Source organism: Cibotium barometz, chromosome 52 (assembly GCF_041138505.1).
Source record: "Cibotium barometz isolate CiBa-2024 chromosome 52, ASM4113850v1, whole genome shotgun sequence".
NCBI classification, from domain to species: domain Eukaryota; kingdom Viridiplantae; phylum Streptophyta; class Polypodiopsida; order Cyatheales; family Cibotiaceae; genus Cibotium; species Cibotium barometz.
In genome coordinates, this window is record NC_141097.1 from 41,686,646 (window position 1) to 41,758,734 (window position 72,089).

Sequence of the window (72,089 nt, forward strand, 5' to 3'; positions counted from 1 at the left end):
CCATTTTGCATGTAAATTTCTATTCCCATAGAAATATCTTCAACACTAATATTATGTGACACATTTTTATAATGAGGCTTATCAAGATCTTTCATACAATAGCTTATCATACCATGAAATGTGTGCATGTTCTTCTGCCTTAATGCTCTTACACATTACAATGCCACCAATGGGATTATTCTTATCTCATCCAAGATACTTTTTGATGAGTTTATTAACTACAATTATTGACTTCACATGAATTCTAATGACCATTTGATAGTGTAAGTGGAAAATTGTACCTCCTCTTTCCAATGAGCAACTACTACCAAGGCATTCTTTAGTGATAAAATCATAAAGATTATTTAGTAATGCTTCATCAATGTCACTACCACCTAATGATATTGTCACGCTTAGCTCAAGCACTTTCAAGTTGACATTGGATTGATCTAACATTGCATCTTCATTAGACCAATTCTTAGGTCTACCATGATTTTTCTTAGGTTCTATGCTTGAAACATCATGGCTTTCATTAGTTGAATTTATAAATTTTCCAATCGTTGTTTCTCTTGCTTTGTTTCTCATTTTTGACATTTCACTACATAATAACAAAAATTTGAATAAGTTAAAAATTTAAAATACATATAGTCAAATTAGTGATAATACGATTGTGGAAAGGAACATTAACATTTGATTGTGGAAAGAAACATTAACATTTGATTGGCCAAGTTTAAGATTATTATATTTATTTTCAAATTAAACCACAGTCTACAAAAATAGATTTCCAAAAGACATACAGATTATATTCATGAAATAATAGGAGTATACCAAATTTAGGAAATTGGTCTAATGCTAAATATCTTTGGCGAACTGTATCCGACTACAAAAGCACAACGAGCCTGAAATGTAAGTGCAAAAAAGAATTAATCTGGTACGGTTAATGTTTCCACACCTAAAAGCTCTTCTCACAACAATGACCACCAAATCAACCCTACTCTAGCCAACTAAATTTATAATTTATATATATATATATATATTTAAAAATAATTTCAATAAGGTCTCTTATAGATTTGATGCAATCTTGAAATTCATGGCTACCAAACTGCTATGTTGATAGAATCTGTGATTTCTATTTGGCGAACATTTTCTAGGAAACCAGGGACTGTTTCTCTTACAATAGAATAAGAACCTATCAATAAAAGCTTGGGTATAGCCACGTCCTTGCAATGCTGTAGGTCGCAGAGATGGATTGCTTACAATAGGCACCTTGGACAGCATTGTGAGGCTATTGCATGGTGCTCACTACGAGACCCTAACAAAAGATTTTTATAAACAAAAGATTAAATAGCACAGCTGGAAAACAAAGCAGTCACAGGAGACGAGGACGAGGGAGTTACCAGCGATGCAGTTTGGATCCGCGAAAAGGTACGTGGTAACCATTAAATCGTCTCATTTCGACTAAGGTTTTAAAAAAACCTTCATTGGTAATGTTTTTGCTCAAAGATTTAAAAACACCATCAACAACTAATTAATGGAATTTCTTTTTCCACTCATTGTAGGCCCTTATTGCAAGTATTGAACTTGAATTTGCAATCGAGAACATTACTCTCTCTCTCTCTCTCTCTCTCTCTCTCTCTCTCTCTCTCTCTCTCTCTCTCTCTCGGAAGTGTAGAAGGTAACGAATGCCATTCACTCACTTTATGTGTTCACTCCCCAGAGAACAAGCCAAGCCCATGAAAGTAAACAAGATTGTACATACTTCTTATTAGTATTTTATATAATAAGACTGAACAATAGTTCTAACTGAAGAGTTGTATTTGGAAGTTGTATGTAAATAAACTTGCTTTTATTTTCACTTGGTAGCTGTTAAAACCCTAAGATCTCTCTAGATAATTGTCATGCATAAACATGCATAAATCAGGCATAATCTCATCCACCCAACCACCCCCGAGCCCAAGGGATACATGAATGACAATGAAGTACCTCATACCTTTACCTTGATGTCCCACACCAAGAGGTATGAGTCCAATCCAGTAGCATGTAGCTGTAGTGTGAAATGGCATGAGAGTAGATACAATCCTCTATACAAGAGAACATCATGTGACCCTTGGATGCTTGCTGAGGATGCTTGCTGACCCTAACCTCAACCCTTAAGGTTAGTCCTAACCCATTCTCCACTAGAGCTTGTTTCCATGCTCCCATGCTCACAAGCCTAATGTGGGTTAGCCTCATACCTTTACCTTGATGTCCCACACCAAGAGGTATGAGTCCAATCCAGTAGCATGTAGCTGTAGTGTGAAATGGCATGAGAGTAGATACAATCCTCTATACAAGAGAACATCATGTGACCCTTGGATGCTTGCTGACCCTAACCTCAACCCTTAAGGTTAGTCCTAACCCATTCTCCACTAGAGCTTGTTTCCATGCTCCCATGCTCACAAGCCTAATGTGGGTTAGCCTCCTAGTATATGCACATATAATGTGCATATAACATACTTCCCCTCTCTAAAAACATTGCACTCTTGCAATGAAAAGAAAGAAATCTGCACTGAATATTCTCAACTGACTCCCAAGTCGAATCCTCTATTTCCCTATCTTTTCACCTAATTTTATCCTCAGGGATTAGTCAACTACAAAGTTTCCTTTCCTTGAATTCAAGTACCTTTTCAAGTTCATGTGGAAAGTAGGATAAATCCTCGACTTCAACAAGTTCTTGAGGAGTAACTGTGTTATCCTCACCCCCGAGTTTCTCTTTCAATCTACTAACATGAAAGACTAGATGAACTCTAACATGTGGAGGTAATTTGAATTTACACAAGCGTGCCAATCCGATGTATAACTCGAAATGAAGCACAATATCTAGGAGATAAATTTGAGCATTTTCGTGTTAACAAAGTCTAAGAGTCTTTAGAAACTTTTAAATAAACCAACGCTCCTGGTTCAAAAGACCGAGGTGAGCATCCTCTATCAGCATAGAACCGTGCCCTATCATCCTAAGCACTCCTGTGATAGAATCCTGAGTTTGGGTCAGCATTTCCTGCATATCTCGCAAGAAATCCCTCGATACATCAAGCTCAATGTCCTTAAGATTGACATCAATAAGTGCCCCGGGTTGATACCCATACATAAGCATGAACGAACTAAAACTAGTATCTGTATGTTTAGAACTATTATAGACAAGTTCCATCATAGGAAGATACTTTTACCAATTTGATGATTTTCCAGAGACATATGCACGAAGCATATCCTCTACAATCTGATTCATACGCTCTTTTTTCCCATCAGACTGCAGATGATCAGAGGAATTCATATTCAAAGTAGTTTCCTCGTTGTAAACCATTCGGAATAAAGTAGGAAGACATGGCATTATAACAGCAGCAGGAACGAGGGAATAAAGTAGGAAGACATGGCATTATAACAGCAGGAACGAGGGATCCATCGGCAGCTCGACGTACCCACATCTACACATGGAATTATCGGTGTCTCGAGCTACCCATATCAACATAGAGAGTCATCAACGTCTTGATGAGTCACATATGCATATCTGTAAACCATCAGGTGGATTGAATAAATCACTTAAAGAACGGAACTAATGCCAACAAAGGAAGAATCCAAAATTCCTTAATCCGAACACAACAAGATAAACTCGTTGAACTCTAAAGAAAGAGATTTCAAAAAGTGAATATGCCGATGAGATTACACTCATCAAAACATGCAGGCTATAGATAAAAGAAGTTTATCTAGAGAATGCCTACACTACAACTTCAAGTGAAGTCAAAAAATGAGATTGTCTTTGAATGTTGAGGTCAACATGCCAAGTAATGTTAACAAGGCAACAATCTTGAGCCCAAATTATCTGATAAAATAATATATGTGAGGGATCACTAGCGTCCCATACCACCATGATACCACCCATACATACCTTACCAATTTGCAACTCCCTAGTATGCCGTCTAGGAAATATGAATAAAATCCTGTATAAAAGGAATAAGATGGCCTTATCCCAAACTTTTTCTAATGGGATTTTTTACAAGGCCACCACCATGTTATCTTCCAAGATAGAGACCATTTTATGTATGCCCCATGCATACTCCTGAGTGAAAGGCTCTCAAGGCTAAAGTACTAGAGGAGGACATTTCTCACATGTGCTATTCCCCATTGGGTCCCAAAAGTCTCCAAGAGGTAGATGGTAGTATGACTCATAGCCAAAGTGGAGCACATGCTCACCTGCCACATTGTGAGTTCTAGTACGAGGTGCTCAAGTGAAGGGAGTCATGCAACATACTAAGTAGTTGGGGGGCCTTGGAGGGATGACCAACTTGCCAATTTAAAGCTTAGACCTACCCACCTGCCTTCAACATATTTCTACCTATAACCCTGCCACTAACATAGGGACTGTCAAGGTGCCTACTAATGGCACTAGCATGTAGCTATGACTCCATTACTAAGGGCATCCAAGTGGCATTGCACCTCTCAAATGTGCTAGAGCTATGTCAAAGATACAGGAAGGGCCACGCATCAATATATCTAAGGAAGATGGCATCGATAGATTTAAGAGTTGTCCTTGTTTTGATTGGTTGAAAAATATGTAGGATCTAGTGATGTCAGTATGGGCACTAACTTTCATGACTTGGTCATGATGAAGTAGGGGAGGGTGAAATTTATCAAGTGTCTAGTTACTATTATCACAAGTTCACTGCCATGACCATATGCACCAAAAGGTTTTGTACCGCCATGCAGGTTGGGACCAATTGCAACATCTACATGGTAGACCATCCCGACCATTAGTAGATCTGCTAGCATATTAGACCCCTACATTGCTATGGCTAGGGTTCCAAAAAAGAACTGGTTTGTTTCAACATAGAACCATCTTCAAAGAATCAAAGAAAAAACATGGTTTCTCTAGGATTTAGGCCATGTTTTAAATAAACACGATATACAGTTTCAAGTGACATCATAATACATAATTTCAAGTGATCTCATATATACACATCTTAAAATTATATCCATGTCTCACATAAATTTATAGTGAGAACAAATATCATAATGATATATCATACAAAGACGTAAAAAAGGACCAATATCATAGATTCTCAAAATGCATCACATAAAAACTTATTTAAGTCAATTATATATATATATATATATATATATATATATATATATATATATATGTATGTATGTATGTATGTATGTATGTATGTATGTATGTATGTATGTATGTATGTATATATATCCATATAAGTCATCAATCTAAGTCAACATTGCCAAAATCAAAAAATTGAATTCTTCCCCTACAAGAAAGATCATTCATCTGTCTCACAATATGCTGTGTATTGTAAGTTGACGATCCGTCCCCACTTTCTCTATTGTTAATGAACAAAAAGGACCTACACAAATGATACAACGATAAATAAAATCTTTAAAAAATCATATAATAGAAAAACATAATCAAGAATATCTCGTGCAATAGAACATTGAGTGGATGGTACATGAGGAGCTCTAGTATGAAACTCATAATAAGAATACCAACGATGATGGTGGATGTAAGCAACAACCAACTGCTGAGTATTGAATACCCCTCAAAAGATGCAAAGCATCTCTCCATCTCTCTCCAAAATAAATAAATGCTCCACTCTTCATCCAGGACACTAATTCCATACATCTCCAGGCCTTAGTGGACAACTCACTATAAAGGTATCAATGTTGGACAATATCCTAAAATCAAAGCATAATAAATAGGTTATAGAGTTATTTATACATACATTCAACAAATATTTATACCATGTCTCTTTGGTCTAATAATTACACTTATAGTTACCCACCCCTATAGGCATCAATCATGATCCCTCCTACATGACCCATAGTAATAGGAGCTGACTATAGAGGTAGCTCTATACAGACAAACATCAGTATAGAATGTCATGTTTCATACTTTGTAATCAAGAAAAGTTATGCAATAGAGAATAACTAACCTATTATCCTTGACAAAGGCATGTCTAATGTAAAGATAACAGACAATGTGTATGTCAAAACATGAACAACAAAAAATAAGTACTTTTAACATGGACACATATGTATAAAAAAGAAATCATAACAAAATTAATCAAAACGTAGAACTTAAATAAGAAACCTAACTTGTCACTCTAAAGTCTTCAAGATCTTTTTATAAACGGGTGTATTTTTTTTGTGAGCATTTGCAAGCAAGTGCTTTTTGGTTTTAAGGTAAGCGGTTTCTCTCTCTACTCTTGTTGTCTATGTCTACTCTTTCTCTCTCTACTGTTTCACTCTTTCTCTCTCCGATTTCATAGAGGATTTTTTAAAATACAGTTGGTAATCTTGAAACTTCTAATATTATCTAATGCATTCTAAGACTTCTGCACACCTACAAGATATTGAGCACAAGACACCATGGGCCACTATCCTTGCAACTTTTTTACAAAGACACCATATTATGATCTAAAACTTCCATTATATTCCAAAACAAAATTACAAGACTATAGCATATTTGATAAACACCTACAAGATGTTGAACACACACAACAATACATGAAAGCATGTGTGTACACAATGTTGTTTACTTCCCTGGGCCACTATCATTGCTACTTCTCACAAAAGACACCATAGAGAGATGCAACTTCCATTATATTTCAAAAAAAATTTACAATACTATAGCATATTATGAAGAAGACCTATGAGATATGTTAAACACAAGCAACAATACATGAAAGCATGTGGGACCTCAAATATCATCTTGGCCTTCTCCATCTACCCTAAATTTGCAAGGAAGGTGGCAACTTCTCCTCAAAGAAGAGCCTCTTTTTCCTCTTCAATGATGCCAAAAGCTAGCTCTCCATATCCTAATGGTTGTTGCTGCTTTCAACTCTAGCATGTTCTTGTCTGCAAGGTTTACCACTTTCTCTGTGTGAGTTTTTTGTAGAGCTTTTGCACTTCAGACATTGTTGTCCATGCTTCCATAAGGGCATCCGATCTTGGTTCTTTTTCTTTGAGGTGCATGAAAGATTGAAGAGCTTTACTTAAGATGCTTGCAAACATCATAGTATTAGAGGGATTGGTTGATGAATCCATGATAATAGAGTTTATGCCTAGCCTATTACAATATAAAGATATAAGGGGTGGGTGGGGTGGGATGTATCCCTAGAATAAGAGTAGTGAAACATGGCAATCTCTACTCTATTTATAAGATCTTAGAAATAAAAATAACTATTTTAAGGTCTCACTCAAACTTTGTCTTTCACTCACACTCTCTCTCGTGGCCTCTCCTTCTCTATCCATTTTGCTCCATCTCTCTCTTGTGGCCTCTCCTTCTCTATCCATTTTGCTCCATCTCTCTCTATTGTCACTTTAATTATCTAAACAGTTATAGCAAAAGCAAAAAACAATGCCATAGATATAATATGACTGTGCAAAAGTGCATCACAATAATGTGTAAATCAATATACTTTTATCATTATACAAGCCATGAAATACATCAATATTAAGGGCGTTGTGGCTGCTATGGAAGAAGGAAGGTGGCTGCATGTAGGGAGCTCTGCAGGAGGGAATAGCGGCCTTGCAAGTTCGGGACATGGTGCCCATGACGAGGGCATCGTAAAAGAAGCCACGGGGGACATTTGTGGTTAAACAGGTTGAAATGGGAGATCCCTTGGAACACCAAATGGCCATGGCAAGGCACTTGACCTTGTTGGGCTCATGGGTAATGGGCGGGTGGAGAGGAATGTGTGGAGACAATGTCCCCACGTCCCTCTGCTGCTCTCATCAAGCATACTCCACTGACGTCACCCTTGAAATACCGTTAACCTAAATCTTTGGGAACATGCAAAAGTGGTCGTATACATGAAACTAAAGCACACCTCATCACTCTCCATGCTGATGCAATGTCGATGTAGATGTATACTCTAGCAAGGGTCCTAGTGTCGACAAAGCAAGGGTCCTATTGCCGACAAAGCAATCTAGGACTACATCACCTCAATCCGGTGAACATCCTAAGTAACCACGTACCATAGTAAAATCTTTCATTAGCATATATAAATGGACGACAATATAAAAGACAATGAATATATAACGATTACACTGCTTGAAATGAATTGTAATGAAGTGAGTGCTCTACTTACCTTGCAAAAGGCTCGCTACGCTCAATAACATCTTCGATGGGATTCCCGTCCACGTCCAACTTGTATGGCTGGGTTTCCTCTTGTGGCTTAGGCTCTAGGAAGATATCGTCATCCACCTTAAAACTTGCAACCACCTCACCTCCCTCCTATCATACTTTGGTCGAGTGGATGTACTCTGATTGGGGTGTGTAAAGATGGTAATGACTAAAATAGTGACTTGCATGCACACACTTGTAAGTACGTTAGGGAAATCATGGTTGTTCACTTTAATAAAAGCCACTCCTTCACTCACCTCCTCTTGTCCATCTTTTGCACGACATACAAGTATTACGGGAAGCACAAAAACAAAGTCCTGCACAATGTAAAGTTCCAAGTCTCTGCCTCTCGCATAGCAATCCAGAAGTGCTCTGCATGTAGAGTACAAACCATAGTGCCGTCGACATGTAGAAACTCTACAATGAGTACAAAGGTTGACTCCACAAGCACCTCCCTAAATACATTCCATCGAGGAACATAACCTCGGTCTTGGGGAGAGCGTAAAATTTGTTTAAAAATCAGCCCACACCAAGCATAGATCTCCAAGGCTATTAAATGTGTCCATGCTTCCCAACCTCATCAACAATCATTGTAACACTGCAAGATTCTTAGAACAACAAAACATATAAGTGGACTGCAAACTATATAACCACAACAAATGGAGAGAGTCACTGGCACAGATTAGAGATCATACCTGTGTTTTCGCTTTCCCAAAAGTGTGAGATGTAGGTGATAAATGTTGGAGTTGAGACCTAAGTAGAGAGGGTCCACCACTTGTGAATTGATATCTTTATTTAGACAAGACCAATCACATGTTATTACTATTGTTCAAATAACAAACTCATGATAAAACCCAAACATGTTAAGTTCACTTATTAAATCCTAATAGGTCTATGTCGTCTTCTTTTGAACTCTTCGACCCTTGCTCTTCGTCTCACCATGTGGGCTCACCTACTCATCACCCCGTGTGTGGGACTCTTGCTCATCATCCTTAGAGTCTCTATCCTTAGCATCCTCATTATCCATCCCCTTCCCACTTTGGTCGTGACCTCTTTTTGGGCGTCGTCGTCACGGTCGTGGGGATGATGGAGGTGGGTGTTTATTTAGCTTCTTGCCCTTGTCCTTGGGTCACTCCTTATTTGCTGATTTCTTGCCCTTCTTCTCCTTGAGGGCCGATTGCTACTCATCGGTGAGAGGCTTCTTGCCCTTCTTTGCTAGGAGCATTCAACCAACATAGCAAATCTAAACTCCCTGAAAGCAAACTTCATAGTTCATACAAACATTCTACCCTTACATAATGAAACGTACTTTGAAACTACTTCGCCTTGCGACGAAGAGGAAACTCCCCCTCGGGGTAGTCTATCCACCATGGGCACAATATCCAAGTTTCCTTGCCCCGTAGCTTTTCGATCCACTCCTTGGGGTACAATTATGTCTCCTCTGTCTCCAATTACACCCATGCGTCCGAAGGGTACTCGAGAATATATATCCAATTACACACACAACTTCTCCACCACCTAATACAAAAGAATTTTAATTCTCTAACAAAATGATAAAATAACAATAATATAGACACAAAGTATCGTGGCATGCTACTGCATACCTGTACACGAGGCGTTGTGCCATGCATGGCAAATGTGGTTGTCGGTCAAGATCCAAGGTGGCATGCATTTTCCCTTTCCACCTTACAAACACCTTTTCAAAGTGAGTCTTCTTGAAAGCTTTGAGGGCATCCATGATACCTACCCCAAAGTCCAGTGTGGCTCTCTCGTGCATGCCGGCTATCGTGGGTGAGCTCGCCTTCACGTAGAGTTGTAGTGTGTACTTGGTCAATTCGAACCAGTACACATGCATTTTCCCTTTCCACCTTACAAACACCTTTTCAAAGTGAGTCTTCTTGAAAGCTTTGAGGGCATCCATGATACCTACCCCAAAGTCCAGTGTGGCTCTCTCGTGCATGCCGGCTATCGTGGGTGAGCTCGCCTTCACGTAGAGTTGTAGTGTGTACTTGGTCAATTCGAACCAGTACACATGCCAATGTATCCACACGAAGAATGCTCTACCAGATGGAGGAATATGGGCATCTCTCATTGGAAACTCACCACTTGTGCCAATATGTCAACAATGAGCCTATCAAACCCTGCCCCCACACTACATGCTGTCAGCAGTAAAAAACAAATGCATTTCTTGCATTGTAAACCAGCTTTATGTGTCTAGCTACATATAAAAAAAATTTAATGTGTCGAGAGAAAATGTGTTATATTACTCTACATTAGGAATATATGCCCGATCAATCTCTGGTAGCTTGGGAGTAGTGAATCTGCTAGCCTTTTCACCCCAACCCCCCTGGTAGGAGATCACCTTCTTGAAAAACTCTTTGCCACAGTCGGGGTTGGCAATTTGTGCTACCTCATGTCCCCTCTTTGTAAATAGCACCTCCGTCTCCTTCAGGGCATCTGTATAATTCTTGTCAAACATTTCTACATTCTAACTGTATTCTCTACTCCCTCGCTCAGGCAAGCCATTGACTTTAGCTTGGTATGTGGTATCAAACTCAGACTGCAATGCATTTATGTTTTAGAAACATCTTTCGAAATCAAAACTTGGCTTTATTGTAGTCTGAGTACTAGGCGCGCACATACCTTGAACACTAATTGAGAGAGGAGTGCCATGGGAAGCTTCAACAAACTTTGATCTGTTAGACCCCCAATGCCTAAGAGCTTTCTCGACCCATGCACAATCCACATCACTGAACTTTGACAACAACGATTATGGATTGGTGAGGCCTACACGCTGCATCATAAATATATCACGTGTCATTATGTTTGGCACATGAATGGTAGTGACCCTAGCAATTTGCATGCATAATAAATAAGGTATATGATGACATATAAGATGTTCATTCATTTCAATCATATAAAAAAAACAAGATACAATCCACTTCTTTGTTTATCATGCATAGCACCAACATGAATTCAGCCTCCTCCTCTTGTAGGAATTGGACCACCCTACAAATCACCTTTGGAACCTTCTCTCTTTCAACTCGAGTGGTTTTTGCCCATTCATACCATTCTTTGAGTCGATGGTTACTATCCTAGATAACAAACATCTTCCCAACCATGTGTTGTCATCCTTCCATCTACTCTAGTATCGTGTTAAACTCTGTTGACAATGATAGGTCGTGCCCAACTGCACTTCGACGGTCAAATGGAAGGGGCTCTTTTGGCCAGGGAAGCCCTCAGAGACATTGAACATCGTATGTGCTCTCTTCCATGCTTTTAATTAACCCTTCGATGCAATCCCCATTCGTACAGATTGTCGAGTTTGCAAGGAGGCAACAAAGAGGCACTGTAGGACGACGGATGATTATCAACCAAGTGGTCCTCCACCCAATTTGTGGAGATGTGTCGATCAACCACTTGGCCGAGTCTCTCCTTTATGGACTCCTCTTCTTCGGTACTCGTGGCACTACTATTCACAACAATATTGTTGGTGGGTATTGCAAGAGTATGCCTTGCACCCAACTGTAATCCAGATGTATTGGTTACCTCACTTGATGTGGTTATGACATGCCCACATCTTGTGATACTACAATCTCATTTGGATTTTTGGTGAAGTCCTTGGATTGTGAACGCGTCCAAGGAGGCATTTTCTTTGGGGTCTACAAAGGTTCAAGAAATCTCTTCAAAGAGACAAAGGACAAAACCAGCAAGTGGTCAAAGGAGATAGATGTGTCCGATGATGAGCTAATGGAGGTTGAGACTCCAAACAAGGGCAGCAAAGCAATGATCTCATTAGAAATAAAGAAGGGATATTATCCCTTTGGTCTAAATGAGGTCTTCAGCATTAATGTGATGAAATGTTATCTTGCTCCTTCAAGCTATGTGTATAGAAGGTTAAATAAGGATTGGGTTCGTATTTTGACCCAAGACTTTATTGAGGACCCAAAGCAAGAGGAGATACTTGCAATTTTGATGCCCTGTAATCGTGCTACGAAACAACCCCTTGATAAACTCACAAAAGAAGATATTCATAAAGTTGAATATTGGATTATCTCTGGTCAACACTCCATTAGTGCCGCAAAAAGCTTGCAGGCTCTCAATATGGCTAAAGTGACCTCTCAACTGCGTCAGCAATTTAGGTTCAGGAGATCAAAGACAATTGTAAATTACCTGCCCAAGATTTGTCGTGACATTTCCAAGGATGCAAATTTATCTGTTGCAAAGTCAATGCAAAAGGAGCCATTCCTCGATCAACTTCTACAAGCTCGAGCACAATGGCATGCAAATGGTCATCCTAGTAAACCTTTGCCTTGTGTCAATCAACCCAAGATGGACGAGTCTTGGAAGGTACTCTTTTGATTCTCTGCTATATCTTGGTAAATCATAGACATACATTACTTCTTCTTTACTTTTCATAATATCTTTTACGAATCTATAGTTTCAAGTGTAGCAGTAGCATAAGAAAGATGCATGTGAGGCTTCTTCTCAAACTGCATAAACTTAATAGTTTGGTTTGAAATTGAACTTCAAGCCTCGCCTCTCTGTGATGGTGTAGCTCTTGCATATCTAATGGTGGCTCGAACTTAAGTTGGAGCCTCACTTGCAAGTGCTAGAGTTGCATACGGAGGTGATGCTCAAACCTAAGATCGAGCATCACCATTATATACTAGTTTAGCACTGGCAAGTGAGGCTCAAACTCAAGTTTGAACATAAGCTCCAAATGATTGAAAACCCATAGATGCATGATTCCTCCTAATATTTTGTGATATCTATAGTAAGGGGGCTAACTTCTTACTTTGCAACTTTGCAGGCCTTTGTGGAGACCACAGAGCACTACATAAGAATTTTGTCAAAAATGATTTACACTTGCTTCTATGTGATGATGATGTATGGCAGAATTGGGTTAAGATCATGAGGCTATATGCAAAAGGCTTGCTACCAAATACAAAGGGCGAAACTCAAACTAAAGGTCTTGATCAAAATCCCAAACTTCCAACTTTGAAGAGTGGGCAAATTCAGCAGGCACCAGGAACAGTCACGCTAGGCCTAACGTTGTTTAGGTGCATTTTAAACCTTCAAAAGAGTGAAGTTTTGGACATTCAAACAGCACTTCTTGACAATAGAATATTGCGTAAGAAGGGAAAGCAAACCCATCAAAGAATGGATATGGAGGAGATGGCTTGGAAGCTAAAAACAGATCGAGTGCTCAAAGATGCAATAACCGCCTTCTATTTTGATCTGACAAGGGAAAAGATGACTTGGGAACAGGTGTGTGAGACATATAAGCTAGGGGAGTATGAGTATAATCAATTGAGGAGCTACAGCCACAGTCCTTTGTTAGGGACTCTCTCAATAAAACCCTTAATCGTTCAAAAAAAAATCCTTCACTTTCAAAAAGTGTAATAACTTTACTCAGTCACCTATATAGAGCATCTATGGGTATTGTATCTCAACAAGAGTCTATTCCTTGGACAATTAGGGAGGTGGGTTTGGATATGACAAAGATTATAGCCTTCTGTAGTGAAGAGCATGTACCATTTCAATTGGCAATCATGGACCTACATGGTACAAAGGAGCAGCTCTCGTTAGAATTTTTCTCCAAGTTGGCACTTGCTTTGAACACACTAAACTTACTATATGAATATATTCTTGTGTGTTTTGTTGATTTCATCACCATTGGAATGCTTATCGAAGGGATTTCTAGCTATCAACAAAGGTGCACTATGAATTTGGCATGATCCACACACAAAAAGATGATGCCTGGACATCTGGAATAGTGGAGATTGTAACTGTTATTCTTTTCATCAGCAAGGTTGACAAGTTTGAGGCCATTGATAAGGTTCTCACAAAAAATGTATTCATATTCCTCGTGCAATCACCATAAAGAAACATGCACTTATACTTGATCTTAATGGAGTTTTACTCAACAAGAAAGAGAAGAGGCATCCACAAACAAATTGTATTCGAATTGATATTGGTCACACCACAGTTGTTATTCGTCTTGGGTGTTTTGAATTTTTGGATGAGATTTGCCAGTACTTTCATGTTGGTATTTGGTCCACCATGCTACACAAGAATGTTTGTGCCTATGTAAACACTCTTGAACAGTATGCACATAAGAAATATCATTTCTTTATGGTGTGGGGATAAGAAGAATGTTATATCCATAATCTTCGAAAAGTGTATAGGCTAGATAAGCCTACTGTTGAGACTATGTTTAAACCTTTACTTAAGGTTTGGAATCAGTGCCAAGATATTTGCAATAAGAAGAATACATTGCTTATTGATGATAGCCCTTTCAAGGGATGTGTTAATCCAAAAGACAACTGTCTCTTCCCTGAAAGTTTTCAAGGAGGGCACGACTACGTACTATGCAATGACCTTCTACCCTCCCTTTTAAATCTAAATAATACAAATGACATTAGGTCTATTATTTTGCTTAATCGGCTAGGTCAATCTCCTATCACACATGGTCATAATTTATTTATCGATTTTCAAGATGTACTAGAAGAATGGCTCCAATTCACCTCCCAATTTTTGCGAGAAGAGCTCAACGAATATTTAGATGAAGTGGAAAACTCATCTTGTGCATCTTCACACTTACCATTGTATGGTGATAAGCTAAAGTATGTCCAATCAAGAGGGGAAAAAAGAGAAGTAGAATCCATAAGCAAGGATCTAGCAATGTTGGCATCCAAAGCTGGAGTACCATTACTATCCAAAGACTAGCTAAGCTTGTTAAAAGTGTGTTACAAAACAAGGATTTTGAGTGATCAACACGCTATTGCTTATGCTACTCACTTGGGATATGATCGTGGTTATCTCATAAGTGGAGTTGCAGAGCAAAAGCATACATATCAAGGCTACAAAAGGCTTACTTGAGCTTATGGGTAGGATAATGTCTGGTTTCATTAAACATTGAGTGACAGTATAATCGGATTCCAACCTAACCCATACTAGAAGGAAACCATTGCTGAGGTCTAAACGTGCAGTTTGCAGTATGGGATCTACACAAATATCAAGACTTGTTGGGTGCAGAATGTTTGGAGCCATTTTGTACTAAAAGCCCATAAGATAGACTTGGGCTTTGGCCAAAACAATGTGCTTAGATGGGTTTAATTTTTGGATTGTACGAGCCAAATCTTTACACTATTGTATCAAGCAATCAAATGCCATTGTACTCCAAACTTACTATCATTTGATTATCTCTTTTGTTAGTTTTATGTAGGAGAGGCTCGAACTTAAGCTGGAGCTTAGATCCAAGTTGTGCACTCATATGCTAGGGATACACTAGCATAGATAGGCAAGGCTCGAACTCAAGTTGGAGCCTTAAGGCCAAGTTCCATATAAAGTTAAGCATGGAGAATGAGCCTTAATACATAAGTTCCATGTAGGGGAGGTTTGATCTTAAGGTGGGGTCTATATTCAAGTTGTGCACTCAGATGCTAGGGGTGCACTAGCATGGAGAGCAAAGGCTCAAACTCAAGTCCGAGCCTTGAGGCCGGAGTACACTAGCATGGAGAACAAAGGCTCAATCTGAAGTTCGAGCCTTAAGGCCAGTGTACACTAGCATCGAGAGCAAAGGCTCCAACTCAAGTTCGAGCCTTAAGGCCAGTGTACACTAGCATGGAGAACAAATGCTCAATCTGAAGGTCGAGCCTTAACATCGGGGTGTACTAGCATGGAGAGCAAAGGCTCAAACTCAAGTTCGAGCCTTAAGGCCGGGGTACACTAGCATGGAGGACGAAGGCTCAATCTGAAGTTTGAGCCTTAAGGCCAGGGTGCACTAGCATGGAGAGCAAAGGCTCAAACTCAAGTTTGAGCCTTAAGACCGGGGTGCACTAGCATGGAGAGCAAAGGCTCAAACTCAAGTTCGAGCCTTAAGGATAGGGTACACTAACATGGAGAACGAAGGCTCAATCTGAAGTTCGAGCCTTAAGGCCAGGGTGCACTAGCATGGAGAGCAAAGGCTCAAACTCAAGTTCGAGCCTTAATGCCGGGGTACACTAGCATGGACAACAAAGGCTCAAACTCAAGTTCGAGCCTTAAGACCGGGGTACACTAGCATGGAGAACGAAGGCTCAAACTCAAGTTTGAGAGCCTTAAGACCGGGGTACACTAGCATGGAGAACGAAGGCTCCAACTCAAGTTCGAGCCTTAAGGCCGGGGTGCACTAGCATGGAGAGCAAAGGCTCAAACTCAAGTTCAAGCCTTAAGACCGAGGTACACTAGCATGGAGAACGAAGGCTCAATCTGAAGTTCAAGCCTTAAGGCCGGGGTGCACTAGCATGGAGAGAGCAAAGGCTCAAACTCAAGTTCGAGCCTTAAGACTGGGGTGCACTAGCATGGAGAGCAAAGGCTCAAACTCAAGTTCAAGCCTTAAGGCCGGGGTACACTAGCATGGAGAATGAAGGCTCAATTTGAAGTTCGAGCCTTAAGGCCGGGGTACACTAGCATGAAGAATGAAGGCTCAATTTGAAGTTCAAGCCTTAAGGCTGGGGTGCACTAGCATGGAGAGCAAAGGCTCAAACTCAAGTTTGAGCCTTAAGACCGAGGTACACTAGCATGGAGAGCAAAGGCTCAATCTGAAGTTCGAGCCTTAAGGCCGGGGTGCACTAAGGCTCAAACTCAAGTTCAAGCCTTAAGACTGGGGTGCACTAGCATGGAGTGCAAAGGCTCAAACTCAAGTTCGAGCCTTAAGGGGCCGGGGTGCACTAGCATGGAGAACAAAGGCTCAATCTGAAGTTCGAGCATTAAGGCCGGGGTGCACTAGCATGGAGAGCAAAGGCTCAAACTCAAGTTCGAGCCTTAAGGCCAGGGTGCACTAGCATGGAGAGCAAAGGCTCAAACTCAAGTTCGAGCCTTAAGGCCAGGGTACACTAACATGGAGAATAAAGACTCAATCTAGGTCGAGCATTAACACATAAGTTCTATGTAGGGGAGACTCGAACTTAAGGTGGAGTCTATATCCAAGTTGTGCACTCAGATATGTGACACATATACCATGTTTATATAGGGAAACCTTGTCATTTAGATTATATAATGTGCACGAAGATCAGTTTTACAGGTTCTCAACATATGTGAAGATGCAAGAGAGAGCGGCAAGAAGTGCAAACAATCTACGATGAGCAATGATTGACAAATGGCACACTTAGCGTGCAATCAAGTAAGCGTTTATATTGATATAGAGAATCAATTAAAGAAGGACTTACTTGTTGCGTAAAGTATTCAATTAGATGAGGGAACACACAAAACACAGATGGGCACACGAAAGTCTCCGATGTTGCACAGATGTGACAGATGCTTGAAGTCTCCCGATGGCGTGTGGGCATGATGGTTTTGCAAGAAACAGAATGCAGACGTGTCGATTTTTGCGGGAGGAAAAGAAACTGTTTGAAACGCAAGAGGATGCAAGGCTGAGCAAGTACTTCAGAGACAGGAAACAGAGATGATTATTCCATACGATGGCGTGCGCGATGGCAATTATTTACGAGCACTGTTCGCTCACCACACAGAATCGCTTTGGGTGTAGAATCGCGTTTAGGGTTCACAGGTCCTTTGGTTTGGTTCAAACCCGAGGTCGGTCGGACACTTTGTTTCTAATTAAGGCGAGACATTCTTTTTTTTACATGGATAGGATGTGTGAGGTCGGTCGGACACTTTGTTTCTAATTAAGGTGAGACATTCTTTTTTTACATGGATGGGACGTGTCGCTCGTGCGGTTGGGGGAAAGGTGGAAATTTGAATTTCAAACGGGTTGGGGGGAAGGGGGAAATTTGAATTTCAAACAGGTTGGGGGGAAGGGGGAAATTTGAATTTCAAAGTTGGGGGGAAGGCGGAAATTTGAATTTCAAAGTTGGGGGGAAGGCGGAAATTTGAATTTCAAACAGGTTGGGGGGAAGGGGGAAATTGGAATTTCAAACGGGTTGGGGGGAAGGGGGAAATTGGAATTTCAAAGTTGGGGGGGAGGCGGAAATTTGAATTTCAAATGCTGATTGGCCGAGCGGGAGAGGAGCGCGGCGGGGCGAGCGCCGAGCTGAACGGGGTAGGCGTGCGGCGCGGGCACCGAGCGTCGATTGGCCAAGGAGCACAGCGCGGCTGGCAAAACGAGAGGGGTGGGGCGGGCGCCGATTGGCCAAGTGGGAGAGAAGCGGCCGCTGAACAAGAGGGGTGGGGCGGGCGCCGATTGGCCGAGTGGGAGAGAAGCGGCGGGGCGGGCGTCGAGAGAGTCGGCCGTGCGGCGCGAGCACCGATTGGGAGAGGAGCGTCATCCTAGTGCGGCAGAATTTCGGTTTCGGTTTCGGTTTCTTCCCCAACAAGCCCAAGCCCAGCCAGCAGGCCCAGATCCCAGGTCTTTTGATTATAGTTAGTTTCACTTTTGTTTATATACCATTCTTCACCCACACCCCACTTGTTCTCTGGGATTATCCTAGCTTCCCTCTCTATTCCTACTTGCTTGTGTAATAGACAAGGCTCAAACTCAAGTTTGAGCCTTGAGCTTGAGCTTGAGCTTGAGATTTCTTCTTTTCTTCCCTCTTTTCCCATACACCCAAATATGCTTATAAACTATGTGATTAAAAATTCAACTAAAATCTATATAATGCACAATGGCTCAAACTTGAGTTTGAGCCTCACGAAGGAGAAGAGTCTCAAATCTAATGTCCATTTGCTCATTTCCATGTCACATTCTCTTCACTAGCATATTGTTTCTCTCTATTGCTTTCTCTTTGCCTTTGCTGCTGTTGTAACCACTCACCTTTACCTTTTGTAGCTATGAAACATTGATGGCTAATTGACACCATACCTTGACTCAATGAAACGGTGTGGCCAGATGTAGAGGGTGATGAAGCCTACCTCTTGGGAAACTAGCATATACATGAGGTGAGGATTATCACTTCAATTGGGACTTCTTAATAGCAAACTAGCATATGAAGGTGAGGCTCAAACTTTGGTTGGAGCCTCCAAGCAAACTAGCATCTGTGGGTGAGATTCAAACTTTACTTTCAGCTTCCTAGAAGCGAACTAGCATCCGCGGGTGAGGCTCAAACTTTTGTTGGAGGAGCCTACCCTTCTAGCTAACATATGCAATTAATATATTATGCAAGTGAGGATGATAACTTTAACTGGAGCCTCCTAGCAAACTAACATATGATGGTGAGGCTCATGGAGCCTCCTACTATAACAAGCTAGCATATGCAGGCAAGGCTCAAGCTTTAGATGGAGCCTAGCCTCCTAGCAAACTAGCATTGATATGTGAGATTCAAACTTTGGTTGGAGCCTAAACTCATGTTGTGATTGAATTACGTTTATAGGTTTGTTTTTATTCCTTAAAAACATCGCTTCAATCTTTCTTATTGAGATCTTGATTTTCTCAGGGAGGATTGCACGGTCTAAAACAAGGTGCTTCAGTGTTTCTCATTGATGGTTCTACAAGGAAGGCACGTGGGGTTATTCATTCCATGCAACCGTGCCAACCCGATATATAAATCGAAATGGACCACAATATCTATGAGATAAATTCGAGCATTTTCCTATTGACAAAGTCTGAGAATCTTTAGGAACATTAAAATAAGCCAACGCTTCTGGTTCAAAAGACCGAGATGAGCGTCCCCTCTATCAGCATAAAACTATGCCCTATCCTGAGCACTCCTAATAGAATCCCGAGCTTTGGTCAGCATTTCCTGCATATCACGCAAGAAATCCCTTGACCCATATCAACATAGAGAGTCATCAGCGTCTCGGTGAGTCACATATGTCCATCCGTAAACCATCAGGTTGACTATATAAATCACCTAGAGTATGGAACTAGAGAAAGAAATGCCAACAAAGGAAAAATCCAAATTTCCTTAATCCGAACACAACAAGATAAACTCGTTGAACTCTAAAGAAAGAGATTTCAACAAGTGAAAATGCTGACAAGATTACAATACATGCAGGCTATAGATAAAAGAAGTATATCTAGAGAATGCCTACACTATAACTTCTAGTGAATTCAGAAAATGAGATTGTCTTTGAATGTTGAGGTCAACACGCCAAGTGATGTAAGCAAACCAACAATCTTGAGCCCAAATTATCCCATAAGATAATATATGTGAGGGATCGCTAGCGTCCCATACCACCACGATACCACCCATACATACCTTACCAATTTGAAACTCCCTAGTATGCCGTCTAGGAAATATGAATAAAATCCTGTATAAAAGGAATAAAATGGCCTTATCCCAGACTTTCATATACTAAAACCTGTCTCTATATACATGAGACTACATCAAGGAATAACTCTTTTTGAGTACATCATTAGAAAAGAATTTTGAATTATTGGCGTCTTTCTAATGATAACTACCCAATAAACACAATAAAGCTAGGGTAGAAAAATAACTCACCTAGATATATAAGCAACTAGGTATCTGAGTTGGAATATGTACAAGAGTACAAGGAACATAGTCCAAAATTACGTGCAAAAAAATGAAGGCAAATGCTAGCTTCAAAGCATATGATATTATCCAAAAGATCAAAAGATCCTTTTATAAAACCATGGATAAAAGCATAGAAGCTCCTCGAATCAATGAAAACCATAGTTGATCATAAAAATAAATGCATGCCATCTAATGGTCATTAATCATGCCAAAGAAGCATTAAAATTGGTGGTAGCCAACTCATCAATCTGGAGTATATAAACGCGGTGTCGTTCAAGCAAAACTCCAAAGCAAGCAAGTAAAACACATGTGTGTAGCACTCAATAAAAAAACCCTAGACACAAGTGATCTAGGCAGAACCTGATGAGTCCATATAAAACTTGGAAAACATCCAATAAAATCCACCAAAAAAAACAGATCAACTAACCCATGATAGAATTTATCTTAGGCTTAAGAAATTAATCACAAACCACATTGAAAATAAGTGCAAAATAAATTATCATGGAAAAGTGTCAAAGATGACACACTTTGAACGCAGATTATAGCCATCAAAAGTATGGAACATGTCCAAAAAGAATGGCTAAACAATGGCAAAAAATCATGAAAACATCGTTTAGAATTAATCCAAATAGAAATATCTACAAATACGAGGTATAATCGTATTAATAATATAATGTCAGCACGAGAAAACGTACTTCAATATTAAATAACTCTCAAAAATATTAAATTCTCAAGAAAAAAAATTATCATGATTTTTTCCTAATTTTTTCTAATTTTATAGGGCCTCAAAATACGATAATTTTGAAGTCCACCAAACCTATCTTATGGCATTCCAAACCTATCTTATGGCATTCCAAACCTATATTTTTTTATTAAAAAAAATTAGCAAATAATTTTACCAAAATAACATTGATATTTTAAAAATACCAATTTTTAGGATTTCTAAAAATAATTTCTAGAAAATTCCTAATTTTTCTTGAGAATCCCATCGTTCACGAAATTTCCAATTCCGCCCGACAATTCTCAAATCCAATGAAATTTATAATTTTAATGGATTTTCTAATTTTTTGGGTCAAAAAATATATTTTTCAAGGAATTTGAATGGTCATGGGCACCCGAATAGACACACCACATGCCAAACACCAACCCCACATTTTCCAAAAATTTAGAATAACCTTTGTCTAATTTTCCACTAATTTTTCAGGAATTTTTTGAAATTTTTAATTAACCCCGAACGCATTTAGAATACGAACGGTCAAAAAATTTCGGAATCCCAACGATTTTCCCGGAATACGAAAAGCAAAAAGTTTTGGGAAAATGAAAAGACAAAAAAAATTGGAATGTGAAAGGTCAAAAGTTTCCGAAATCCAAAAGGTTTCAGGAAAGCGGAAAGCCAAAAGGTTTCCCGGAAGATGAAAAGCCAAAAGTTTTTTAAGAGAAAAAAATTCAAAAATTTCCAGAGAATATTTTTTCTCAAATCTCATATTTTCTCCCCCTTTTTTAAAACTTTTTTTCAAGCTTTTTTTGGAATATTAAAAAAATATTTTTAAAAAAAAGTAAAAATTAACCTTTGTAGCTAAGGTTTTTAAAAAAACCTCCTTTTTTGGGGGGGTGGCGATTTTTTTGCCGCCTGCAAAGCGAACACCCCCTGGTCTAAGTAAAAAATCGAGAGAGGGAGAGAGTGAGAAGACTCCCTCTCTCTTCTCCCCTCTTTCCTCTCCTTTTTCTCCATTCCATTTTCTCTACTCACCATCTTCTCTTCTCTGTTAACCAAAGAGAAGGATTAACTTTTAATTAATCTTTTTTAATCATAATTAAATCTTAATTATGATCAACATTAATAAAAATATATATTTTTTAAAGAGGTGTTTATACACGTGAGAGAAAAATTCAGAATTGAGAGATGAAGAGGGTCCCACACACATGGGAGAGCATTCAATGCATCAACATGCTACCCCCTACTGCATTTCAGCAGAAAATCAATAGAAACTTGATCGCATACCCGCGAAAAAACTCGCAAAAATGTAATAAAAATATATTTTAACCATTAAAATGCTCAAAATTTTTAAAAAAAAATATGAAAAAATTTCCTAAAAATTCTAGAAATTTAGGGAATCCATTCTACCAAAAATATCCACAATAAAATATGTGGTATTTTTGTAAAAAATTCCATTAATGCCTATTTTAAACCACAAAAAATAAGAAAAAATAGCATTAAACTCACAGAATTTTCTCGCAACGTCGATTCGTCAATTGAATAGTAGTAACACACGTTCCAATCACCATATCGACGATCCACGTGAAAATCATCAACACAAATCAACAAAATAATATTTTTATAAGTAAATATTAAAATTTACTTCAAAAAATTCAAAAATTACAATAAAAAAGAAGAATCAACAACAATTAACTAGAGATTACTCTGATACCACCGTTAAAACCCTAAGATCTCTCTAGATAATTATTATACAAAAACATGCATAAATCAGGCATAAACTCATCCACCCGACCACCCCGAGCCCAAGGAATGCACACATGAAATATAATGAAATACATCATACCTCTACCTTGATGTCCCATACCATCAAGAGGTATAACTCCAATCCAATAGCATGTAGCTATAGTGTGAAATGGTAGGTGAGTAGTTATGATCCTCTACACAAGAGAGCATAACATAACCTAGCCTGTAGGCCCCCCAAGCCTCCCTTGAGTGTGCTCCATGCCCCTATTATATAGGAGGGCCCTCAAGTGACTCTGACTCTCCATTTTCCATGTGTGACCCTTGGATGCTTGACCCTAACCTTAACCCTTAAGGTTAGTCCTAACCCATATCCACTAGAGCTTGTTCCCATGCTCCCATGCTCACAAGCCTCTAATGTGGGTTACCCTCCTAGCATATGCACACATAATGTGCATATAACAGAAGAGCTGCTTGTTCCCATGCTCCCATGCTCACAAGCCTCTAATGTGGGTTACCCTCCTAGCATATGCACACATAATGTGCATATAACAGAAGAGCTGCTTGTTGAGGGTTGGCCCTTTATTGATGTCGAAAGCGAGACCTTGGGCGCCTTCAGCGTAATGGTCCCAGTCTGGAAACGACTCCAGCAACATGATGATAAGATTAAAGATTTGAATGGTAGCGATCACGGCTAGGTCGGGACCTAGTCATAGCGGCCGCACAGCGGCGGATGAACTCATGGAAGCGTTTGACCATATTCTCTTCGGTGCAAGGATGCTGTACGGATGGTGAGGCGAACCACACAAAGTTGAACTTTATCTTCGGTTTCTTCTGCTGCTCTGCATGAAACACGCTCCATGCCCATTGTCGGTGAATGGGAATATAGTCGGGGCTGATCCTCAATGTGCATGGCGCGTTGCAATAGGTCTTCCAAATAAACGGTTTGGCAAGGAATGGGCACCGCTAGGCCGGCTGCGCACCCACATAAGATCAAACATTATGGGGCGAGTAGTGGCAAGTGGCCGTTGGTAACCGTCTCGCGGGTTCGAGGTGGGTGGTCACGCCACCATTGATGGTGCTTCGCGTCGAGGTACAAGCGAAGGAAGTTGATGTCGAGGTGGTCGGTGACGTGAGTAAGTGGCTCAGCCTAGAGTTGGCGACCAAGCAGGATAGCTATAGCCTGCTCTTGAACTTCATGCGGTAATGGATTGGGATGTGGATGTGAAAGAAGAGATGAGAATGAGATGTGAGGATATATGAAAGGATGTGATATAAATGAATGTGGATGTGAATGAAGAGATGAGAATGAGATGCAAGGATATGTGAAAGGATGTGGTATAAATGGATGTGGATATATGAATGAAGAGATGAGAATGAGATGTGAGAATATGTGAAAGGATGTGATGTAAATGAATGTGGATGTAGATGTGATAGGATGTGATGTGGCGTGAAGGGATGTGGATGTTAATATGATGAGATATGGCTGAAATGTGATATGATGTGAATATATGTGGATGTGAATGTGAATGTATGGATGGATGTGGATAGACATGCATGTGGATGACTGGATGGATGTGGATGAATGAGATAGAATGTGTATGGATGTGATGAGATATGGATGGATATGAATGTGATGTAATGTGGATAGAATGTGTATGGATGTGATGAGATATGGATGGATATGAATGTGATGTAATGTGGATAGAATGTATGTAATGGGATGGGAATGCAATGAATGTGATGGATGTGAATAAATGCGATGAGATGTGAATGGATGTGAATAAATGCGATGAGATGTGAATGGATGTGAATGCGACGTGATGTAAATAGATGTGAATGGATGTGATGTGATGCGATATGAATCGAGATAGATGTGAATGGGTGAGATGTGATGTGATATGAATCGGGATAGATGTGAATGGGTGCAATGTGATGTGGATGTGATGTGATATGAATCGGGATAGATGTGAATGGGTGAGATGTGATGTGGATGTGATGTGATGTGAATAGATGTAATAAGATGTGATGTGATGTGGATATGGGTAGATGCGAATGGATGAGATGTGATGAGGATAGATGTGATGGGATGTAATATAATATGATTAGATGAGAATGGATGAAGGAAGATGGGAATACATATGATTGGATGTGGATTAAGCAAAGTGAATTGATTTAGAAGAATGTGGAATAATGGGAAATGATGTGGAACGATGTGGAACGATGTTGAAAAGATGAGATTTCGTTAGAAACTGTATTTATGACCTGTTTTTAAAAGCCTATTTTATGTCAAGAATGCTGGAGGAGCATTTTGACCATCTTGTGAATGAGGTCGTGGAGACCTAAGTGATAAAGTTGCAATAACTGACGGAGAGTCAATGGAGGACGTCTCGCGTAGCAAGGTCGACTGAGGTCTTGACCAGCCTCGGTTCGATTTAAATTGTGAGCTTTCGGTACAGTGGATGAGGGACCAAGGAAGCGGCCTAGCTGACCATACGGTGCTTGGGTTGCCGAAGATACCCATGCGTGCATCGAGGAAGAAAATGAAACAAGGTGTTAGAGTTGTTTTCGGAACTCGGGCATGGATCTGGTTGATTGACCTTGCTGGTCCTCAATGGATGAGTCCATGGCTCTTTTATACGGATCTGTTGGTTGATCTTGCTGATCTTCAACGGCGAGTCCATCTGAATTTTTATAAGTGAATATATTTCCGTGTACTATGAGCTAGGAACTATTGAAAAGGCCCCTGAGTGGATAGGTGGTGAGCGTTCTGGTTGCCAATGATGCCATAGGTACACCGATGAAGGAATGATTAGAAATTAGAATTCAACCGGATATTTTGGAGGATTATGATCAGTGATACTATGGTTTCATTAAAAGATTGTTTTAAAGACAGCTGAATCTCTAAAAAAGGCAATGTCATATTGGGTGTGTAAGTGGTGTGACTATCTTGAAGTTTGCATGAAGCGCTGGCCAGGGGGCCTAGGAACTCTTTTCCCTGGTACCCGAGACAAAGCATAACCAAATTCCTAAATGGATCCTATCACTATAGTGGTTGGGCGGTTGGCTAACCCATGCGATTGGATGGGGTTAGGCTAGACTGATGGATCCCTAAAATGAGACTCAATTCTGTTATGGTACGATAGATGAAATAAATCCCAGACAGTCCTTGTTCTATGGAAAAGAATCAATGGCTGTGCCTCTCGATGAGGAAAAAAGTGTTGGTCTCTATGATCCGAGTGCAAGTCTTTTCCTTGATCTCACCATGTGACTTACGGGTTCGGTCGGATCAGTTCGGTTAGTTAATGCTCTTGACTACATTAGAACAAAAATATCCTGGAGGAATCACCCATGCTTTTTGGGCGAGGGAAGTTTTTTCGCGTTCGGTTTTAGAAGAACCGAGGGATTACTCTCTTGTCGCGATATCCGTGGGCGAGGCCCCGAGTGAGAGGCTTTGCCCTGTGCAAGAAGTGCTACTTCCACTGCTAGCACCCTTGAATTCGTTGCGCGGAGGGGGCAAGGATCTTTCAGGAGATTTGTCTGGTATAGATCCTCAGACAAAACTCACTCCTAGGCTTTGGCTAGCAGCATTTTTCTCTCGGAAATCTAGGCCACTTCCTGTTGACGATAAATACAGTTGGTCATCTGTGTAATAAGCTCACTTGCCATTTGGGAGAAGTCGAGCACAAAATTGGGTACATCTCCGTGGTCTGCATGTACGCTCTTTGCATAAGCCTGACTAGAACGGAAGCTGTCCGAGCATGCCCAATGGAGAGTATTGACTGTGTTTTGTGTAACGTTGGGGGTGTAACGTTGGGGAAAGAAGGGTCGGCCTCTGAATATGATGGAATTTTGTTGAAGCATTTTGGAGGGGGTGTTTCAAAGAGGATCTTGTTGAAAAAATCATGTTTCTACTTCTCTTCCTCTTCCTCTACGGCCTTTTTGGTGGCTTCTACAGCTGCTGTGCAAGCTCTTCTTGTGTTGATCCTGGGCTGGGTGGCGGAGCCTACTCTGTAACTATTGGCTCATGGTGTGACCTCTTTGCTAGTGGGGTATTAGGAGAAGTGGATGAAGAGGGTAATAAGGTCACTGCTGCATCTGGCCCACTCAGCTGGATTGCCCGGGGTAACTCCTCCCATCCAACTGCATAGTAGAGTACTTCGGTAAGCAAGGTTCAAACAAACTACATGCAGTTCTCTGAAAAGGTAATCCACCCAGTTCACCATTTGTCCTTGGTGGACCCGAGCCAAAGTAGACATACTGCAGTGGCTAAAATGGTATGTCCACCTAGTGGGTGAGTAAAAACTGTAATGCTCGTGCAGGCATGACAAGGTCCTCTTGTGCAGTACTCGCTCATTCAACATCGTCCTTGTTGGGGCTGCCCTGTCTGGTGAGCTTTGATGCATTGTTGAGACGACAGACGTATGGATGAGCCATATGTGGGAGTGACAAAGCATCCCTGAGTAGCTCCACACTGAGCTGCACTTGGTGCATCTGGCCCTCGATATCTATTATTATGCCAATGTGCTAATTGGCATTGTAGGTCTCTGTGAAGTATAGGGCATTGTAGAGGTCTAGCCCCCAGGGCTCTAAGGTGGGCAATCTCCCCAAACCAAGCTGTTCTAGCTTCTATACCATAGCTAGTCTGTAGCCACGGCCCTATAACATGGTCCAGTGTGTAATAAAGGAGCTTGTGCTCCACCTTATGATTGTTCTTCATAAGGAAGTATATAGTATGCCCATTGACATGTTTCATAAGTGCTTGATCCAAGTGAGAGAACTAGGTTGGCATATTCTTCAAAACGGCCACCTGCAGGTCTCTTTCTCCTAATAGAGGTGTGATGGAGAACCTCTTGGGAGGAGTTGGAGGCTTCTGACATGTTGCTATTTGGCTAGTGAGTGTAGGAGCTTGAGAGAAAAAATGGCAATAGTTTCGACTAAGGTGAGAGCTAAAAGTGAGGAAATAGAAAGGGGGCCCATATTTATAGCTCTAGGAGAAGGGAATGGGTGTGGAAAGTTTAGGGTATGGCCGCGACAGTGGTGGCAGGAAACAGGCATGGCAAGGTGAACAAACAGCCATGGCAGTTGGCCAGTGGGAACGAACGGGCGTGGCAAGTCGAGCGAACATTGAACGGGCGTTTGGTCTCACTGAATCCAAAATGGAACGAGCGTTCGGTTCACTGAACGGGCGTTTGGTCTCACTGAATCCAAAATGGAACGAGCATTCGGTTCACTGAATCAGAATGGAACGGCCGCAGGGAACTTCGAACGGGCATGTCACTTGGGTTGAAGAAGGAATGGCGAAGGCAAACTTGGAACGGTCGGGGCATTCCAGAACCTGAGAAGGAAATGGCCGTGGCAAACTTCGAACGGGCGTGGCAAATGTGGAATGCCCATGGCTTCTCTTTTTCTCTCTTTTTTTTTGTGTGCACCCTGAAGCAAGTTTTGTACACTGAGGCTATGCTGCCAGCACCCCATTGTGGGTTTTATACTGACCGCGTGCCCAGTTCGCCAAAGTAAAGAGCCGATTCCAATTACACAAAGGCGAGGTGGTAGGGGTTACTTCCTTAAGGGATTCTAATGCAGGTGGTAGGGGTTACTTTCCTAAGGGATTCTAATGCAGGTGGTAAGGAAGTACCTGAGGCTAAAGGAGTAGATGATGTGTTGAAATATACAAGTGAATAGGGTGTGTGCGGGAATGAGCCCTTGGTTAGAGGCTGTAAAAGAGAATGTGTAAATGTGAAAGAACCTGTGAAAAGTTGAGAAGAATCTACTGGGAGAGAATAAAGGGTAGCATGAGAAGATTTAGGAAGTGTGGAGATATTCTGGGAGATATTCTAGGAAAAGTGAAGAGGTGGAGAGAATCAAGCAAAAGAAGTGGAGATATTCTGGGAGAGGTGGAGTGAATCAAGGAGAAATCAGTGGGATTAGATGCTTGGATGTAAACTCTATAAATTGAGGCATTGGCCTAATGAGAATTTGCTGGTTTTTTATTATCCATGCCTACATTAAGCTATTTGTTAATTACTCACATCTTAATTATTTGCTAATCATTTTGTTAATGATGTTGATTCTAGTATTTGATCCACCATAGCTCATCACATTGCTCTAATTTCAACATGGTATCAGAGCCATGCCTAGAATCCATTAGGTAATTACTTCTTAATTAATTATTTGCTAATCACTTTGTTGATGATGTTGATTCTAGTATTTGATCCACCATAGCTCATCACATTGCTCTAATTTCAACATGGTATCAGAGCCATGCCTAGAATCCATTAGGTTTATGAGCCTATTATCTAATTAATTAGGATTAGTAGATAATTAGAAATTAATCAAGTTTTTAGTTATTTTTCAACTCACCTCTGTACCCCCAGCTGGTGGAGGAGCTCTAGCTCCTTGCACACTCAAAATTAGGCCTATTGCTTCGAGCCCAACATAGCCATTACCCTTGTGCTCTCGCCAGTCGAAACAACGCAGCAAACTGCCCCGCCGGACGAAGGAGAAATCGTGTTTTTTGCAGGCGCCTATTTCTGGGAGAAAATTTGAGATCTTCACTTCCACAAATCAAATGGGTCTAATTCCTCTTAGCCCCAAGTGTTTTCAAGCATGCTCTACAAGCTAGTGAAGTCAGAATTTAATTTGATCAAGTTTACAGTGAGATCCAAGCTCTTCATCAAATCTGCACAGCAGCAGGTGACTTTGGTAAAACAGAGATTAAGCATTCAATGTTTGGTCAAATCTTGTGTTTCTTGGCTTAATCCTCTACTAGACTCATTGCTATTGATGGCCTTGACAGCATTTGAGCTCATTTGAAGTCTAAGGCATCAGATCTGAACTCCCCACATACTCTGTTTTCTGTACACAAAACAGTGGATTAATTTGCTAATCAGTGCTAATCACTATATTTTGGTACAATTGAGGGTTCAAATTAACCATTAGGTATCTGATACAGATCCCTATAACTTCAGATTGCAATTCGGAGTTGGTTTGATACTCCAACCATTCCGTACAAATTGGTTACCCTTGATTTAATATAATTTCTGTTGGTGAAATTGTACTGATAAATTTGTGATAATCATCATTTTGCATTTGACCCTTGGTTAATGCCTGTAAATCTCACTCAAATTCAAGATTATTCACAGCCAGAGTTGCATTTGGGAATGTGCATAAGAATGAATGCTATACGCATTATGTATTGGGCACATTACATCAGTGTAAATATGGGATCAGACACTACCCTTGTCCAGAATAAGGCAAGAGGTAAGACCTCCCGCATAGATTTGGGTTTGCATTGCATAATGACACAAGATAAACATCAAAAGCCCAAAAGAACTGTCAATAAAACATTGAAACATTTTGCATTGCATAATGACACAAGATAAACATCAAAAGCCCAAAAGAACTGTCAATAAAACATTGAAACATGTTGCTCACATGGAGCAAGAAGACCTGACAAACAAGCTCATGGCCCCAGCCCCATGAAAGAAGAAGACCATCTCTTTCCAAGAGGAAGATCCACACCAAGAAGATCTAAAGGAAGCATTGAAGGAAGACATGGACACGAGAAGAGAAGCTGCCACAAGAAGACTGAAAGAAGAGGAAGACATGGACGCGTGAAGAGAAGCTGCCACGACAAGAAGACTGAAGACAAGAGAAGATGTGAGGCTCCAAAGAGAGAGGAGCCATGTGAAAATCTCTGAGAGAGAGAGAGAGAGAGAGAGAGAGAGAGAGAGAGAGAGAGAGAGAGAAACCCCACAACCCAATGTAACCTGCCCCAACAAAGTAAAACCACCTCTGAGCCACCGATGATGTAGGCCACGTGGTAGATAGATGTATGTGTGAGCACTTTAGTCAAGGTCGCAGGCACTTGTAGTAGCCTTGGACACATAGAGAGAGAGAGTGTCAAGGACTATGAGTTTAGGGACTTGAGGCACTGGTCGCGGGCTATCAAGTAAGAGAGAAACTTGGTATAGGGTCCAGGTGTGCTAAGTTAACTTGAGGGGAGGTGTGCTAGACACTAGTCTCGCGGACTATCAAGTAAGAGGGAAACTTGGTATAGGGTCCAAGTGTGCTAGAGAGTATTCACTTGAGGGAAGGTGTTGAAATATACAAGTGAATAGGGTGTGTGCGGGAACAAGCCCTTGGTTAGAGGCTGTAAAAGAGAATGTGTAAATATGAAAGAACCTGTGAAAAGGTGAGAAGAATCTACTGGGAGAGAATAAAGGGTAGCATGAGAAGATTTAGGAAGTGTGGAGATATTCTAGGAGATATTCTGGGAAAAGCGACTGCGATGGAGAGAATCAAGCAAAAGAGGAGAAGATATTCTGGGAGAGGTGGAGTGAATCAAGGAGAAATCAGTGGGATGTAAACTCTATAAATTGAGGCATTGGCCTAATGAGAATTTGCTGGTTTTTGATTATCCATGCCTACATTAAGCTATTTGTCAATTGCTCACTAATTACTCACTAATTACATCTTAATTATTTGCTAATTACATTAAGCATTTGTTAATTGCTCTATTAATTATTTGCTAATCACTTTGTTAATGATGTTGATTCTAGTATTTGATCCACTATAGCTCATCACATTGCTCTAATTTCAACATGATGGCATTGTAGTACTTTGTGGTTTCAGCCTCACAATGATAGGTGGGGGGTTGCTAACGTTAAAGGTACATCAGTAAGGAGCACTGTCAGGGTTGTGGTGTCACTATGAACTTTTTCTTTCCCTTCTCTTGGCAATCCCAATAGTCGATGTTGCCTTGGGTATCCATTGAAGGGTAGGGGACTACACGGAGTGACACAAGGTATAGGCTTAGGTTGGAGAGATTTGGGGATCCAAATACGATGATTATTCTTGTAGAAGTGTTGGGCTTAGAGAAGAGATTTTGGGATCCATCGGGGCGTTGGTTTTGGACAGACTTGAGGGTTTGGTTGAGGGTCAAAACACCATGAAGAGTGCTTGGGCTTGCATTTGTCATGTACCCTCTAGGCTTGAAGTTGGCGAATGTGTTGCCGACATTAGGGACGAGGAGCTTAGGGTGCCTATGGGAAAGGGGGATGGTTGAACCTTTTGGGGTTCCATAACTTTGATTCTCCCGCATAATATCCTTGCGCTGCAAGAAGCTTTCGAGGTACCCAATGGCGAGATAATGAACCCTATGGAGGTTTGTTAGTGAAGTTAGCAATGTTAGTTGGGTTAGTGTGATGTGGTGGGGCAGTAGCTTGTCAAGTGGCAATATGAGAGTGGGTTGATGCCGTGTGTGGAGGTACGGAGTGTGTGAGAGGCATTGATGTGGTTGGCATGATTAGCGAAATCTTTTTTGGGGGGACGGATTGATAGGGTTGAGGTGAAGGGATGATTGTGGGTGGTGGAATGGAAAGTGCTTGGGATGGGGAAGTAGCGGGAACTAGACTTGGCCTGAAGCCAATTGTAGGGTCATCGTTCGTGCATCCCAGTCGATGTTGCATCGGTTATGCCCCATCCAACCCCTTCCAAGGAGGATCTCTTCATGCATTGTTCCTGTAGGCATTATGTAGAACTTCCCTTCCAAGGGATTATTTCCAATGTGTAATAAAAAAATTGTAACTAGCCCCTATATCAACAAGAGCTAATTTTTGGACAAACCTTGTCAGGGTGGTCATTCCTAACCACAACTGAGATGGCTTCACCTCCCAATCTTCTTCTTCTAAGTTGACCACTTGGGCCATATTGACCATGATATGTCTTTGCCTAAGCTTGGCTTGCCTTGCTTTGGCTTCTTCTTGTGCAGTGTGTTTCATATCCTCATGGTCTATCGTTCGCTGTTTTTTTTATCATGGATGGATTTTAAGGTGGCCTCTATGAGAGGGCCGTAGTAGCATTTTAGTTTGCTACCATTGAAGTAACCAGCCATTTCAACACCATCAAGTGTTTCAATGCACACCGCACCTTGCGGTGTTATCTCAGTGACAAGGAAAGGTCCTAAGCCTCTAAGCTTAAGCTTTTTCTTGTGTGTCTTGGTACTGAATAAGAGGACCATGTCACCCTCATTCATCTGTTTATCCTTAAGTTGGTCATCAAACCATTGTTACGCCTTATTTCTCTACAATCATGCTGTATACAGCTAGAAGGCGTGCTTTATTGAGCTTTTCAGGCTCAAAAAGCTGACAACCTAAGGCATTTTCAGTGAGTTTTTCTTGCACATCGACACGTAAGCTCGGAACTAGGAACTCCATTGGCATGCCCGCTTCAATACCGTAGGTTAAACTGAAAGGGGTAGCGTTGGTTTTGTTGCCTTGTATGAAGTTCTATAAACCCAAAGTGTCGGTAACTTTTGTTCCCAATCATTGTGGCTAGCCTCCATAGTTTTGGTCAGAATAGCACTCAAGATTTTGTTGATGCTTTTTGCTTGGCCATTAGCTTGGGGTAATATGGGGAGGACTTTCTATGGGTGACAAGGAATTCTTGAAATAAGAACTTGATTACCTCATTAATGTAGTGTGTCCCATTTGTCACTAAAACGAGATCAAGGGGGCAACCAAAGCTTGTGATCACTGACTTATAAAGAAATTTAGCAGTCGATTGAGAATCAACCTTGTGGGTTGCACGAGCTTCTACCCACTTCGTATAATAATCCATAGAGCAACAATTATATGATGTGCTTGAGTGTATTTGGCTGTCGGACTCATAGGTTCGATGAAATCTATACCCTATTTCTCGAATGGTTGTAAGAACACTATAGGGTTCAAGGGCATGTGGTATTTGAAGCATGGAATGGCGATACGCTGGCACTCATCACATCATTTGATGTAGTCAGCAGCGTTGGCCATTGGAGTGGGCCACCATAACCCAGCCGTGGAGGACCTTACCCGTCGCAAAATGCCCCCCAGGCAGAGTGAGCCTATTCAAAGAGGAAGACATACTCATCTTCTCAGACACATCGAAGGATTCTATCTTTCTTTTGTTTATACAGTTGACCTGCAAATGAGTTGGTTGGTAGGGGACAACTTTTTTGATCAAGTGGTGAGTGCGGTCTTTGTTGACGAGGGGATCAACATTAACCAAAAAGTGAGCCACTTCCTCACCCCATTTAGGAATCAAGCATAGTTGGAATAGGGCGGCATCTGGTAAATCATCATCTACTCCCATTGGTTGTTCACTGTTGGGGATCCTTGACATGTGGTCTGCAAGAACATGCTGAGAGCCTTTCCTCACTATAATGGGTGAAGTCAAATTCAAGCAAAATAAGCAGCCATCGAGTGATTGTGCATGTCATAGAGGGCTTATTTACCAGTACAAGAGGACTTGATAGTTTGCAAAGAATACAAACTTGGTTGCCAAAAGATAATTGTTGCAAAACTTCTTGACAGTGTAAACCATGTCTAGTCCCTCTCTCTCTCAGTCGTGGTCTCTCAGTCATGGTGTAGTTCCTCTCAGCTTCATTGAGTTGGCTCTGGCAAAACTAATGGGGAAATCCATCTTGTGTTCTCTTGGGTGGGCCAACACACATCCAATAGCAAAGGTTGAGGCATCGATGTGGACATGGAAGTTGATATCCCAGTTTGGGGATCTAAGAATTGGAGCACTTTCTAGGGCCTTTTTAAGCATAGTGTAAGCCCATTGGCATTCTTTAGTCCACTCAAAGATGATGGGGAGTCCATAAAGAGGCCAAGCAATATTAGCGTACATAAAAATGAGTCCCCGATAGTAGCCGACATGCCCCATAAAGCGCTCGACTCCCTTGAAGTGTGTGGGTGGTGGGTGGCAGCTCTAAGATAAGCCACACTTTGCTGTCATCAATAGAGATTCCCTGCCTGGAGACGATGTGTCCCAGGATCACTCCATGTCGAACTCAAAATTGGCATTTCAGTGGGTTGAATGAGATGCGGTAGCATGTAAGGTGCTCCTTCCAGGAGGAATTGACACAAAGGTCATCCATGATGACCTCAAGGAATTTCTGAAGATATTTCTTATAAGACATGCACATAAGATGTGGGAAGGTTCCTAGGGCATTGGTCTACCCGAAGGGCATGACTCGATATGCATAGGTGCCCCACTCGATGGCAAAGGCTGCTGGTCCTTTGGATCAATCAGCACCTACTTATAGCCAAAGAATCCGTCAAGGAAGCTATAGGCTTCCTTTCCTGCTACTCACTCCAACACATGTTCTGTGAAGGGTAGGGGATAGTGGTCCCTGATGGTGGCAGCATTGACCTTTTTGAGATCGACGCACACTCTAACTTTACCGTTCTTTTTGGGCTATCACGATAGGTGATTCCCACTCCGTATGCTTGATTTCATAGATAGATCTGGCATCAATGAGTCTCTCGATCTCTTTGTCTCGCGGACCATCTTGGAGTACTTTGGGTTCATGGGTAAGCTCGTTGTTTGACCGGCTTGGCTCCATCAACCATGGGAATGATGTGCTGCTGGACTACTTTTGGGGGTACACCTTTCATGTCTGTATACTTCCAAGCAAAACAATCTTGGAACTCAGTCAAATAAGGTGATGAGCTTAGGCTCTTCTTCATTTGAAAGGTCTTTTGTAATAAATATTGGCCTTGGGTCTTCACCTGGGCCTACCAGGTTTATTTCCTTGACCTTGGCTAGACCATCATATGAGATCCCAGGTTGCCCACTGTCAGACCTTTGAGCCGAATCATATTGGACAAATCGGTCGGCCATCTGGAAGGTCTTAAAATTCTTAAGCACCTATCTAGTTTCTTCGGCCTTAGCACTCGTCAACTAACCTTTTGGCTATCCACGTGGAACCCGAAAATATAAGACGGATTTTTTGAAAAGACAATAAGCGGCCTCTATGTGGCAACAACAAAGCATCCATAATTCTCACTAGTCCCGACTCCCAATCGAGCCATTCTATTGAATTTTGCTAGGCCAATCCAAAAGTCGTGAAGTATCCAACCCCTCACATGCCATAGAATTCAACTGCAACCCATTGATCTGAAGGCTTCCATTTAGTGTGTGCCAATACCTCCTTTCATGAGATCATGAAATGAGAAAGGAGAGATGAAGCCACCACTCAAACGTGTTGGGAACCATTCACTACTCTCTCTCTCTCTCTCTCTCTCTCTCTCTCTCTCTTTCATAATAGAATATATATTACCAAAAAATTCCATTACAAATGGCCACATGGCCACCGTGTGATGTAGTAGCTTTCCCTCACTAATTACTCCAAAACCACAGGTGTATCTCGAAGTACCCTTGTCCAATATATAGCAGTGGAGTTGATTGTAAGGAATAGACTTGCCACAATAGTAGCTATTTTATACGACCTATATGATTGTAATACCAACTTTTGCATCAAATATGAAGGCATTCCTAGTTAACCAGCTATACCACAAACCTGTCCACCTAAAAAAAATGAAAGAAAACTAAAAGTTATAGGTTATCTGGCCCATTCGGAATCTTGCCAAAAATCCTGTCTTTATGGAGTCCATACGAAAGAAAGGAAATCCCACACCTTCTGTGCCACCATATATGAAATAAAATGATGCGGGCATGTTTCCACCAGACATGAAATGAAAAGATGCGGGCATGTTTCTAAGCATGTAGTACAAAACACACAATTACCAGAAGCAATCCACTGCTTTTGCAATAGGACACCCAATGGTAGGCCTCCAACTAGCATCATGCGCCATAGGGCACCCTCCATATGCTTGATAATGCCTGCATTGCACATTCAAGGCCACCCACAACCACTTCTTCCCTAGCCCGTGTGCGAGTCCTCTTCTCTTCGCATCAAGAGTTCAGTCAAGCGTGCTGTCCATGTGGGGCGCTCAAGGCCCCAGCTTGTGACACCTTCAAAGTAAGAAAAGTCTGGAAGAAAATGTGATTAGATCGATGATAAGACACCATTAGTAAATTTATTTTAAAGAGCATATACTTTTAAATCAATTTGGCCATTACTGCCTGTGGGGGGGCTGTGTTACCCATCTTCAGTACCATAGAAGTGATGAAGCTTCTAGTTGCCACAGCAAAGGTGTTGACATAGGAAGTGGTGTGCTTACTCTGGGAGTGGAGAGGAGCTCCTGGTCGCCACAAGAGAAGAGGCCCTTGCTTACTCTTTCATATGTCCTTGAAGTAGTTGTTATCAAAATGGTCCTTGGTGATGGGGTTCTAGCTTCACAACAATGCTGGAGTCACTGCCCGTAGTGCAGATAGTCTGAAGCATCTTGAGGTAGGTGGCCTGGATGGTGGGGTTGAGCTGGCCGGTGACATTGAAATTGTAGAGCTAAGGGCTCATGGTTACAAACCTCCCATGCTCAATGGTATGGCCACCTATAGGTAATAAGTGTTGCGAACAAAGAAGGAGATGAATATTGGTAAGTGTGATGAATATTAGTAAGTGCGCTGTAATCCAATCGAAATGAATAATTATTTCAAACAACATGCAAGTGCAGCCATGTCCACCTCGTCTAGGCCAACCTCTTGGAACTTTGCCACGATGTAATCTAGCACATCTATTGGCACTGGAAGTGCAATGTTAGCTATTGTAGTGTTGGTGGTTGTCCTCCAAGAGGAGCGATCAGTCTACAAATGATAAATTAGGCCACATAATTAACTTCTATGCAGTAGAGCCTAAGATCCCTACTTAACACAAATAAAGGGATTAATGAATGTAGTACCGTCCGCACTGCGTCCCTATCTGCTATAGCAAGATTGTTTACGTACACCCCCTGGACATGCCTCCTCTAGAGCGATCTCACACAGTCCGCAAGTGAATTGAGATTGGGTCCTACCCCCTCCTCACTTGCGAAATGACACCGTGTTGTCTAGCATTACTGGCCCATCATAGCCCTCACTCTCATATGATAATATAAGGATATTTCTCTGACTTACTTTGAAAAAGCAACAATCGTGGAAATGTAGGCATAGCAATGAAGCCATGGTGTGATGATTACGCGTCACTCACTCTCTCCTTTGCTCCAGCGTGATGAATACACCTCTCTTGCTCCAGCATGATGAATACGCCTCTTCACCTACACACAAACTTCAAAAATCCGTCTCTCTATAGAATTGCTAGTTGCTCACCACGTGGCATGTTAATTTCTTGCCACATGGCACCTTCCCCACCATAAGGTATTTAAGAAGATTTGACAAGTCGAAGGGGAAAAACCTCTCCTAGATTTGACTACTAGAACGCACAAATCTCATACGTGCGAAGCATGTCTTGATATAGCCTTGGGATAAGGAAAGCACTATGAGATTTTTGTTATAGCTTAGGCCAAGGCAAAACATACAAAAGATATTTCAAGATGGTATTGGTAAGGGTTTAGGGTATGTTTATTCAACTACAGCCACGAAGCTTTCATGGCGTGCACCTGCTCTGCTCCGCTTTGCTTCCAGTAATCGTGTTCGCAAACCATTTCATTTCCAGCTACTTATTGCTTTCCTTTCTCCTCTCTACTTTAGAAGGGCTTTTCTGCTCTACCTGCAGGTTTTGGTAGGCTTTCCTTGCAGCGTCTGGAGCTACTCCATGCCTTCTGTTGTGGGTACCAGCGCCATAGCTGATTCTAGGGTTAGTTTCAAGGAGCAGGTGGAGAGTAAGAATGCTTCCGGCGATGATGGTGGTGGGGATGGCTGTCATGGCAGTGCTCAGCTCGAAATTACGCCTGAGGCCAGTTTGAAGTCTCCCGTAACGCCTGCTCCTGCCAACGAATCCGACGGAACGCCGGCTTTGCGGTGGAAGAGCTACAGCGTCAACCAGCGGGAGCCTTCCGACCACGGCTGCGGAAAGTCTGCCGTGGACGGCAAAGGTAAGCTTGTCATCAATCTCTGCGGAATTCCCCGCTCTCTGATGAAGGTTGAATCTACAAGGGAAGGAAAGGCGAGCTCCATCGATGCGCAAGGGCAAGCTATGGTGGGCAGGGAAACCTTGCCTGTCGATACGGCCGGGGCCTCGCTGCAACAAAACGGCTCTGCCAATCAGAAAAAAATTGGAGACAAGACCGCCATCAGTGATTTCGCTAAGAAAGTACGCCTCCGCGTGAAGAGAGTCAGGCGTTCTGCGAAGCCTAATCTCTTCCAGAGAAGGGATACAGATTCTGAAGCCAAGGAGAAAACCACTGACATGAAGCATTCTGCAAAGACTAACCTATGCGAGGTGGAGCCCCTTGCAGAACAGAAAACATATGATGAAGGGCCTGATGATGAACTTGCTGCGGGTGGAATCAGTTTCAGGGTACATGGAACTCCTCCCACAGAAGATGCTCTGCTTAACCCCTCCCGTAGCGTGGTTGCCGAAGAGAAATGTGGAATAGATGGTATGGAGGATGGCGAAATAGATGTATTGGAGGATGGTGACCATTACTCTGTTAAGGGAAATGCGTCATCAAACAGTATTGCAGAGCATGTGCATCATGGAAGCTCCATAGCTGCTGAGTCAGTAGGCTTGGCTCAGGCAGCAGATGTCCGTGGCATAAATAGAGAATACTCTATTGCCCAGACTGTTGCTTTGGAACATAGACATAAACGCACCTTGAAAGGTGCATCAAGAGAAAGGACTTCAAAAGTGATTACAGAAGGGCCTGTAGATTATTCCACTGTTGAAGGTCTGCCTACCGAAAACAGAGCCAGGAGTAACAAAGATCATGAAGTCTCATCTAGAGAGTATTCTCGGAAGGAATACATTGAATATTCTAACCAAGGAAGGCGGCCAGCAAGGGCGCACAGTTTGTCTGTGTCTGTTCAGGATGGTGGTGCAGCGTCTGCTGAGACCTCAAAGCTGAACATGAGAGAACATACAGTTTTGGAGACTCTTCTTCCTGATGAGCGGCCTGGATTCAGTTTTGAAGGAGGTTCAGATGGGGGCTCTGATCACAGCTCAGGTGGATGTAATGGTCGAAATCACTGCTGGGAGTCTGAAAAAGGTGCTGATTCTTACCACAGGCGTATTGGAGAATCTGAAAGTGGTGATGCGGAGTCACGCCAAAGTGAGGGATCACAAGACGCAGACTCGGAGTCTAGCCCCAGTCAAGAGTCTGGACAAGTTCGCACTGGAAATCTGGTGAAGTGTTTCTCTCCGGGCACCCCTGGCAGAGGGGCCCAATTCACAGACCAAGTTCCATCAGTGCTTTGTGATGCAGAAGGTAGGATTGCGTATGCTTTTTATTTATGTTTTGAATGGCTTGTGGTGCCAACTTCCTTTGATGTACAAAGTGATTGGAGTATTCATGCTTGTACTGTAGTGTTGGCTTCTCCTCTGTCCTTATGTGTTGCTCACCTGGTTTGTTAACAATCAGGGAATGTATGGCATATTGGCAAAAGGGCTGAGCAGGCCAGGGAGAATGAAGATGGCCAAATACCGGGTCCTCCAAACACTGTCCCGAACACCATGTTCAAGGAAATGCTGACTTCTGCTGATGATTGTCAGTCTGATGAGGTACGAGAGTGTGCTGTGAAGAAATTGCCAGTTTCAGGGTGTGCTCCATTCAGTCACCTAATACAGTTGAAATATAAGTGGCCGTCAGATACGCACTACACAACTGGTTCAGAGGTGTCTATTAATCGCATCATGGTTGTAAAGGAAAGATCGATATTTGTTGGTTGCATTCCAGATGGTGTTGAGAATTTGGAACAGCTTCTGCAGAGTTTGATGGAGAAATTTCTTGAAAGGTTTGATTTTGCTGCTGCTAGACTCAGTCGGATACAAGTGGTCAAAACTGTGAAAGACTTTGCCTTCATAGAGTTGGCAGCGGAGAAAGTTGCCCAGATTGTCCTTGCAGCCAATCAACTTGATGTATTTGAGTGGGGAGTGAATGGATACCACTTTAACATCCAAGGTTGTACTGCAACCCACACCTCAGTGAGGCCTCTGATCGAGTACATGCCACTGAGGCCAGCTAGAGTGATCTTTGTAGGTAATATACCCAAGTCCTGCTGGGCAAAAGAATATCTTGAGGCCTTCTTTTCCAGGATTCTGCAGGGCTCTGATGGACCTACTGAATTGAAGTATGTGGCCTCTGTCTATCTTCTTCCTGAATCTAGTGATGCCTATGTGGAGATGGCCTCTGAACTCATGGCTGATGCCCTTATTTTCAAATGCACCAAGAGTCCTGAATTGCTGAAGGACATTGGAGAAGATGTGCTCATTTGCCGGGATGCAAGCTCTGTCCCTCTTATGTCCAGGCACAAAGGAACTGTATGTCCACAACGAGCCCTGTTTATTGGGGTGCCGCCTCGAGGAGAGGAGTTCAAGATTGACTCTGTGGTAAAGGTTTTTGTCGAAATTTTACCCTTCATTGCAAGGAAAAGCAATCAGCGAGGTTATCTTGAGTATGTATGTGTTCAACCAGGAAAGGATTATGCTTTCTTTCAGTTCAACTCAGAGGCTTTTGTGGATGCTATCATGGATGAGTACATTGAAAACACCCAGGTTTTTCTGTGCAGAAGTAGTCCTGTACCATACATTATCCTTCGTCCTCCAGAGTTTGAACGGCCCGGAGCAAGGTATCGCTCAGTCATTAATTGCCAAGGACTTTCTGGAACAAAGCACAAACTACCATCCAAACAGGCTTCTGGTACAGATGTGGACAGACAAGGCCGAGCAAGAAGTGTGTCTTCAGAGCAAACTGGGAGCACTGCCTTAATACCTCGAAGGTTTGGTGATGAGCCTGTGAAGAAGCCAGATTGTATTGTTTCAATAGGTGCATCGCAGCCGCCTTTGGCTACTTGGAATGGACTTTCAGCTGCAGGAGCCTGCTCAGCCGATCCAGAATGCATGATTGTTGTGGAGGGTCTTCCTAAGGGGCTCAGCTACAAACTGTTATGGGGAGCCTTGAATGAGTTGTTTGAGAGGTCTCTCTGTCATACTGGACTTCTTGAGGTTGGAATGCTGCTTGTGAGGTATCTTGAGCGGGATGGCAACTTTGATGCTGTGGCAAGCCTGCCGAATGCTGATTTTGTATGTGCCTTACTTTCAATGAGAAAGGCGTTTGTGGTAGCTGGAGAGGAGATTAAGCTGCTACCTAAAGACCGAAGAAGAAGCTTTCATTGGAGAGGGAACCCGGCTGACTTGTCTGGTGGCCATTGTGAGCTGTCTTCCTTGAGTGATGAGGACTCTCAAGGAAGGGCGGTGATTAGAAACTGTGCTGTTGAAGAATGGAGTGCTCCTAGTTTCATGCAGCAAAGGAAATGGGGGCACTCTGAAACTGAAGGTCAGTATCCCCCGGGATTTGAAGCTGCCGGAAGGGGCTCAGGCTCAGCCAATAGAAAAATATTCCTGGATGTTGGTACAGATGAATGGTGTCGAAGTGAAGGGTGGAGTGTTCCCCCCCAAGCAAAGCAGGGCTTTAGAGGCAATGCTAGGGAAAGTTCTCAGCACTGGAATGTTGCTAAAGATCAGCATCCCAGTTGGAATGTGCCTTTTAGATCTGGGAACCCATTTTCAAGAGCATCAGAAGACCTACATTGTCAGGGGAACAATCCCAAGGTAAGAATTCCCCACGTTCAGAAGGGTTCTCGATTATACAGTAATGAATTAAGGAGTGAAGAAGCTGGATTGAGGCTAAAAACGAAGTTTCCAGAAGAAGGTTTACGGATAGTTAGTAGGGAAGGCAAAAGGATAATCCAACAAGTGGGCAGTTCTTCTGTTTGTGATACAGGAGGGCCAGTAGGAATGTGCAGGGTGTCCAACAGGAAGAGAAAGCAATCAGATGCTGGGCAAGGTGGCCCGGTGCACACATTGGGATTCAGTCATGTGAAGATGAGAAAACGTCCATAGTGAGTGGATATACACGCTCATGCCATGCTATGTGAGCCAGTAAAGGTAGGTATCTGAAATACTCGAGCTGCCCTTCTTGTTGGCCTTCTTTCTTCTCCTCTTTGCTTGTCTGGGCCTTATCTTGTGGAATGGTAAGTCTCTTAATGTTTTATATATGCTCTATCGCATTGGAGAGATTCTAAGTTAATATATATATTGGCCATCCATTGCCCTCGTTGTAAGCTTCCTTTGATTGTACGTTGTTGCGTTTCAATGTTCCTTGTGATGTGTGATGGACGATATGTAGAAAACCAATTGAACTTCCCCCCTTGTAGTTTTTCACCGTGCCTTGTGATGTGTGACAATGTGGAAAACCTATAGATTTATATTTTACTGTTCATAGGTAGGTATATAGAAAACCAATTGAACTGCTCTCTTGTGGTAGGTTTTCAGTGTGCCTTGCGATGTGTGTGGCAGTGTTGAAAATCTATAGATTTTTGTTTTACTGCTCATAGATAAGGGTTATATATAGTTTGTATTTGTGCCTTATCATAATTTGTAGTTATTATCATTATGTTTTGTAAGTCTTTTAGTAGAAATATGGAAATTGTATCTATATATAGCTTTGGAACTGCAATCTGCCAACGAAAACAACAGCTTTTGTTTTCAAATACCTCCATTCCACTTGCCATGTTGGTATCTCTACATCTAGGTTAAAGATTATTCAGCAACCATTTGTGATCTCTAGTGAGGCAGTTTAAAAGTGAATGCGTGAAGGGTGGCTTCAAATGAACCTGCAATACCCCTCAGCTTTTCCTGATAGCTCTGGCGCTGCAGATAATGCCCTTGGGAGGGCTGGCGTGCCAGTGCTGCCTGATATGCCCTGGTGGGTCTGGACATCGGTTCACTTTGAAGCCCTCCTAAGATTCCTTTCTTTGTAAATTGAGATCTTACTATTTGTTTTGCTTGTTCTGTGGATTGTGCACTTGCAATATGGTAGCCACTTTGTGCTCTCAAAGGACTGTTGGCAATCTCTTCCCATGCTTTGTAAAATGCTTTAAAACTAAGGTCAGTGCAAAATGCTTTAAATTTGCAAGCCCCCCTGCGTATTTTTAAGCGTTATTTCTATTGCATGGGTTGTTCCATATATTGGCGGAAAGAGTATAATAATGGTACAGCCTCTGAAATAGGAAGAGCAAGCTTCTGGACCCATGGTGAAAGGTCTTTTTCTCTTAATGGACTCCTCCCGTTCTTCTACTACAGGATTCTTATTCGAAGGAGTGTCGTGGTTATTATGTAAGGTAGCCTCTTGGCTCTCCATGCTATATTGTAGATCTCTTGACTTCAAGGAGAAGTCTAGTGAGGCCTTCGTCTGCTTACCCTTGGGTCCACGACCATTTAGCATGCGTGGGTTGTCTCTACTTGGGTCTTGAAATCTCATTATCGAGCCCAGGGGAGTAAAACATAGCATGAAAACCCATATGGACACAAAATTCAAAAACTTAAATAGCATTGATTTTATTTATTCTCATCATATAAGAAAACCAACAAGTATGAAAAATTAAGTGACAATGTAAGTTTGCTAGATTTTGTTCAACATGATTATGCAAGGTTCTTATAGGAACTTTCATTTGTAGCATTATATGGTAGTGATACGTGTGAACACACTTAAGGTAATTGGGATACTTTTTCCTCACTAGGAGGTTTTTTTCCTCGTGCGTATGTACACCTTATCTACTCATTTTAGGGGGTGTACTTATCTTTTGTAACAGGCACACATTTGTTTATCCTAATCTAGTGAGTTTGTGTGTTCTGTCGCGTCTCTATCTTGTGTGTGTGCATTGTTACAACTCTAATCCTAATTCCAACAATTGGTATTAGAGCTAGCTTCCTTGACACTTGATTTAGTAGTCTGTCTCTTTCCTCACGATCCTATTTTTCTATCTCTGATTGAGATACTCTCTTAGAAGAAAAAGGTATATACTGAAGTGTGATGTATACGAAGTATACAAAAGTTTTCGGGGTCCATGGCGCGATTTGGGCGTGTTTCGGGTGCGTTTTGGGTGAGGCGTCATTTTGGATTAGTTTTGCTCGATTTTGGATGTTTGGGCTGTGCAGTAGTAAAAAATTGGTATGCAGCAGCATCTACAGTGTCTTCAATAACATCAACCATCATACTTCGCCAGTAACACTCTATTCTCTACTATGTGTTAATTTTCATACACTTTGCAATTCAATCAGTTCGCAGTCATCCGGGGTTGCATTCAATGAATACTGGGTACTTGCAGTGTGTTGAAAGATTTTACATTTAGTAGATAGTCATGGCTGGTAGTAGTGATGTATTCAACAAATGGGACTAACTATCCATTGTGGTCCTATATGATGAGGCATGTACTGGTTGCTAAAGGCTTTTGGAATGTGGTCAGTGGTAGTGAAACTCGTCCTACCAGTGCAACCAAGTGCTGCAGGTACATCTGATATAGATGTGGCTCCTCCACATGCACCACCAGCACCTCCCATTGCTGCTCAAACGAGATGGGATGGAAGAGATGCACATGCACATGCATTGCTTGCACTTTCTGTAAAGCGAAGCATTATTTCTCATATTTGGTCACGTAAGACTTCAAAACAGGCATGGGATGCACTTGCTGCATTATACTAGGTGCGCAATAAAGCACGTGTTGCATATCTCCGCAAACAGTTGCAGTCTGAGCACATGAATAAGGGAGACTCAATGGACAACTTCTTGACCAAGATCAAAGATTTTAAGGAGCAGCTCGCTAGTTTGGATGAGATATATCCTGATAGTACATTGGTGCCCATAGTTCTCAATGCATTGCCTAATTCTTATTAGAGTTTTACCTCTACCCTTAGACTCATGATGAAGGGAAATCCAAATGCCCTTATATTTGATGAGCTGGTTTCAATACTCTTTGTTGCAAGAAGAGCAGTCTAGGCAAAATAGATCTGTTATGCGAGTTGGTGACCAAGCTTTTGTTGCCAGTCAGAAAGGCAAAGATAAAACTTCTTCGCATGGTGGTTATAAGTCAAAATCAAAATCCTCAGGTAAGGATGCAGAGAAAGAAGGTGATACGCCTAAAAAGAAGGACAAGTGTCACTATTGTAAGAAACTAGGGCACTACATAAATGAGTGCAAGAAAAAGCTAGAGAAGGAGAAAAAGGAAGAATCGGGCATGGTTGTGGTGGCTGATGCATCTGCACACCAAGTGCAGAGAAGGAATCTGCAAGTTTTGCTCAAGATGATTGGACATGGACTGTAAATTATAGTTATGACCCTTATGTTCATGATGTATGCATGTCAGGGTAGAATCGGATGCTTGGTACTTTGACAGTGGTGCTAGTAAGCACATTACTTTATAAAAAAATTTGTTCTTATCTCTGGAATTTATCCCAAGTGCAGGAACCGTCACATGTGCAAATGGTTCCTCATATCCTGTCAAAGGAGTTGGTAGAGTTGTGCTCATTGCTACAAATGGGGACGCATTTACTCTTTCTAAAGTTTTATATGTGCCAGGCATTAAGATGAACTTGTTGTCAGTTTCAGCCTTAGCCTTGTTAGGCTTGATGGTGAAATTTATGGATGACAGATGTATAGTTCATGATAGAAATGATGGTTATTCTATCATTGCCTCAGGTACCTTGTTTCATGGCCTATATAAGATGGATGTATTTGAGAAGTTGCAGCATGATGCTTGCTTAGTCTCTACGACTCGTGCTATGAGTGATGCAGAATTATGGCATGCACGATTTGGCCATCTGCATTATGGCAGTTTATTACGCCTTTAAAGGCATGGTATAGTGTATGAGTTGCCAACTCTTGAGACCCCTGATAGACATGTATGTGAGGGGTGTATTCTTGGTAAAATGCATAGGGCATCATTTCCAAAGGATGGATCTATGAGTGCTGTTAAGAAATTATAGCTTGTACATAGTGATGTATCTGGTCCTATGAGGACACCATCTATTGGGGGATACCTCTACTTTGTCACTTTTATTGATGATTACTCCAGATATAGCTTGGTGTATCCATTAAAGTAGAAGCCAGAGGTTTTTATGTGCTTTAGGTAATTGGAATCCATGGCTGAAAATGCATGTGAATGTAAAGTTGGCACCCTTCGTTCAGATCGAGGGGGCGAGTATATGTCCAAGGAATTTCATGCATATATGGCTGAAAAAGGCATAAGGCATCAGTGTACAGTGCCATACACACCTCAACAAAATGATGTGGTTGAGAGGAAGAATAGGTCTCATGGAGATGGCATGATATATGGTGAAAGCCCAGGATTTACCTTATGGTTTTTGGTTAGAGACAACTATGTGCGCAAACTATGTATTGAACAAATGTCCTACCAAGGCCTTGCAGTCTAAAAATCCTTATGAAGCTTGGCATGGCAGGAAGCCTTCTGTGGCTCATTTACATGTTTTTGGTTGTCTTGCTTATGCTCTTGTGCTTGAGCAACAACACAATAAGCTTGATGATAAGGAAGTTAAATGCATATTTTTGGGATACAGTTCAGAAAGCAAGGGATATAGACTCTCAAATCGGATTTTGGTAAGTAGAGATGTTGTTTTTGTCGAAAACTCAGTTCAGTCCATGCTTTCATGCAAAAAACAACAAAATGTATGTTCACAGGACATGTTTGTTTCACTCCTACCTTTGTTTAATGGAGGGCAGCCATATGTAGAGCAATTGAATGCTTAACCAAGTGCTAAAGTTCAACCTTTGCAGGTGCAAAATCAGCTTTTTGATGAGGCAATTATTGAGGATATAGTGGATGAGAGGAGCCATAGAAGAATCTAGGCGTATGCCAAAATGGCTTATGGAGACATTGAGGGATAGTAAGTTGGCAGCTCCTTTACCTAGCAGAACTCGTGGTTGGGCAGGTTCTCATCATGCAGATTATTCTCATGTGAATCATGTTCTCATTTCTACTTTATGTAATGAGGAGGAACACGTTTCCTTTAAGGAAGCACAGGATGATGATCATTGGTGCAGGATGAGTATAACTCTATACTCAAGAATGACACATAGTATTTGACAGATCTATCTCATGGCAAGAAGGCCATTAGTACTAAGTGGATTTACAAGTTAAAACGTAAAGCAAATGGTAGCATTGATCGCTACAAGGCCAGACTTGTTTGCAAAGGGATATGCCTAGCAAAAGGGCATTGATTATGATGAGACCTTTGCACCCACATCTCGTATGACTACTATTAGGTGTCTCATTGCTTTGGTAGCAGATCATGGGTGGAATGTACATCAGTTGGACATCTGTCTCATTGCTTTGGTAGCAGATCATGGGTGGAATGTACATCAGTTGGACATTAAGACTATATTCTTAAATGGTGATTTACATGAGGAGGTGTATATATCGCAGTCTCTTGGTTTTGCTATATGGCCTTAAGCAGGTTGAAAAAGGCTCTTTATGGTCTTAAGCAGGTTCCTAGTAGAGCATGGTATGAGAAGATTCATGCATACTTGGTTGCAAATGATTTTTACAACAGTCCAACAGAGAGTACCCTCTAGGTGAAGAGGAGTAAGGACACATTTTTGGTCATCGTTCTATACGTTGATGACATGTTGCTCACAAAATCTGATATAGATCAGATTTCAACCTTTATGGAAGCTTTTATAGCTACAGTTGAGTGTGTGTGGCTGATTTGGGTGTTGAATAGTCGTCTAGCACTACGATTTTCACTGACAGCCAAAACGCATTAGTAGTTGCGAGGAAAACAGTATTTCATGCTCGCACTATAAGCACATTGAGGTGCATTACCAGACCAGCCTCGGTTCGATTAAAATGGTGAGCTTCCAGTACGGTGGATGAGGGACCAAGGAAGCGACCTGTGAGTGAAGTGCTAGGTCACCTACAAAGGATCCTAGAGGGTGCTGACCATCCGGTGCTCGGGCTCTGGGTCGTCGACGATACCCACACGTGCGTTGTGGAAGATATTGGAACAAGGAGTAAGAGTTGTTTTCTGAATTCGAGCATGGATCTGGTTGATTGACCTTGCTTGTCCTCAATGGATGAGTCCAGGCTCTTTTATATGGATCCGTTGGTTGATCTAGCTGATCTTCAACGAAGATTCTATTTTGTTATGTGAATATATTGCCAGTTACTATGAGCTAGGAACTATCGAAAAGGCCCCTGAGTGGACAGGTGGTGAGCGTTCTGGTTGTTGCCAATGATGCCATAGGTACACCGATGAAGGAATAATTGGAAATAAGGATTCAATCGTAGATTTTGATGAATATGATCAGTGACACAATGGTTTCATTAAATGATTGTTTTTAACGACAGTTGATTCTATGAAAAAGGTAAATTCATATTGGGTGTGTAAGTGGTGTGACTAGTTTTAAGTTTGCATGAATATCCGGCTAGGGGGCCTGGGAACTCTTTTCCCTGGGTACTCGGGACAAACCCTAACCAAATTCTTAATTGGATCCCATCACTACAGTGGTGGGCGGTTGGCTAACCCACGGGACTGGATGGGGTTAGGCTGGATTGATGGAGCCCTAAATTGAGACTCAATTCTGTTATGGCACGATAGATGAAGTAAATCCCGGACAAAAATTATTCTATGGAAAAGAATCAACGGCTGTGCCTCTCAATGAGAAAAAAAGCGTTGGTCTCTATGATCCAAGTACAATCTTTTCCTGATCTGACTATGGGACTTACATGTTCAGTCAAATCAGTTCAGTTAGTTAAGGCTTTTGACTCCGTTAGAGAAAAATTATCTTGGAGGAATCGCACGTGCTTTTCGGGCAAGGGAAGTTTTTCCGGGTTCGGTTTTGGAAGAACCGATAGATTAGTCTCTTGTCCGGATATCCGTGGGCGAGGCCCTCAAGTGTGGGACCTTGCCCCGCGCAAGAAGTGCTACTTCCACTACTAGCACCCTTGAATTCGTTGCCCGGCAGGGTCAGGGATCTTACAGAATAACTACTCACTCTATCTTAATTTTTGTGCAGCACATTCTTTATGCTCATGGTGCATACTTCATGAATGAGTATGGTTTTCTGGACATGTGGAGCACACAAGCGATGGAGAAATCTCACTATTGAGATAGAGGAGTATATTTTAAAAACACCCGGCGCATGGAGGAGGGAAAACTTGTACAAATTACCTCAAGGAGATGTTTAACTGGTTTTACAGATACACTTTTGGGCGAAAATCATCCATGGATAGGGCATGTATGAGTAATCTAGCAAGGGCAGCACAAAATAATGCCAAACAGAGAAGATCACTAAAGTGGAAAGCTGGCACAGGACCAGCACGTCATGCAAGATGGAGATCACAAAGACGCATAGGAAGAATTTGGAAGTAGAAATAGCACTTTGAAGTTGAAAGTATTTTGAATAAAGTTATTAACATTTTTGACTTAGGAAGTAGACAACATTTAGAAGAAAGTTGTAAAGCTTTTTTACTTGAAAATAAAAAATAATTGCACCATTCCATTATATTGAAGATTTATAGTGAAAATATTTACAACGAAAAGAGCTAATTACTCTTGAGTCTCTTTTCTTCTTGCTCCCATTTAAGCTTAGGGCTTTGATACCAATGAAAGAAAGGTGCAATTAGATTAGCTTAGGATTATCTTAATTAACCTTGATTCGAGAAAGCAAGAAAGATTAGCACTAAGAAGCATGGAAAGTAAAGTGTAATGAATATCATAAGATGTCAAAAAGATCTCAATCTTTTATAGCACATGTCTTTTATAGTCTTAAGGTCCATGTGTCCTAATCTCACATGTAAATGATTCTAAGCCCATGTGTTTAGATCCATTCCATATGCATGTGTATCTTAAGAACACTTTGATGACCAAACCCCAACTTGCTATGCACACCTCCCACCAGCTCAACCAAGAGTCCATTGCTAAAACATTCATGTCCATGACATGACCATTGCATCACCATTGATGTATTAATTGAGCCTCTACTGATGCAGCTTCACTGGTAGGAGACATGCGCCATTTCTTGCACATTGCTTTATGCTCACCTTGAGATGTGGTGGTGCACATATACTGTGTTGTGTGGGCAACCACACAACACAGTATATGTGCATCACCATTGATGTATTAATTGAGCCTCTACTGATGCAGCTTCACTGGTAGGAGACATGCGCCATTTCTTGCACATTGCTTTATGCTCACCTTGAGATGTGGTGGTGCACATATGCTATGTTGTGTGGGCAGCCACACTCTACTCCCAATCAAATAGGCAAGACCTCTCCTTATCTATCAGGACATTATTTTTGCCACCATTAAACACATGTCGACGTGCATTCCAAAGAAATTTGCCCTTTCACAACCATGGTTTTCCATTACCTCATTGATGCACTCCCAAAATAGACATTGGGCCTCCATATCCTCCTCTTTCATTTCACGAAAGAACGGAAGGCCCTGGCCAAACACTTTGAAGATTTTCAAATTCCCAAAGATAGAACCTTCATGTGGAGATTGTGGAGAAATTATCACATACCTAGATCATAATCAGGATGTTAGTTAGAACATTATCTTAACAATGATAAGGGAAAAATTAAGTGTAGTAAAAAACAAATGCCATGGACATAGGCCTATGAGGTTAGATCAGTACGTGAAAAGAATAAGTTACCTTAGTATTATATCTCCCACAACAAAATTGTATTCCCTATTTTTCACTATAGAACTTTAGATTTTTTGGTATAAGAAGCTAAGTTGTAATTATTGGGTCTATTGTAATAAAAGAATTATAACGTAACCTCTCTTACTGAGGAGTGTAATGCTTGTTTTTTATGATTAGGTTGTTGCCATATATATAGGCAGTGATGTGTGTGAACACACTTAGGACCACCGGGACACTTTTTCCCTCTTTAGGAGGTTTTTTCCCCCGGCTTGTGTATATGCCCATCATTCTAGGGCTAACTTATCTTTTGTACATTGACACAATCTAATGCTTTGTGTTGTGTGCATTCTTGCTTCTTCTTCTCCAAACTAGGGATATTTACAACAAAGCTTTTGGAACCTTCACCATCAATGAAGTAACCTAAACCTAAGTATGGCATACAAGACCAAAATTACTTGATAGGACCAAAATTTATTCCTAATCTTAGCATCTAGGGCTAAAATTACTCCCTAAGAAGTCATGTCCAATATGGAAATTAGGGCTTACAAAGGCTTCTTGATTCAATTCCAACACATCAAAGGGGTTGTCCCATAAGCTCATGAAAAATCATGAACATAGTCAATAAAGCATCCTTGAATGACCAAAACTCAAAATGAGCTAAAATTTAACGTGAACCTTGTTCAGAGGTAGAACAAGCCATGGGTGAAATTTTGTAGCCATTGGAGGTCCAAAAGGGGAGTAGGGGAGTAGCCAAAGATTGGTATCTAGAGGTCTCCCAAAAGGGGACACTAGGTCTTTGTAGTAGCCATAACCTTTTTGGTCAAACTACTTTATAATTGCTATTAGGAGAACCTTGAACATTATCCTCAAAGGGACTTGAAAACCTAAGTGCTAAGAAGGATCCCAAAATAGATGTGCCAAATTATCATGAATAACAAAAGCCAAGATTTTGTTGCCATTCGAGGCCCAAAGGAGGTGTGGGTAAATCTCAGGACCAAAGGGTAACCTTGCCTCACCAATCTTTTTAAAAGAAAAGAACCAATAACTACTCAATAAAAGCACAAGATTAGCTTTGGTTGGGAAAAAATATTTGACAATTTAAATGATGATGCGGATACAAATTCTATTCTTACATCAAACTTTAGTACCTTTATATTTAATCCCCTTGGCAAAATTTTAAGCTCACCAAAACTATGGTAAGCTGCCCTTATAAGGTTTCCCTATTCATACATGCCCAAGCCATGCAACTTACCTACATGAATCTATAATATATCATAAAATACAATCCAACATCAGCTAAGTAGTCTCTTTATCAGGTCAAACAAAAGTAAAAGTATATCAATTGATGAAGCTAGATACAAAAATAAGCAAATCCATGTGCCCAACATTCATTTGTGAAGAAGTGTTATAAACTCTAAAACATTGCATGATATATATTCATAAGTTTTGTCCCTCTTGGGCCAAAATTACTATAAGAAAATACAACATGTGATGTATATAAGGAACACTCACAAGAAGCAAGACCTAAGATAAAGCACAACTACAAATTTAAAATTGCATAATAATAGAGATAGAGAAATATACTTTATTCTAAAGATGAATACAATAGATGGCAAAGCCCCACACCCATTTGCTCCTCTAAATGGAGCTTTGATGGCTGATCTAAAACTGCTAAAATGGTGACTATATGGTAGTAGAATACTAGTAGAAGGTAGGTAGTGCACTCATAGTGATGATGACTGATGAATTGTGTGGAGAAGGGGATGGACATGTGTCTATACAAGCCTGCATAGTCATAGTTGGTACCACCATCCGCACTATAGACTTAGCTCATAAAGATGTACTAAAAACTACTACATAGATTTTACAACTCCACGACCATCCAAGCTCATCTTGGCCCTGATTTAAGTCCCATCCCATAAAGCATGGACATAATGTCCATGTGTAAAGTCCACCTACTCCATGTATGGCATGTTATGGGATAATGGTTCACTACAACATGTAACCTATTTAGGTAGTGTGCCAAATCTAATCTAAGCTACCTCTAGCCATCTCGCCTCCATGCACCCTATGTGAATATGGGAAAGCTGAAGCCAAGCTAAACATGGCTACACCTCAAATGGGTTTTGTGCAAAAAAGAGCTAGCTTGGGCAATACCATATTAGGGTGGAGTATTGATATCCAACAATCACATCAAGGACCTTTTGGTGCCCTTCTTTTCTTGAATGAACCTCACAACCTTGTCTAAACCTCATTGCTTCTTCATGCCCCCCTAAATTTGTCCAGCTCTTAATCAAGTGGATGGATCTCCTTATTTCCTAGCTAGAGAGAGATATATGCTAAATTAGTAATAGTTTATCAAACTCAAGAAATGAACTTATTTTGATGTAGCATAAGAAGATGTAGATATAAGTTATGATTTGTAAGTCCAAATCATTATGTGTAGTTTATTTCTTAAAATTATACTATTATATGAGTTCCTGTTTATGTTACACCTATTAAAAATATACCATCAGCAATGCAACAACGCAGCGCATCACCAAATACGAAGCATCGGCAATTTATAGTTTGAAGCATTTCCACAGCACATACTGTTTAATCATCTACAAAACAACTTTTTGATTAACAGCTTCATCGCCTCTTTGAGGCTCTGCGCGCGGATCAGACACGCCTGGGCATTTTGGTGTGGCTTGGCGTACAAGCGGCAACACTCAGATTTTTGACGGCAGCGCTTCGGTCAAGCACACACAATCAAGCCTTAGCGCTTGCTTACAGCAGGCACCAGTATAGAGGTCTGTGATTCTAAGCGAGAGCGAGCAACTTATCATCGTTAAAAGGCATTTTAAAAAAAAGAGAGTGATTACACAAGCATCATAGAGCTTTTGCAGCTCTCAGCAGAAAAGAAAGAAGGAGACATTAGTGAACTTGGCCGCCCTCCCTTGCTGAAACGCACTGAAGGAGAGAAAACTTGTAAGAGGGTATTTGTTGAGTTTTTTAGGGTTGGTCTTCCATACTTACCTACCCCTTTTCACATTTGGCCCACCCTCTCATATCCCTTCATCCATCTATTTCATATTCCAAGGTGCTCACATCTTTTCTCTTGTCCACTTTTAGTTGGGCACCCAGTTATGTTGCACCTTGTGGATTTTATTCATATGCCTTGTGGAGTTGGAGGGTATACATGTGTGTATACTTTGAGTGCATAGTGTTTCTTTCACATTGATCACATACTACATGTGGGTAGTTCACATACATTGTGAGTGTTATTCACACGCTTGTGGATATGTTTGCATGTATTCGGGGCTTGTTCACATGCCTTGCGCTTCATCGAGGTGATTCGTGTGCTGTGTGGCCAATTAGATAGATTTTGGGCATTCACATGCACATTTCTAGCCATTTGGTGCATTTTAGTGTATTCATATGGCGTGAGTTTACTGTGCATTTTAGTGTATTCATATGGCGTGAGTTTACTGTGCATTATAGCCTTGTTCACATGCTTTGAGCATCGGGTAGTCTTCACACGTAGCCATGGTTTATTACTATTACCCCTCTGCTACTCGCCATGGTCCTTGTTTTCTTTCGTGGTGGCGACATCATCTTGTGACTCTTGATGATTGGGGATGCATGTGTGATGCTAGATTCTTAATCGGGATTCTTCGTACGCAGTACCATGGGTTACGACATGATTAGATTATACATAACTTTTGCCGACTTTGTGCATACATTTGGGACATCTAGACTTCGACCATTGGATCCTTCATCATCTATTTCAGGTGATGAGGAGATAGTTCATTCAGGTCATAGATGGAGGATGGAGTTGCAAAGTTTATTGTCTATACATGTGCATCATCTATGGGATGAGAGAGATTGGCACACTCGACGATCCTTTGACTCTTGGTCATTGAGATATTTCTTGGAGGCAGATGGATCAGTTTTTCTCAGTTGGGATGACTCCTATGGTTGCTTATTTGAGTCTCCTACATTCTTGAGTAGCCGTGATTATGTTCCTGAGGATGTATACTACATTGACATCGGCACAAATGATGATGATGATGATGTATCACACACACATATCTATGATGAGGTATCGTGTACATATACATATAATGATATTGATGTATTGCACACACATACACATAATGATATTGATGTATCACACACACATACACATGATGATAGTGATACATGTGCACATATTACCACTGACACATATGCACATGATGATGATGTATGTGATAGTGAGAGTGAGAGTGATGTGTGTGAGTCAGATCATGTGGGCATGATCTTGATGGGAGGGATGGCAACGAGCATTCCAAGCATTGTGATTGATGATACGCCTTTATCTACCTACCTTCCAGTGGATCATAGTGATGCATTAGGAGATAGTGATGCATTAGACTATCATGGGGATTATCTCTTGACTAGCGATGCATCGATTGCAGTATGTGAGATTTGGGATGATGATACTTCACATATTGATGAGCTTACGATAGTGCATGAGGAGTTTCTAGTGCTAGATAAGTCAGGTTACTCTTTTAGATCCTTTATTCATGGAGATATCTATGATTCTATCTCTATTCCTAGCTCTCATAGCATACCTAGAAGCATTTACTTGGGTTTAATGCATATACTTGGGCAGTCATAAATTGCACATGAGCATGGATCCATATGCATAATCCTCTCTCTCCTACGAGCCTATGTTCTTTGGAGCCAAGACATTTTTCTTTGGATGAATTCTTTGCCATTTGAGGAGCATAGTTTTTAGATATGTGGCTCGACATTTAGATGCATCTATGACATTATTCAGTCTCGGCCTACATGATGATACCTTTGTGCTAGGACTTTTATTTGACATTCGCGCCACTAGGAGTTTCGAGTTTTGAGTTTCTTTGGTGGATACCTTTCGTACTAGATTCACATTGTGGTCTCATGAGGACGGGCTTACGAGTTTTCCTTTTGACCTCTCGAGCAAGCAAATCCACATGGCATGTGTACTCATTAGAAAGCATGACTTTTTCATCCTTGCACATCATTGTACAATCCATCATTACTCCATTAGCCACTTGTACCATATGAGACTTTGACAAGGCTTTGGGATGTAGTTTTAGATTATCTAATGAACTCTTGTTCACAATGCTATGTGTGTTACTATTGTCCCCACAAGCACATGAGCAACTCTTCCATTGATTGTAGCCTTAATCCTCAGAGTTTTGGCACCCTTGCACCTGCATAAGCATCATAAGAAAGAGTGTAGAACTTTGCATCATGCCTTGTTACCTCCACACATGGTTGTAGGATATCCATCATTAAAGTTGCCTTTGTTTGATCCCCTCGAATTGAAAGGAAACTCACCATCGGGCTCATGACACTTATCACATCACTTAAGAAGTCAATACATTCATCAAATTTCTCCACTTCATCCTCTACCAATTTGGAAAGAACCATGTTGAGTGTTATATTCCTTGCTTTACATGACTTGAGGTGCTTTTTGCTCCATTTTTCGCCACACTTGTAACACAAGCCCTTACTTCTCAAATCATTGATGCGATCCTCTTTAACAAATTTTTTTTGTTCACCCAATTAAAAGCTTTCCCGTCACTAATGGGTCCCTTTGAAGGAGCCCGCTGACCAAATCTGAAATTTATCTTTACACCTCTGCTATAAAGTGTAGGATACCTCGGAATGGTGATAGTGGTCGGAGAAGCTTCTTTAGGTGACTTCCACGATGGCAAAGAGACTACATCAGCCTAATAAGTGATTTTGTGATAACTTTGCCTAGCATACTTTTCTTCATAGGTCTCGGCCAACACCGTTTCTTGCTTGAGCTTGATAGGCTTTTGACCCTTCACATCAGCCCTAATGTTTGCCGTTAATACATAACAATCTTGAAGTGCTCACCAAGATTCTTCACATGCAAGATGGGCTTGACAAACTTATGAGTGTATTTCTTTACACTCCCCGTTTGTTCTAAATCATCCCATTGACATATGAGCTTGTCCTTTTGAAGTGTAGAAGTGAAGGTCTCTCTCATCTCTTCATTAAAGGCCTCCCAAGAAGTAACAACATAACCGTCACTTTGAAATTCTCACCACCAAGCATGGGCATAGCCTTCTAAATGTAGAGTGGTGAAGTAAGATTTGGCCTTCTCATTTCTTGGACTAATCTCAAAGTTAATGTCCAATTTGTTATCCCATTCTTCGAAATCCTCATTAGACATGCTCTCACTATCAAACTTGGTGAAGTTAACCTTGTCTTTCACTCTTTTGAATCCATCGTTGTCCCTTGAGGTACCCAAATTCACATGAGCATTAATTGGTCTTCGTGATTCCAAGCACCATTGACAACCAGTTCTTCAATCACCACTCCTTTTCCTTTGCCATGTACAATTGGAGGAGGTGCTATGACCTTATTCTTTGCTGAAAAAGATAGAAAAATCCACCCTTGATTTCTTGTGTAATGTACTCTTGCCTCCTATGAAGTCGATCAAACATGCCTACAATCATGTTTTGCATGGCTTGCACGATAGCTTGCAAGTCATCGAAGACACGTGTACGATTTGACAAAGTCGTCTCCTCACGTGATGCTTGACCTTGCACTTGACCATCCTCATTACTCACTTGAGCAGCCCTGACTTCATTGGCACTTGTATGAGCATGATCCTCCATTTATTTAATATCTGGAGATGCTTTGCCCAGCCTTCCTCTATTCCCCATGCCCATTTGCAGCTTCTCTTCCCTTGCAAGCTGTGATACATTATTAAAACCTTCTTTGCTCACAGAAAGCACTCATGAAGAAGAGATTGTGCATGGCCAAAGTGAGGCAAAAAAGCGAGATTTCACTATATTGGTTGCATTATTTATTGCACAGAAGATATGTTGGTCAAACACAGAAGATCTACCGAAACGTATCACACAACACAAATGTAGTCCCCTCCTAAGAAGAAAATGAAACTCGATCACTCGTCAAACACGCATAGGACTCACAATAAACATATAATATGTCAACTCACAGAGCCAAGAAACTCGGTGTTTCACTAATGCGATTGGATGCTCAGGAGGCGATAATGGACACCGGAATTTCAAGATACACAATATTCCTTCGATATAATTGATAAGATTAAAGATGGTGTGCGGGTTTAAATAGAGGGTTCATTTTATGCTAGAGTCTCTCTCTTTCAAATGGTCCTTCCTTCTTGTCACTCCTCTCAGCCAGTTGGGAGAAATGCAATGTCTCAATCACGCTGATTGAGAGAGAGAGAGAGAGAGAGAGGTGGTTAGGCTTGAAGAGTCGGCGAGATCAGCCCGCGCACACAGGGCCACGCTGATTGAGAGAGAGAGAGAGAGAGGTGGTTAGGCTTGAAGAGTCGGCGAGATCACCCCGCGCACACAGGGCCAGGGGCTTGGTTTTGCGCTCTCTGCAATCATGACGGGACCGTCGGCTACAGCAGCGAAAGCAAGCCCCCCCTCCCCTCCCCTCCCCTATATAAGCAGGGGGACCTCCGTGTACGTGCCTGTTGTAGTATCAAAACCTTGAAGCTGCCATGGCTATGGACATGGACATGCAAGACGATAGTACGAAACCGAGGGGCGAAGGGGCTTTTCCATTCCACCTTCTCCCGGATGACCTAGCGGTAGCCATTCTGGACAAGGTGGGGCTGCAAGAGAAGCTGTGCGTTCTCCCCTTGGTGTGCAAGCGCTGGCTTGCCTTAACGCAGAAGCCGGCCTGCTGGAACACCCTTTGCTTCTCCTCCCCCACGTTCCCTCTGTCCCCCACCCAGACGGAACTGCTGCGCCTCTTCATACCAAGGCACGACCCCATCCGCCTTCGACGATTCGAATGCGATGGCATCGGCCCCGCAGGCTTGGAGCTACTTGCTCAAAGGTTCGTTATTTCTTTGCGTTCTTTCTAACCCTAATTGTGGAAACTCACATATCTCCGCATTGGTTACAGACGACAAGGCCCATCCAAGCACATTGCTCTAGCGCCCCCCGCCCCGCCCCGCCTGGCTCTACCTTCTATCTATGTATCCGAGAGCAGAGATTTTGCTTTTTCTATGTACTGTTCTAGCTCCGATCTCTGTCTCTGTGTCCATCTATTATCTTCTAGCCCCAAAACACAGATATAGATTGCTCATGCATCTCCCTACTCTTCCCCCATGGTTACGAACGTTCCTAGCCTTCCACTTCCAGCATCTCAACCGATCAGGCCCTGAATCAGATGTATAGAAACGAAAAAATTTCCAGGATTTCTATTGGTGGAGCAGTTTTGTGCTTCTTGTGGAGCAGTTTTCAGGGAATGGGGAGGAAGGAGGGCATTCCCTTCCAGCACTAGCCGGCCGTTTTCTACCCTGCGTGTGAGCAAATTCATTCTAGAACTAGCCGTTTATATTTCATCCAATATCTGTAAAGCCCTTTCGATATCTATCTGCTTCAACAAGCCACTCTGTCAAAGTATGGCCCGCAGAGACACACTAGCTTTGCCGTGCATTTATGCAATAGTCAGCTCCGTTATGAATAAATACTTGCATGTAGACACCCCATCCTCATGGTGGGTCACCATAAATGTGTCTCCTTTGTCTGTGATGATGTTTCAGTTCACAAAGTTGTTGATGAGGTGGGTTGTTTTTTTCTTTTCTTTTCTTTTTTCTTTTTGGGCAAATTTGGCATGCAGGCAAGGGCAATCACTTGAGGAACTTTGCATTGCTGATGATGATTGGATCTCTGATGAGGTGATATGCAACGTTGCTCCCCAGCTACCCTTCATCAGAAGCCTCAACATAACGGGTTGCTCTAACCTTACTGAAGTAAGCATCGAAGCTTTTGGACGGCACTGCAGGTCTCTCAATCACCTTGCAGTATTTCCAGACAGTAATGAGAAGTGCCTAGCCATTGCCCAACACATGCCGCAGTTGGAATATCTTGATGTGATGGAACCGGCGGCAGTGTACTTGGAAAAAGGCATGCTAGCCATACTAGAGAGTTGCAGGAACTTGAAGGTTTTGGAGTTTGACTGTTGGCAAAGCGAGCGCTTGACGGAACAGCTCATTTTTAAGATTAAGATTCCCGATGACGAGGCCAGAGCAGGGGCCCTTGACAAATTCAAGGAAAATTATGCCCAAAAAGCACCAAACCCCGAGGGAGGGTGAGAGAGGGCATAAAGTCACTTTTGGAAATTCTTTTTTGATAGCCCATTAAAATGTTCTTTTTTAATAAATAACTTGGGGGGCAAATTCTCCTTTTTGTTTTGAATTGAAACATATTCTACTAATGGAAGATCTATTTTAATGGCAACTCGGCTTTACTTTACTAAGCAATCGTTTTGTATCGACGGTGTTTGAGCATCCGTGTGGCTTGCCTATATATTGGTTACGTCTAGAGATGCCTCTACATGCTCCTATAAATAAGTCAATTTAGGCACTCTTTCGTTTGGAGCACAGGTACAATTTTTAACATGTCTATGTTCTTGCCAAGCTCTTCAAAATGCCATCGTATTTGCTCGCATAGATTGTAACAACATGCATTGTTGAATCAAATGCAAGTCTTTGATAGTAGGCTCTTGTTTGAGTGATTAGGTTGCTCACTACACTCCCATCAAAACCAGATTGCAAGCACGAAACTTCCAATGCTTGGAAAAAGTGCATGTTCATGCTCACTCTAGAAAGCAATTGCAAGTTTTTGGGGGCCCTCTTTTGAGCAATTTGCTTGTTCAACGGCTTGAATGTGGTTTCAAGATTCTTTGCGTTCTCTATTTTTCTCGTACTTGGTTGCTTCTTGTGTCTTTGTGTCAATTTTCCTTTTAAATTACAGTAGATGTTCAAAAGTTCTTCCAAGACGATATAATTATTATGATTAATGTTTTTTTTTCTATTTAGAACTCCACAATGAAAAGCATCTCAATCTAGACACTTAGGTAGTTGTACATGCTCTTGCAATTGAAACAAATTATTTCTTCATAGAGTGACCTAAAACACTTCAAATGGAAGAACCTAGATGGATATAGAGGTAAGGTATAATAAATATTTTTCATGTTGCATGGTATAAGCTTATTTACATGGAACACAATAGAGGTGAATTAATGATTTGTAACTCCAATTACTCTATGCTTTTAAAACTTATTAATATGTGGTATAGCTCTCAAGATGCTTAATCATGAGGTATATACAATATCAGGGTAAGGTTTCCTAACGTTTTTCTCATGTAGGACAATTCTCTTCCTTAATAATAAGAAATGTGTCATTGTGGTTATTTAGAAAAAAATAGATGATGCATGTGAAGGGTCTACATGTGGATGCATGTTAAATAAAAAATAAAAAATTGACAAGGTTAGAAGGGGGGATAGAGGTTATATGATCTAGGATGAAACACAACAGCTAGGTTGGGTGGCTCCAAGCAGCTTCCAGGACACCCCAACAAAGCTAATCCTTGAAACCATAGACTTTGTAGGTGAGTTTCCATGCCCGACCTTGGAGGAGGAAAAATGCAAATTGCAACTTTGCTGCTTTATAGAAATGCTACTATCTTCACATCTCTCTCTCTCTCTCTCTCTCCTTGTGACATGTATAGAGTGTCCACTAGCTGGGAGATACTTTTGCTATTCAAGATTTGGTGTCATCTAGCCAATGGTCTTCAGTGCCATTGCTAGAAGAAAACTTGGCTATAGTTTAATTGCATCTTCAAATTTAAAAGAAAACTCCTTTAAATTTTGACTTTAAAGGTCTAACAATAGCCCATTGTAGAAATTATAAAATAGACATAAATCTTGCTTTTGTGAGATGGAGGTGTTTCAATTGTAAGTGATTTTTTTAAAAAAAAGCACTCAATGCATTCTGTATTAAAGTAGGGGCATTAAGGAGAGGAGGAAGGCTTGATGAGGATAAAAATGGAGAGTCACACACACACACACACACACAAACCTCATGTTGGGCAACCTTAACGGGTTTTTTGGAACCTTTGATATACATGATCATATTAGTATCCGTATTAATTAATTAAGAGAAGCATTTATGGTTTGAAACAAGCGCCCAAATCTTGGAATGATTAGATTGATGAATGAATGGATTGATATATTGTAGTTCAAATGGGATTTGAGGGTTCACATGGTGAGTCTCTATACATTAAGAAGGAAGGTAATGTAGTTTGTTTGCTTTTATTGTATGTGGATGACTTAATCATGATTGAAAACTCTCCTACCATATTCTCACAAAAACAAAGACAAGGTTATTAAAAGAGTTTGAGACGAAAGCCTTGGTCCAATTCATTACATCTTAGAAATTGAGGTAAGCATAGATATAGGTTTAACATTCTTGTGTCAATCTGAAAATGCAGAATCATTCCTGAAGAAAATCAAAATGGAGACATGCAAACCAGTGGCAACACCGATGGAAGCAATGGTAAGATTTGGAATGACCCTAAAGATAACAAATTTTCTAAAACTTTATATAGAAAATTGATGGATTCGTTTATTTATTTCATAATTATTAGGACATATATTACTTAGGCTATAAATTAACTTGCCGAGTTTATGTGTTAAAGCCCCAAACAACTCATTGGAATGCAACTAGAAGTGTGTTGAGATATGGAGTATGAAATCACATATGGTGAGGATCAAGTCAACTTACATGGTTCTAAGAATTTAGATTATGTAGGTTGCATAAGTCACATGACACTAATATGTAGGTATGCATTTTATATTTCTTATGGTGCAATTTGTTGGAGCAACAACAAGTAGCCCAGTGTTTTACTTTTAAGTATCGATGTGAAATACAAAGCATTGATTCATGTACGTCGAGAAATTTGACTTAAGAGAAATTTTTATGAGACCGATTTATGATGTTTCTCAACACACCATATTGGATTGTGATAATTGAATGCTCTGAATTTGCCTAAGAATCCAATTTACCATAAGCATATTGATGTGAAGGAGCATTTTGTTCAGGAGTAGGTAACAGAAGGAGAGAAACATGAGGCTCTTATCAGGGTACTCATAACAATGTTGTAGATATATTCAACAAAACTCTATCGAAGGAGCATAGAGCTGCACTTAGTGTTATAGATGGGAAGACTTTGCACTTAAGGGGGCACTGATGCTAAATGCAACTCCTTTGATTTGTTGGGAAACGGCGAACCATTATGGTGAAAAAAAATCACAAATATTTTTGGTTTTTTTCTAGTTATATTTTTTGGTCGATCTCATCTGAAGGGGGCATTTAGAGGTAATGCAACTCCTTTGATTTGATGGGAAGTGGCAAATTAGGATGCTGGAAAACTTCATAAACTTGTTTTTAATCAAATTTAGTTTATATATAATTTTGATCTGGGGGGGGGATTTTAAAATCGAAGATGAAATGACCAGCACGCTTGTGGTGGCAGACAAGCATGCTGGTGCTCAACAAGAATGGTGGTAGGAAAACTAGCTTGCTTGTTGAAGAACAAACAGCGGTGAAAAATTCCCGCTGAGCAGGGACCCTTAACAAATTCAAGGAAAAATATGCCCAAAAAGCACCAAACCCCGAGGGAGGGTGAAAGGGCATAAAGTCACTTTTGGAAATTCTTTTTTGATAGCCCATTAAAATGTTATTTAAAAAAAATTGGGCAAATTCTCCTATTTTTTTGAATTGAATCCTATTCTAGTAATGGAAGATATTTCTTAATGGCTTGTCTCATAAACTTGGCTTTACTTTACTGAGCAATCGTTTTGTGTCGACGGTGTTTGAGCATCCATGTGGCTTGCCTATATATTGGCTACATCTAGAGATGCCTTTATATGCTCCTATAAATAAGTCAATTTAGGCACTCTTTGGTTTGGAGCACAGGTATGATTTTTAACATGTCTATGTTCTTGCCAAGCTCTTCAAAATGCCATTGTATTTGCCCACATAGATTGTAACAACATGCATTGTTGAATCAAAAGCAAGTCTTTGATAGTAGGCTCTTGTCTGAGTGATTAGGTTTCTCACTCCACTCCCATCAAAACAAGATTGCACGCATGAAACTCCCAATGCTTGGCAAAAGTGAATGTTCATGCTCACTTTAGAAAGAAATTGCAAGTTTTTGGGCCTCTTTTGAGAAATCTGTCCGTTCAACGGCTTGCATCACGCACAAAATGTGTTCAATGAGTAGGTTTCAAGACTCTTTATGTTGTCTATTTTTTCCATACTTGGTTGCTTCTTGTGTCTTTGCTTCATTTTTCCATTTATGACAGTAGATGTTCAAAACTTATCCCAAAATAGTATAACTATTATGATTAATGTTTTTTTGTTCTATTTTGAACTCCACAATGAAAAGCATTTCAATTTAGACACTTAGTTGTACATGCTCTTGCAATTGAAACGAATTATTTTTTCATAGAGTGACCTAACACACTTCGAATGGAAGGACCTATATCGATATAGAGGTAAGGTATAATAATAATTTTCATGTTGCAAGGTATAAAGCTTATTTACATGGAACACAAGAGAGGTGAATTAATGATTTGTATCTCCAATTACTCTATGTTTATTAATATGTGGTACACCTATTGAAAATATGCTAAATATGTGCTCCCAAGATAATTAATCATGAGGTATATACCATATCAAGGTAAGGTTTCCTAAGGTTTTTCTCATGTAGAATAAATCTTTTCCTTAATAATAGGAAATGTGTCATCGTGGGTGGTTATTCAGAAAAAAATAGATCTAGATGCATGTGAAAGGTCTACATGTGGATGCATGTTTTTTAAAATTTTATTTGAGGGGGTTAGAAGGGGGGAAGGAGGTTATATGGTCTAGGATGAAACACTATAGCTAGGTTGGGTTGCTCCAAGCAGCTTCCATGGTGATAGGACACCCCAACAAAGTTCATCCTTAAAACCATAGACTTTGGAGGTAAGCGTCCATGCTTGGCCTTGGAGGAAGAAAAATGCAGATAGCAACTTTGTTGCTCTATAGAAATGCTGCTATTTTCATCTCTCTCTCTCTCTCTCTCTCTCTCTCTCTCTCTCTCTCTCTCTCTTTATGACATGCATAGAGTGTCCACTAGTAGCTGGGAGATACTTTTAGTATTCAAGATTTGGTGTCATCTAGCCAATGGTCTTCAGTGCCATTGCTAGAAGAAAACTTGGCTATAGCTTAATTGCATCTTCAAATTTAAAAGAAAACTCCTTTAAATTTTGACTTTAAAGGTCTAACAATAGCCCATTGTATAAATTATAAAATAGACATAAATCCAACTTTTGTGAGATGGAGGTGTTTCAACTATAAACGATTAATGGAGGATAATGTTATTCAAATGGTGAGAGCTTTGCAAAAAAAATAAGTAAAAACACTTCCTTTTTTGCCATTTGGGGTCAACATGCTTGTTACACTTATGAGAAAAGAAACTATGTAGGCCAAACAATCCAAGTGTTAAATTAGGTTGATACCAATGGTCAAAGAGGTGATAAAGGAGCTAAGATAGGTGTAAGGAGTATGCAAAACCTCATCTAGTTCATCTCAACCCACATAAGATGAAATATGAGACATCCTGCTAAAAGAACGTCCACACATTTTAAGCATAAAGGCACCACAATTGATTTCACTAGCTAAAAGCTTGGGTTGCAAAGGATAAACTAGCATGAAGGACCAGTTTGCAAAGGTATTTATTAATAAATTGCTAAACTATTATGGTCTCTTGAATATCAACAAGTAACACACTCTATTTGAAATTTCCACCGCAATAGACAATGGAATATAATGTATCTATATTCTAACTCAAGTTGTTTTGTGCAAGTTTTTCTAGGCTTATGAATTGATCAAAGAGGTTTTCTCAAAATGATAATAGCTTGCATAGGATCAAGAACTTTAAACCAATGTAGTACTTGGAAGTTTAGAACTGCAGCAAAGAAATGTATAGAGGTGAACCCTAACTGACAGTGTTTGTAAGGCGTTTTTCCAAAGGAGGGAATTCATTATCTTATATTACTCCTAATATCTCAAGACATTTTCCAATATATTTAACTTCTCTCTTAATAAAGCGTTAAAGGTTACACTCACGACAATATTAAAACCTTCTGAAAAGAGTTCTCTTAAACTTTAGTGTCTATTTTATTGTATCATCTTTTTGGGAATGAGTAGAAATGATGATTGATTAGAGAACAGATTGCTGTATAATAATGCACATCATAACATTGTGATTTCTTTATAATAGCTCTAAGTTTCTTCCTTGAATGCTTGAATGAGTAGAAATGATGACTGATTAGAGAACAGATTGCTATATAATAATGCACATCATAACATTGTGATTTCTTTATAATAGCTCTAAGTTTCTTCCTTGCTACATAATAATGCACATCATAACATTGTGATTTCTTTATAATAGCTCTAAGTTTCTTCCTTGAATGCTTGAATGTAGAAGACACAAGAAAGATACAATCACCCTTTAAATCATAGAGAAAATCAAACACTAATATGAATGAGCCACACCAATATGAACACCACAAATAACTGTTGTCTTTGTTGATACTAATAAAGCTTGACTGTCTAAACAATAATACATGGAGATTCTCTCAATCCAGAGTTGGTGGCCTTCTCAAAGCTCTAAACAAAAAGCTTTTTTCACTCTAAACTCTTCTCCTAAATCTTGTATTACTTCATTAACAAATTTACAATGGGCTTGTATATAGAGTAGTTATGTTCTAATGGACTGCACAACAAGGGCATCTTGTAGAGGCATAATATCTCACCAACCTCGAATATGATGAATATGCAATTTTATGGGTTAGAGAATTTCATAGTACTATATAACTCTATATAAGTTATAGTACTCTATAACTTATATAGAGTAGTTATGTTCTAATGGACTGCACAATAGGGGCATCTTGCAAGCATAATATCTCACCAACCTCGAATATGATGAAGATGCAATTTTATGGGTTGGAGCATTGCATAGTACTCTATAAATTTATAGGATAAATTTTCCTCAAATTCCTCACGAATTTTGCACAATAAGCTAATTTCAGGTGCGAGTCATGCAATTTATAGCTTTCTAAAGGTTTGGGTAATTTATGCGCAATTGTGAATCCATGTGGAATTAGCCCATGAAACTTTGTGAACGTTGGTCACATGTCAAGGAGTGTACTAGGTACCTTTTTGCCAACCACAACTAGCTGGTTCTACCAATCAGTGAGCTTGTCTGTAACCCTCATGCTTGTTTCGGTAACCAACGCACTTATTTTTCACCACTGCTTGTTTTTCAACAAGCAGACTAGTTTGCCTACCACCATTCTTGTTGAACACCAGCATGCTTGTTTTCCACCACAAGCATGTTGGTCATTTCATCTTGAATTTTAACATGCCCTCCTCAAGATGAAAATCATATATAAACTAAATTTAATTAAAACAAAAAAAAAGTTTATCAAGTTTTCCACCATGCTAATTTTCCATTTCCCATCAAATCAAAGGAGTTTCATTACCTCTAAATGCCCCCTTCACATGAAATTGACCAAAAAAAACTGGAAAAAAACCCAAAAAAAATTGTGAATTTTTTCACCATAATGGTTTGCTGTTTCCCAACAAATCAAAGGAGTTGTATTTAGCGTCAATGCCCCCTTAAGTGCAAAGTCTTCCCATCTATAACACTAAGTGCATCTCTATGCTTCTAATAAAAATTCTTTGATAGAGTCTTTTTGAATATATCTACAACATTGTTATGAGTACCCAGATAAGAGACATGTTTCTCTCCTTCTGCTACCTGCTCCCGAACAAAATGCTCCACATCAATATGCTTTGATTTTGCATGGTAAATTGGATTCTTAGGCAAATTCAGAGCATTCAATTATTACAATCTAATATGGTGGGTTGAGAATCATCGTAAATCGGTCTCATAGAAATTTCTCTTAAGTCAAATTTCCTGAATATATAAAGTTTTAGAAAAATAGGTATCTTCAGGGTCATTCCAAATCTTACCACCACCACTGCTTCCATCGGTGTTGCCACCAGTTTGCATGTCTCCATTTTGACTTTCTTCAAGAATGATTCTGCATGTTTAGATTAACACAAGAATGTTGAACCTGTATCTATGCTTACCTCAATTTCTAAGATGTAATGAATTGGACCAAGACTTTCATCTCAAAATCTTTAAATAACCTTGTCTTTGTTTTTGTTATAATGGTAGGAGAGTTGTGAGTCATGATTAAGTCATCCACATACAATAAAAGCAAAAAATTATTACCTTCCTTCTTAATGTATAGAGACTCACCATGTGAACCCTCAAATCCCATTTGAACCATGAATATATCAATCCATTCATTCATAAATCTAGTCATTCCATGATTTGGGTGCTTGTTTCAAACCATAAATTCTTCTCTTAATTAATTAATACGGATACTAATATGATCATGTATATCAAAGGTTCCTAGTTGACCAAATCCCAACATTACATCTTTCAAAAAGGGTCTGCAAAAAATTTATACATCCAGGTCAGAGTATAAAATATCTATTTGGACCATACATAGTAGATTGATGCAACGTTGATGGTTGAATACAATGTGTCAAATGCAATCCATTCAGATTCAACACCACTGTCAACATTGATTTCTTAGACATGTCTTGTATTGTGCAACTCTCATTATCGCTTGTAGTAGAGCTGACTCCTCCATAACTTCAATAGCATTTTCATCTGTAGGAATATCGTTGAAGCTTCTTAGCACACTGATGTTTCATTGTGAATGTTAGATGTTCTTGTTCAATTCAAATATTTATAATGTTCATATTAGCTATGTTCATATTAGCTGCAACATTAAAACACCAGTGACACTTCATTATCACAAAAATCTAAACACCACATAAAACGTCAAACTGAATGATCCTAGGGCGATTCTCTACATGATCATGCAAAAAACATCAAGAATGTGCATGGTAGAATGTCCCGAGGGCCATTATTGCAAGCATAATGAGTTATAGAATGGCCCTAGGGCCATTCTAAAATTCACCAACAATTGACACAAGAGAGTAGAGAAGGTCCTTTGGTCTATTCTTTCAAGCACATTGTGCATGTAAGAGAAGGTCCTTTGGTCTATTCTTTCAAGCACATTGTGCATGTTAGAGTTGCCTTAGGTCCATTCTTTCAACAAGCACATTGTGCATGGTAGAGTGGCCTTAGGGCCATTCTAAAGCACATTGTGCTTCCAACAAAAATGGCCCTTGGGACATTCTCTACTCTCTTGTGTCAACTGTTGGTGAAGTTTAGAATGGTCTTAGGGCAAATCTCTACATGTGCATGCATAAAACATCAACATTGTGAATGGTAGAATGGCCTTGGGGCCATTCTACCTATACAATGTGCTTGAAAGAATGGCCCTAGGGCCATACGACAATCCATGATGTGCTTTAGAATGGCCCTAGGGCCATTCCAAATCATATTGTGGATGATAGAATGGCCCTAGGGCCGTTCTCCACCCACTTTTATCAACATCTAGTTAATTCTAGAATGGTCCTAGGACCATACTCTACATCTAGTTAATTCTAGAATGGTCCTAGGACCATTCTCTACATGTGTATGTAGAAATGATCAACAAAGATTTTTCTCACACCTCTACTTTGTTTCAAAGCAATATCTTTGAAATAAACAATTTACATTTGAAGCCATAATAAAACACACCATATAAAAGAGACAAATATGAAAATATACGACAATAATTCATTCTTTACACACCATATAAAAGAGACAAATATGAAAATATACGACAGTAATTCATTATTTTAATTATCAATGTAGAATGTACATAGTGTCAGAGAAAATTGTAGTCAGCAAATAGCTCCTCCGCTTGACATGAATGTCACATAAGGTTTCAACACATATGTAGCCATACTCAGCTGAATTGACATTTATGTCTGCTATACACCAAGGTGGTATTTTTGGGACAAGAGTGAAACATACATTTGGCCTCATCTTTGTGCCATGAGAGCTGTTTAAATATCCTACCACATTTCCATACTCTACATCAGCAACAATATGCACCATACCATATGGACTATCTACCTTGGGATCCTCTTGAAATGTGGAGTGTGCACAAATGAGCCCAAGACCAGCTCCTTGTATAGTTGATGCATGGACCATAAATGCTACACTATTTATCTCAAACATCTCACCAATTGGAATAGGGAAGATGGGGGTACCAAGAGGATCATCCTTTCTCACATATCTTGCAACACATGTATTTAATAGACCTATTTGATTGCCTGGGGCTGCAAAAACAAGTAGTCCAAGTGTCGTTAGAGATATATAATGACGAATGCTATGAAATAGATGCTACACCATACCCTTGCTACTAATGCTATCAAATCAAAATCAAAACATATTAAAAAGTACATTCTATACCCCCAGTATACCTATTTGGAAGAGTGGCCCTAGGGCCATTCTCTACCCCGTGCATGCCCATTTGGCGGAATGGCCCTATGGTCATTCTACACCTCTTGTGCCAATAGGTGAATGTTAGAATTTTCTTAGAGCTATACTCTACTCGTGCATGCATAAATTGTTAAGATTATGCATGGTAGGGATATTCTTGCAAGCAATGTGATTTAGCATGGCCCTAGGGCCATTCTACCATGCATAATGTGCAATAAATAATGGCCATAGGGCCATTCTAAAGCACATTATGAACCACAAGCTAGCCCAAAGCTCACTACTATGAATGAAGGAACCATGGTCATGTTAGAAATTCCCTAGGGCCATTCTATATCCCCTTCTTCCAACTATTGGTGCATGCTAAAATGGTCCCATAGCCATTCTCTATGTCCTGCATGCATGGAATATCATGATTTTGCATGGTAGAATGACCTTAGAACTATTCTAAGGGCATTCTAGTAAGCATAATATGTTAGAAAGAATGCCCCTAAGGCCATTCTTTAGCACATTGTGCATTGAAGAATGGCCCTAGGACCATTATGTAACCTTGTTTCGACTATTGGTGCAAGTTAGAATGGACCATTGAGTCAATTCTAAAGCTTATTGTGCATAGAAGAATGGCCCTCTGGCCGTTCTATAACCCCTAGAGCATGTTAGAATGGTCCGAGGGCCTTTCAATGCCAGAATGTGAATGTAAAAATTTCCCTGGCGCCATCTTATACAATGGTCCTAGGGCCATTGTCTACCCCATGCAAGAATAATATATAAAGAATGTGCTTGGTAGAAAGGCCCCAGGGCCATTCTATAGTACCAAAAATCAACTATAGGTGCATGGTACAAAAAGTCTTAGTGCCATTCTCTATCCACAACATGCCATTCGAGAGTATGCCCCTAGGGCCATTCTACAATGCACAAGGTGGTAGCTTGGCCCTATGACCCATCTACCAGAAAAGATGATATAGATTTATTCATGGTAGCTTGGCCCTAGGACCAAGCTAGATTATCTTGCAAGGGTCACTCTAGATCGATTTCTTTGTTGATGGTAGCTTCCTCTGCCCAATCTATGAGCAAAGATGATGTAGATTTTTTCATGGTAGCTTGGCCCTAGGGCCAAGCTAGATTCTCTTTGTTGCAAGGGTCACTCCAGATTCTCTTGTGTTCCCTAGGGCCATTCTTAAGTACATTGTGCTTGCAAGAATGGCCCTAGGGCCATTCTACCATGCAATCTTGAGAGAATGGCCCAAGGGAACGCAACATAATCTAGAGTGCCCTTGGACCAAGCTACCACACACATGCGAGAATCTAGGAAGCTACCATTAACAAATCTACAATAATTTTGCTGGTAGCTTGGCCCTAAGGCCAGGCCCTAGGGCC

At 40.8% G+C, this 72,089-nt stretch overlaps 2 protein-coding genes across 2 annotated transcripts; both read left to right on the forward strand.

Moving 5' to 3' along the window:
- Positions 1-38,185: 38,185 nt before the first annotated feature.
- Positions 38,186-42,958, forward strand: LOC147609134 (uncharacterized). The gene is made up of 2 exons (XM_086788174.1): positions 38,186-40,119; positions 40,273-42,958. Exons 1-2 carry the CDS (start codon positions 38,508-38,510, stop codon positions 42,750-42,752), a joined length of 4,092 nt encoding a protein of 1,363 aa, XP_086644300.1. The 5' UTR covers positions 38,186-38,507; the 3' UTR covers positions 42,753-42,958.
- Positions 42,959-58,564: 15,606 nt separating this feature from the next.
- LOC147609135 (F-box protein FBW2-like) lies at positions 58,565-60,621 on the forward strand. The gene is made up of 2 exons (XM_086788493.1): positions 58,565-59,235; positions 60,025-60,621. The coding sequence occupies exons 1-2, from the start codon at positions 58,895-58,897 to the stop codon at positions 60,497-60,499; spliced, it is 816 nt and encodes a 271-aa protein (XP_086644619.1). The 5' UTR covers positions 58,565-58,894; the 3' UTR covers positions 60,500-60,621.
- The last annotated feature ends 11,468 nt before the right edge of the window (positions 60,622-72,089 follow it).

What these genes read in the sequence shown, in the direction of transcription:
- LOC147609135 (XM_086788493.1), top strand. Translation starts at nt 58,895, where the DNA reads ATGGCTATGGACATGGACATGCAAGACGATAGTACGAAACCGAGGGGC. An exon ending in TTGGAGCTACTTGCTCAAAG is followed by an intron (nt 59,236 to 60,024) that starts GTTCGTTATTTC and finishes TTTGGCATGCAG; the next exon opens with GCAAGGGCAATCACTTGAGG.
- LOC147609134 (XM_086788174.1), top strand. Translation starts at nt 38,508, where the DNA reads ATGCCTTCTGTTGTGGGTACCAGCGCCATAGCTGATTCTAGGGTTAGT. An exon ending in AGTGCTTTGTGATGCAGAAG is followed by an intron (nt 40,120 to 40,272) that starts GTAGGATTGCGT and finishes GTTAACAATCAG; the next exon opens with GGAATGTATGGCATATTGGC.